The sequence below is a fragment of the Phoenix dactylifera genome, chromosome 9, assembly GCF_009389715.1.
Source record: "Phoenix dactylifera cultivar Barhee BC4 chromosome 9, palm_55x_up_171113_PBpolish2nd_filt_p, whole genome shotgun sequence".
Taxonomy (NCBI): domain Eukaryota; kingdom Viridiplantae; phylum Streptophyta; class Magnoliopsida; order Arecales; family Arecaceae; genus Phoenix; species Phoenix dactylifera.
Genome location: NC_052400.1, coordinates 7,734,318 through 7,795,265, shown reverse-complemented (window position 1 = coordinate 7,795,265; position 60,948 = coordinate 7,734,318). Strand labels below are relative to the sequence as shown.

The following is a 60,948-nucleotide window of genomic DNA, read 5'->3' as shown; positions in this document are numbered from 1 at the left end:
AAGAACCAGTGCTGAAGCCGGGAGGGGGGGAGCTACCTCGAGGTGGTCGTGGAGGCGCCGGCGAGGTGCTCGTTGCTCGGGAGATGGCCGGGGAGGTGGTTCCGGGAGAAGCCGGCGAGGTGGTCGGAGATCGGGAGAATGCCGGCGACGAGAGGGAGAAGGGGGAACGGGGGGTTTTGGGCGTTGGCGAGGTGCTTTGGGCGGAACAGTTCAAAGGGAGACGGAGGGGGTTTGGCCGCCGGCGAGGTGCTTGAGGCGAGGTTTTTTGGGCGGAAGGGAGAAGCCGGCGGGTGTTTTGGAGGGGAAGAGCGGGGTGGGGGGGGTTTGGGGGGTGTAGAGAGCAATTTAGGTGAGGGAGTGGGGAGGGTGGGGGGTAATTTAGGAATTTTTAATTTTTTAGGGGTGTCCTTAGCAAATGGGGGTTGTAGAGAGTATTTAATTTTTTTTTAATTTTTGGGGGGTGTCCTGAGCAATAGGGGGGGTGTATATAGAACCACCCTTCCCACCCCCTCCCTGCCCCCTTTTTCATTTCCTACTTCCCGCTTTCCCCACCGTCGCTTGTCGGCACCCAGCACGCCAAAAAGAGCGAGAGACGAAGCGAGGTGCGGAGGAGACGAAGCGATGTTGGAGCTTCTGAGCTATCTGTTTATAGCGGTCTCTTCCTTCTTATCTCCGTCTTGCCGATAAAATCCCTAGATATCGTCCTCTCGCTCTCTCCGAGCTCTGGATTTGTCCTCTCTCCAGGTACAAATTTCACCAGATTTGTCCTGCACTCGGGATCCCATTCTCGTGTTTGGTGTCTTCGTTTTTCCAACCTAGAAACCTAGGTTTTTGATTCTCGTGTCATGAGCTATCTATTTGTTTGATCGATTCGAGTATCGGAGGTTTTGGGGTTAAGTCTGGCCTTTTTATCTCCAGGAAGCTTAGTAGAAATATTAGATATTGGAATTCTAGTTCGTGCGCCTGTTCTCTGAGATCGTTTCAGGGTTTGAAGGTAAGAGATCGTGCTGCATTTGTTCTAGTAACGTAATCTTCTTTTCTTGTGTGTATTTTTTATGGGTTTTTTTTTTTTTGATGGTTGGTGGTTTGTTGTTCAGATGGTGGGAGATGCTGTCGAGAGGGTTCCGGTCGCTTTACCCATGGTACCGGCGGTGTCTCCTGGTGGAGAAGAGATTGCCTCAGTTGAGGCCACTGCTTCTGGGGGAAGGAGGTGTAGTCTGAGATATATGGGGAAGGAGAGGCCTTACTATGGGCGGAAGAAGGTGGAAACTGGCGCAAAGAAGCAGGTGGTGAGAAAGAGAGCGAAGCTTGATTTCGGGAAGCAAGTGTCTGAAGCTCCCTCGGCCTCGTTTCGGTCTGATGAGCTTGTAGATTTGAATACTGGTGGTGGTGTAGAAGGAGAGGCCGTGCTGAACGGAGGTGGTGGCAATGTAGCAAACGGAGAAGGTGGTGATCGGGACCAGACAGGTCCTGGTAAGAGTGCACAAGCCAGGGTGAAGGAAACCCTAAGGGCTTTCAATAGTCATTACCTTCACTTTGTTCAGGTTTGTGGACCAACATAAGAGAATCCTCTAATCCTCACTGTTGCAGAAAGTTGTTGCATTCTCCTGAGATTTCCTTTCTTGAACCTGCTAGACTACATCTATGAGATCCCTGTTGCAAATACAGTTCATATATATTTGAAAAAACAAAAGAGAAAAACTTCATATTCTGCTCTGGATTGAACTACATATATCGGTTGGGATTGAACTTTGGACACTCATTGTCCACAATGTAAAACTGAAAAAGTATTTTTGAGTAGCAAATGCTTTTTAACACATGAAAAATACTTAAGCAGAAGGCATCAGTGAATTATATTAAGTCATAGATCTGAAAATTGTTTTCAACCAAAAACTGTATAAGAGTTCCCTATGTTCAAAAGCATCCCATGTATATAAAAACATGGGTATGTAGCTTGCTGCTTCATTTCCTTTTGTGTTGTGTAACATACTATTAGATATTCTGTTTAATTTCTGGACAGGAGGAAGAGCAAAGATTTAAGCAAGTGGGGGCTAAACTCTCAAAAGTTCCTAAATCTTCAAATCCTAAGGTAAGTTTCAGCTAGTCAATATATTCTTGCTTGAAACATGTTCATCTTAGTTTATTTCAATTTTTCAACCAAAAAAAGGAAGGGCAAGATATTAGAGGTTGGTGTATCGGAATTGAAGGATTCTAAGGTAAACATAACCTTTATTTATATCTTATTTATTGGTGCTCCGTTGTATTGTTTTTATTTGATAAAGCAAGGATATTATAACGAGCCCTAGAATAGGAGAAATATACAATTTTAGATAGGAAATAAATTCATCTACTCATTCTTGCTGGTTTCCTTATTATTTCATTTTTTTGATGGTCATCTTGTATTACAAAGATGTGTTCTATCTCTCTCTGAGCATGCTCTTTACAAAATTTTGTTATCAGTGACTTAGAGAGGTCAAGAAGAATGAGAGACACTAATTAGAGTTTCAAATGTTTAAAAGGAATCTTAACACTAATGGGTACGTAGAGTCTTACAACTAAAAATATAATTAGGGATGATAATTTTAAGTGGGCATTTGAAACTACATGTTTATTTAAAATGAATAAATAACATACTTAGTTTCAAGAAAGCAAACATGCAATCCCCTCGTGATTTTTAGAAAGCCATCAAAATTGCTTTTCTCCAAGAATTGCAATAACTGATATTGTAACATCGTGCAACAATATAGATGTTATAATTTGGTTTTGATAATACGATGTATGACTTGCTAAGATGATGTGCATCTGTATTTCCAAACACGCTTGAATTATTATGTTGAAGAAGAAATCTAAGATCATCTATAAATAGCACCTTGCTTTAATTCTTGTGCAGAGGGGAGGTGGTTGTGAAGAGGATGTAAAGCGAGCATCAAAACGGCCTGATCTTAAGGCAATCAGCAAGGTATGTGTTTTACTCCTTTTTGTTGTGTCCATCTTTTCACAATATGTTGTATTCACTACCATACTCACTAATTAAGTAAAAATAGTTGGTTTGAGTTGTATTATTTTCTTCTTTTTGTTGCTCTTATCTTTTTTGGAATGCTTATAGTGCAATTTGGATTAGCTCTTATTTTAAAACAAAATCATAGAAACTGAGACAACACATGTTTGATGCTATTATTTTTATTTTTCATTTTTGAAAAGTTATTTTCATTATTTCTAGAAAAATGAAAGTAAAAACTTCTTACTTTCGTTCAATGCTGGCGGAATCGGTATCGGGCTCCGTACCGATTGCTCGGCGGGACTAGTCAGTACGGGCCTGCACTGTGCCGTGCTGGGCCCGTACCGACATAGTAGAGGAGGCGAGGGAGAGAGAAAAAGAGAGAGAAGGGGGAGAGAGGGAGGAAGGCCGACTGAGGGTGGAGGAAGGCCGACTGAGGGTGGCGGAGGCCGGCGACCTAGGCAGGAGGCGAAGAAAACCTCCGCGGTCGACAAACAGGGCGAATCCCCTATTTTGTTGGAAACAGGGGTCCAACCCTTTTTTTTTATTTGGCAATTTTTAAATGAAATCGGCAAGCGATTTTTCGACTTCATTTAAAAGTCGTGAAATTAAAAAAAGCGGTTGGACTTCTGTTTCGATCGCTTGCTGACTTTATTTAAAAATCGCAAAATAAAAAAGTGGCTGGACCCATCTTTCGAACGAAACAGGAGACCTGACCTGTGTTTCGGCCGTGGTGCCGCAGAGCTCGGAGGAGCGTCCTCCGCGTGGCTCGCCGGCTTCCGCCGGCTGGCCTCCATCTCCCTTACTATTCCTTCCCCTCCCTTTCTTTCCCTCTCTCTCTTTTTTTCTTTCCTTCTCCTTCTCCCTTTCCAGCAATAGATTTCGTTTCTGTTGCTGGAACCGTGTCGGTTAGCCGTCGAGACGGCTTGAAACGGTCGGAACCGCCCGATTCAAGACGGTTCTGCTAACTGTGCTTTCGCTATTTTTGAAAAAGTAAAAAAATTCTTACTTTTGTTATTTTCAAAAATTAGAAACTCATGTATTTTATCACCAGCATTGATGCCACCTATACCGCCATAGCTGCCGTTGCCTCTACGATTGTTGTTGTCTCCGATACTACTGTTGTCGCCATGATCTGCTATCACCATCACCGTTGTCCTCTCCACCACTGCGATTCACACTACCACCAACACAATCGTTGCCGTTGTTACCCCCACTGCCTTCGCCACACCACCGCCACCACGGCCTCCACCTCACCATCACCATTATTTCATCACCATCATATTATTGGTGCCTCGACCACCACTATCGTGGCTGCCACCACCCCTTGCCGCTACATTGCTAGTGCTTTCAGGATCATTGCCGCCACCACCACCACCACTATTGCCTTCATTGTCCCTGCCAGCCACCACGACCACCGCCCCAGACATTATCATCATGTTTATGTTTTTAGAAATAATTGACTCTACCAAACATGCTTATATTCTGAAAATAAAAAAAAATTAAGTGATGTTTCCTTTTGCCTCGTTTAATTTGTCTTTCAGGTTGTACATGATTTGCTTGTACTTCTAACTATATGATGGTTGGTTTTGTTACTTTTTATCTATCATTTGCAATTGTTTTGCTTGCTAAACGAAAATTATGGCAAAATAATCAATATACTATGTTACTAACATATACTTTTTATCAGCTTTTTTAGAAAGAAGCAGATGTACTTAACATGCAATTTAGACTAGTTATATATTTTCGAAACTCAGAAAAGCAAATTCATAGTGATATGTTATGTTGATTATGGATTTTGCTAATTGATATTGCTTCTCAACAAGTCATACATGCATGAGGTTAAAAGATACGTTTGAAACATGAAAGAAATGGAGGGTGTCAATGGGTGCAGTTTGTAGAAGCCATTGACGGTTGGTACCAATGACATGGGTTCAAGTTGCTCTCTCATCCAATTTTGTCTGGATTTCCTTTTGTCCTAGTAAAAAAGAAACATGAAAGAATGATTGGACTTTTTTAATTGAGATATTAACTAACATTGAGTATGTTAGGTAATTGAGATATTAACTAACCTTGAGTGTGTTAGGTACACCTGTTAGATTCAGATAAGACTGATTCACCAGGAAAGTATTGTAAATATGACATCAAGTAACCGGAACATTAATATAAAATGATAATTCTTTTTATGCTATTTGTCAAAATGGCAGAAGTATTTTTCGGTATGAAAGAAAAATTTCTCCCATTGAGGTGAATACAATAATACAAGATCTATGACACCATGGGTTTTTTCTGTCACACTTCTTCCTTGGTTCTCTGTGGTGATTTATGAACATTCCTGGATGGTAAAGACATCAATCGAATTGGTTGTGCTTATTCAGTTTAATAGCAAGTGAAATGCTGATTTGGCAAGACATTTCTTCATTAATCTCATATTATTATGTGTATTTTTTTTTTGATTTTATTAAAGTAAGTAGTCAGGTTTGTGTGATACAATGACAGGAAAATAATCAAAAGTTTGTAACTGTTGATACTTTATTGTTTTCCTATTAATTCATTATGTGGATTTCAAAGTATTAGGTTTCCTAACATAGTAAATGATAAATATTTAAGCTGTTGATTTTCATGATCAATATATAATATTTGATTTGTGTCAAATTTTGTTACATGGATGCAGATTTTCCTTTAGAATTGTGGTTTTGTTTGCTCAGAAATTAATATTTTAAGTTGATTCATCTTTGGGATGTCAAAACATAATTGGCAGTGCTATGCCTTTCAAGCATCAAAGTTACAGACTTACAGCTATACTCTATTAAGATTACAATATGATTATGTTTTTCCAATTTGTTTTCCAGATGATTGAGACTGGAACTGTTCTGTACCCTGAGAAAAGGATGGGCCATCTTCCTGGTTAGTATTGCTTGGTAGTGTAATAAAATTGTGATATGCTGTTCTAGTCTTATTTAGCTGATGTTTTTTTTTTTTAAATGAATGCCAAGTTTTGTATGTATTTTCATTTATTGAAGAACTTCTATTTAGTGCTCCTGTACTATAATAGGTCAATAGCATTTGTGAAGACATATAGACTAAGCAGTTGGCCTATATTTTGGCAGGAATTGATGCTGGGCACCAATTCTATTCACGAGCAGAAATGGTGGTTGTAGGTCTTCATAGTCACTGGTTGAATGGAATTGATTACATGGGACAATCCTATGCAAAATTGGTAATATACAGAGTATATCCTCATGCAATTAGTAAAAATTAATTGTTCATTTGTTAATCATTAAAAATACAGGTGGTGGATTATATATCTCAAATTAGCCACCTTTCCTCAAATTAGAGTTTTATGTTTTCTGTGTATTTTTGGTTTATAGTTTGTCCCTTAAAAATAAAGGTAGCCCCCATCTCAAATTAGCCATATTTCCTCTCCCTTTAGAGCCTTTCCAGGTCTAATGTTTTGTGAGCTTGAATTGTATAGTTTTGGAAGTATAGTAGGTTTCCTTACTCATCAACTTGCCATGTTTGCTTCATGGTGGATCTCGCTTTTGCTTAAGGCTGCCTTGAGTAAGGGATTAGGACAATTGTGCTTGTAGGCTTTATGTTAGGAGTGAATATAAATCATTCTCAAACATGGATTATCTGTAACAATTGTGTTTCTAGGCTTTATGTTAGGAGTGAGTGCAAATCATTCTCTAACATGGATTAACTGGGTCCATATATTGGCTAGCCCTTGTTGGTCAGGGTATTTAAGGTTGACTGTTGGTTTCTGGAATGAAGTTTCAATGGTTTAAGCCATGTAGTTGTTCTATAGTACTTCAAAATGCAGTTAGTTTTTTTGCTGAATGTTTTAAATAATTATGTTCCAATGGTTTTTTCATATTTAGTCTCTTTTTTCTTTTCATTTCTCATATTCTTTGATTGCCATGTATGTCTGCTCTTGATATCTTCATAAGATTCTCAATATTTATTTTTTTGCCAATTCTTTCTTGCGTATCCTATATTGATCATATATAGAATTTAGATATTAGTGCATGTGATTTATTTTTTCTTTTAAACAGTCTTCTGAGTAAATGTTTTTTGCATGCGTAGCTGCATGGTTGGTGTGTTTATCCACTAAATTTCATTAGTTGATTAACTGCTATTTAAACCTTATGCTGGGCCTTTTAAGAAAATGATTGATCGACCATTTTATTACATATTTTTGAAACCGTTGTACTCGCTTATTTGATTTATTAGTGCATTTAGTGCATTTTATTACATATATAGAATTTAGATATTAGTGCATTTGATTTATTTTTTCTTTTAAACAGTCTTCTGAGTAAATGTTTTTTGCATGCGTAGCTGCATGGTTGGTGTGTTTATCCACTAAATTTCATTAGTTGATTAACTGCTATTTAAACCTTATGCTGGGCCTTTTAAGAAAATGATTGATCGACCATTTTATTACATATTTTTGAAACCGTTGTACTCGCTTATTTGATTTGTAAGAATAAATCTGCATATTTTTCTTTATGATATTTTTCTCTGCATATCTTTTGCTTTTGTATGTTTTGTTTATTGTATACTTAAAGCTTTTTCAGCTAAAAAAGCTAGTGTGTTTCTCTCATTTTCTGCTTGTTTCAAGGCATGATTTCTTTTTGCTTCTCTAGTGCTTATCTCCAAATCTCAAAATAGAATGCAAATAATCAAGAATTTATTAAACTTTTTATTGTGGTAGGAGCAATACAAGGGCTACAAGTTTCCACTTGCAGTATGCATTGTGTTGTCGGGCATGTACGAAGATGACCTGGACAACTCTGAAAATATTGTTTATACTGGTCAAGGTGGACATGATTTGCTTGGTAATAAGCATCAGATCCGGGATCAAAAGATGGAACGTGGTAATTTGGCATTAAAGGTTTGTCTCTTAGTTATTGTTTTTCTTATGATTTGTTTTCCATTATTTGTTTTTAGCTAATAGGACATGATACTTCTACAAATGTTGTGTGATTTTATGTGAGTTTTGCTGGTTGTTCTCCAGAGGATTTGATTAAAAAGTAGCATAAATAAGATTAAAACATATTAAGATTAAAAATTAGTATAATGATATAATGAAAAGAAGAAAGAATTGAAAATAAAGATGGTGGAAGTGGCACAATATCTATTCTGTGAGGTGTTTGCACCATTCTATCTAGTAGATTTTTATGGTGACCAGATTAGCTGTTCACATGACTAGTCTGCCCCTTGCTGGCCTATCGCTTCGCCACTAGTTCTCACATGCACTGGGCCAGAATGGAGCCTTACGTGAAGCCTGATAACTACGGTTAGTAAAGAAAAGGAACAAAAACAGAGATTGGTTTTATTGACTTGTAAAACAATGGAGATGAAGTTAAACCAACAGGCCTTGATGCTACCAAACTGTGTGATGGAGGATATCAAAGCAACCAAGATTGAATGTTCAAACATTACTTTGTTGTGAGTTTCCAAGTTTGTATCTAAGCCTGCTTAAACAAAGTGGTTAACTATTTGTATTTTTGTCCTTAAACGGGAGAAAAAGCGAAAGCTTGCTCGAAACGGCCCTTGACCCTAACCCTCGGAAGCGAAGACGCAAAGCGTCACTTTTCAAAAGGAAGGAGTGAGGCTGACTGAATCCATCCATAAACCCCGAGAGGAGAAGAGACCTTCTTTTTGAGCTTGGATCTCGCTTTGATCTTTGCTGACCGATATCCGACTATATGCATGCGGTACAAAAATCATCCTTTTCTTCTTTACAGCTTTTTCTCCTGTCGTAAGAAAGCGCTCTTAGTTCAGTTCGGTAGAACGTGGGTCTCCAAAACCCGGGTTTGGGTGGAGGGTCAGGGGCGAAGAGCGAGGAGTCAGAAGTTCAATCGGATCGATGTTGGGCGGTTTTGTTTTTATGCCGCAGACTCATAGGTATCCACCTTCCTCACAACCACTAAAGGAAAGGCTCGACGAAGGGAGGGAGATGCGGCGGGGTAAGGAAAACGCTTTCGGAGATCGAGATGTCGATTTGTTTTTCATCGAAAACGAAGAAGGCCGAGGGGATAGCAGCCTTCGGGCTTTGCCTGCCACGCAGATGCTATTGTCTTTCGGATTGGTCAGGTCCGAGAGGAACAACCCCGTTAGCCCAACTCATGTCGACAAAAAAGGAAAAAAGAGCAAGAAAGTAGGGACCCTCAAATCTTCTCCATCTTTCTACTCCAATCCAAAGACCAGCTCAACTCCTCCGAGGAAGCGAGGACCTTCTTCGATCAACCTTGTGACCAGGACTTGACAACCTTTCGAGAAGACGGGAGTATCGACATAAGGAGCAGGCAGAGAGGCGTCAACCTTAACAACCATCACCAACGGAAGCCAGTATATCTGTTTGCGGGCTAAGCCTATTAAGACCGCGTAACATAGGGGCCTACGCTACGGGGAACTCGGCCAAAATATCGACATCCGAAGGGCCCGGCACGCACAGAATATGATACCGGCGTCAAGCATTCGTTGAATCTCCTTTTCCCTTTTTACATACAAGCTCAGCTCGATCGGTTCCATTTTTCCTTGGAGGAAAGAAGTCTTGGGGTTAAATAGATGGTTCGATACCTTTACCTGACCCCAAATGGATCCCCTCAATGCTCAGCTTGTTGATGAAGAAAAAGAGAGCTGAAATAGAGATTCTCTGAGGTCCTCGCCCAGGAGGAAGATTTTGCCCGGAAAAAGCCCCTTAAACCAACCAAAAAGGGGAAGGCGCTTTCCGCGACCTCTTTTCTTTCCACTCGTCGAGCGGTCTGCGACCCTCCACCTTCCATGCATGGGAAAAAGGCGTAAAGCCGAAACAGGCAAGCATTCTCCGAACCAAAAGCAGCCCCACCCGAACGTGGCGAGAGCTGCACCTCTCTTTCTTCGCTGAGCGAGACCGGTCGCAATGTCGCTTCCACGCAAGCCCTCGGTCACCGAGCCGACCTCGTCCGCTCGGAAGGACACAACCCCGGCCAGCCTTCCGAGTTCTACCCCCGCTACCACAAAGATCACTGCCCAGCCACCGCTTGGTGAAAAAGAAAAGAGTCGCTTTCGGAGAGTGATATTCAAAAAGCACTGGCTGACAAAACAAAAGGGAAAAGGACAGCAACTGGCTCGAAGGTGGAAAAAGTGGATGCCTTCTTATCAGTAACATGACAGTCTTCAATATTCTCTACTCTTTGTTGATGATTTGACTAAATTTATGTGATGCAGCCTAAACAATACATCTTCACTGGATTATTCACTGGAAACTACATCTCAATTGTAGGCTAATTTTAGACATTCAAGGTTCGAGATGTTAATGTGCAAGGGTAGACATTGTCGAGATTGGCTGAACTTGAATTGACAGATTCTTCCACTCTACTTGGGCCATTGTTGATTTTGGGATGTTGGAGGTTAAATTGCACCTCTTGGTTGTAATGAATTAAACATCTCCCAACTTTATTTTATTATCTGTCACTGATAAGGTGACCTAGTCCAGAGCATATCTACACCACTTGCCTTATAACTACATATAGAATGTTGTCGAGATCTGTTAGTCTCTATCCAAGAAGCACATCTGATCATTCCTTGTTTGTCCAATTCACGCTAAGGCTGCACTTGGCATTGTTGTCACTTTTCTTTTTTTTTAGACATTTGAAAACAGAAATTCTATTTCTATTTTTTTCAGATTTTTGATAACAGGAAACATGTTTGGTTTGCTTTTTTTTTTTTTTTCTTACAATAAGGGTCAACGTCGTGGCCGGCGACGAGGGAGAGAAAGGGGGATGGGGCCAACGACGTGGTCGGCGACGAGGGAGAGCTTGACGTCTAACAGAGAGGTAGTTGGGGGAGGGGTAGAAAAAAAGAAAGTGGGGATGGGCCGGCGACGCGGCCGGGGATGAGGGATAGCTCAGCATCGGACATAGAGATGGCCAGCGAGTCCTGGAGAGCTAGTGTGGTTGGGTAGGGACGATGGTGCTGAGGGTGAGATTGGGCGAAAGAAGAGGTGTTGGGAGGAGAATGGCGAAAACCCACTTTTCAGAAACTGAAAGCGAAAAATCTTCCCTTTCGCTTTTTTCAGAAATAATAGAAGTTGTTTAAAAAAATAGAAACAGAAATGTGGTAGCCCAACATGTTTTCTGCATTGAATTCCGTGTTTATATTTAAAATAAGGAATAGGAAAAAAACAGTACCAAACAGGTCCTAAATGCGAGGATACTTTTCTTTTTCCCTTCTAGTTGTCATTATAAATCTTCATTAGGAACTTAGGTCCTAGTTGGTTGACAAGCTTGGTCAAAATGTGTATATAAAAGCTCAAAATGAATGAGTTTTACCAAGCATTTGTTTGGTTGTGTTTCATAAACCTGTTTTGCCAAAGCTGAAAAGGCAAAGCCTGAAAAATGAGTTTGATGGAAAACAGGTCTCTTCCTATCTTTCATCAATCTATTTTACAGAGAATCGTGTTTTATGGATAGCCATTCTAGTAAAACTCATTGGCATCCAAACAACTTCATTAGTGTCTAAAATCAATGCTTAGCAAACATAGCTTCAAGCATCATTATTGATAACTTGTATTCCACCATCAACTTCTGCCCATAGTTGGGCCTCTGAATTTAGCATGGCGTGCATTTTTAACGTCGATTACTTGGTTATAGTCACTAATTCTATGGACTCTGAGAGCTACTAAAACATTTAGATGTCTTTTGGTCTTGAAGTTTTTTTTATTAAAAAAATTAGCAATGCTGTGTTGTAGCTCTCTTGTGAACTGAGTGATAAGGGAAACTGGGTTTTAAATTTTGGTTAAAATCAAAACTGTTTTGGCTTCGATCAAACCATAGTGGGCCCTTAGTTTTTGGTTTTGTCCAATTCTGGTGGTTTGAGCTACTTTCCATGTTTTGGCTGAAACCAACTAAATCTAGTCATTTTACCTTTTTTAAAGTTTTATTTTGGTCTTTACCTTCATAATAGGTTGTGCATTATTTCTTTGAGTATGTAGTCTATATGATGTCAGAATTTGTTTCTTTCTTTTCTTATTTAGTTAAATAACTAGATAGTTGATAAACATAAACCTTCATGGTTCCAAGGCCTTTTTAAAGCCCTTAACTAGATTACTTAAAATCAACACTAATGCAAGCAACTAAACAAAAGACATTGTCATTCACAATAGTGACATCATATAGTTTATAAATTTATTTCCCATTTTATAGCTACATTCTATAAAATGGGAATGAAAATTATGTTTGGTATGAATTAGTTCATAGCATTTATGGAATAAAATGGGAATAACTAATTTGTTAACTTTTGAATTTAGAATGTTATCTTATTAGGTCGAGCAATGAACATGTGAAATAACAACCATTACAACATTAAAAAATGATCGTGATTAAATAATCCATTATATTTATAAATAATATAATGAGAGGCCTCCAAAGCATTTAGAATTGTCAAATCTAACATACATACTAAAATGGAGGCTCTGCTTGCGCAGAGCTCTCCATTTGCTATGTGGACGCCTATACTAATAGGGTTGTTAATAGAGCTATTCATTTTGGATAATAAGTATGGCTCTTATTTAGTATATTTTTTATCATAATATAATAATATAATATCATTAATATGAAGCTTTTAGCTTATTAAACCATATTATTAGTAGTACTAAATTAATATAGAAATTAATGATATTATTAATAACCATATTGCTTAAAGTATGCTGATATTAATGAAAACAATTTTTTTTAGTTCTGTATTCTGCTTATATCCCATGCTGGTCATTAGATTGCACTAATATTTTTCTATTAATTTCTATTGTATTTTTATGATCACGATCTTACTTAAAAGTGAAAGTACAAAAATACCTGTTATATTGCATTTAAATACCCCCTAGATGCAATACTTTTCTATTTCCTATTATATGTAGGTTGGACCATAATCTTGTTATTTTATAATAATATATTATCTTATTATATCGATAGATATACATGTACTATTAAACTTTTGTATAATGATAGTATTTCATAATATTAATATTAAAAATTTATTTAGAAAATAATCAAGCACTTATATCTATTATAATTTATTCTGTTTCTATTAATTATTCTATTTCTTTTTAAGAACAATTGGAAAAAGGAGAAAAATTGCACCGCCCAGATCGCACGGGTTATAGGCTAGTATATATATACTAAAATGAAGGCTCTACTTGGCCTGTGCTCTCCATTTGCCACATGGATGTCTATAGTAATAATGTTATTAATGGAGCTTTTTATTTTTGATAATAAGTAGGGCTCCTATTTAATACTATTCTTTATTAAGAAGTTTATTTTAATACAGAAACTAATAATGTTATTAATAACTATATTTGCTTAATATTAATGACAAACACTAGTACTGTAGCTTGCCATATTGCATTTGATCATGATCTTACTTAAAAATGAAGTACAACCACTAACGACCCTGCTATATTGCATTTAAATATCCTCTAATGCAATACTTTTCTATTTCTTATTATATGTAGGTTGCATCATGATCTAATTATTATTTTACAATTATATATTATTTTACGATATCATATATATATATATATATATATATATATATATATATATATAGACTATTAGAATTTTGTTGAGTGATAGTATATCGTAACATCAGTATCAAAAATTTATTTTAGAAAATGATTAGGCTCTTATATCTATTATATTATATTCTAATTTTGTTATCTATTTTATACTACATTTTAAGAATAGCTAGAAAAAGGAGAATAAACTACACAGGGTTATATGCTAGTTTACTCCTACCTCTTAGTTAAGAGTATATTAACAACATTAATATAAACTTGTTTTCATTTCTAAAGATGACTAGTTAAATTAAATATTATGATGAATTGCCATTCCTTTCCTGTGCATCAGCAGTGGAAGAAAAGTGATGATTCTAGTTCTCTATCTTCCATTCCTAGTCCATTCTGATTTCCATTTGGATTCATCTTTCATGCCTATGAACCAAACAAAGCTTACCTACTGGGTAATAGCTTGTATTCACTTCATTTATTTTGGCTTCTATCTTTTCCTTTTTTACATGCTTTTTCAAAGTTTATCATCTTAGCTTTGAAACTTAGAACAAAACTGCTGAAACTGCTTACATTGCCAAGTCAACACTCCACAATTCCGTCCAAAATTGATATTGAAACCAAGCTTTCAAAGTTTATTGTAAAACTATCATGAGGGTTATTTTGTGTAATAGTTTATAAACAAGAGCACTCTATCAATCTTATATGGATGGCGAAAATGGGTTTGACACTGCTCCCAAGGAACTTCACCATAGGGGAGAGCTTAGAATTGATGAGCTATATGATTATGACTTGCATATCGGTGAGTATTCTCTATCAGGAAGAGGAAGTATAAAGTATTTAAATCAGACTAGCAATGGACATGGGCAATGTATGTTAAAAAGTAAATTAATTAAAAAAAGAGTTCAAAGACTTAAAAGATAAGAGAGCTAAATACATGTTTTAGATAAATATTTTTCTGTTTTTAAATTTAAAAAGAGTCCGGGATATGGATAAGAGATGGATAGAGTTTTTCTAATAGAACCCACTTCTTTGGGATTTCTGCAAACAATCATGTAGATGAAAAATAGAGGCGAAGGAGTAAATAAAGGCACATGCAGATTATATATCTAACTTTTTAATTGTATTGTTTTGCAAATATTTGTGAGGGGAGGGACTAAGTAATTCTAGTCATATAATTTGACAAACGGAATCCAAAATGTCATATTCCTCTCTTATCTAATAATAGAGTATAGATAAGAGGCATTGTTGGCACTAGGAAATGACATATTTCATTTCCAAATTGAAATTTTAGTGTCTAATTTCTGATTTCTTTTTTGCATGTTAATAACCAAAAGTAGTGGCCAACTAAATTAATTAATTGTCAATTACAACTTTGACATTTGAGAACTAAGTTAGTGACATGGAATTATCTATCTCCATTCAATCAAAAGGGTGTGGTTGGACTAACGAAAGAGTAGAAAGAACCCTTTTGGTATTGATACTAAAAGCAATATAAAGTTTATCACTTGTAAGAAGAAGTAAAGTCAGTAGCTACTTCTCAGGATGTGTAACTTGGCCTTCTATTGAACTTCTAGCTAACAAGGTTGTGACATGTGGCTGCCTAGGCAGTCCCTTTGGGGCCTAGCTTCTTATTATATGCTTTGTTGCTACTTAGGTGTCTATTTCTAATTTTGTCTCAAATGCTTATTTCATCTATCGAAGGATTATCATTCATCAAACTGCCCTCTCGCTACTCTTAGCCCTCCTCTCCATCATTAGTGGCAAGAGGAGTGTTTAGGGCAACGAATGGGAGAAAAAAGGGAAATCTGTAGATTATGGCTATTATATTTGTGATAGCTTGATTATACAAGGCTATTGTATTAACTATTAACGTCAATAAATTTTTGAGATTTTTAACTCTAGGTGCCCACCTCATTGCCTAGGCATTCTCCCTTGCCATTTAAGGATTCACTTTCTACACCAACTAGTATTTTGACGGCCTTTTGGCTAAGTATGTGATTTAACTACTCGTAACTGGTCTAAGTGTGAATCTTCACTAGTAACTATTGTCAAGGTAATAAAGGAATTCTATAATTCTATTGATCTCTTTACACGGGAAGACCTTTTTTAGAGTCTCCATTGTTTGTAATGTTATCGACGTAGATAGAGTGAACAAAACAAAAATAGCTATTAAAAGTCTTTTAGAGTAAAAGAAAAATTCTATTAATCATCACACATTTTGGAAATTTATTGGAATTTGGGCTTAGCTTTGGGTGGCCATAATCATGCCCAAATTTAGATAAGTTGCTATTAAATCGACTTAGTAAGTATTGTGCATAACCCAAAACATGCTACCAATTTTTCAGAAATTTTTTGAACATTAATTTATCTATTATTATTTTTAATCTAAATAATTACATGATCGATGAAAAACTATGATTTCTTCTCTGTTGCATAGATCATCCTTAGATCTATATCATACCGTGAAATCATGCTAAAATACAAAATTTTGGCGGAATTTTCTTTCATTTTCTCTTTCACATTTTAGGCATGAAAGAGAAAAAAGGGCAATGGGAAGAGAGGAAGGGTTGCATGAATCAAGTGGAACCGGCAGTTCGGACCGGTTTGAGGCTCATACCAACACAACTAGCCATCTTGACCCGATTACTAATTGGTATGGGTCAGTATGCCCCAAATTGGGCAGTTTGGGATGAGATGGCATTCCTTGGTTTGGAGAGTGGGTGACCACTTTTCCTAAGTATGCCACTCCTCCCTCCTCTTTGCGACATGATGGAAATTGAACTCCCTAGGGAGTTCGATGCACAAAAGGATGCACCGTGGCATCGGCCACCTTCCCTATTGTAGTATCCTAGTAGGACTCGGATACTAGGTTGCAGCCAATATAAGGCCAACCATTAAACCTTAATACTAGTTCAATATATTCATGGAAGTGGGGCGGCATAAGGGTGCCGAAAAAACTAGAGCAACTTCATGTAGAAAATTAGAAAAAAAAGAGGAGGCGTCATAGGCTTGTTCTCCAAGAAAAAGAGAGGAAGAGAAGTCATCTAAAGTAATAGATCTGTTCCTTTGAGCATTGCATTCTCTTGGCATGGAGATAGCTAGAGTTTGGAAACCAAGAAAGTTTCCTAGGATAGTGCATATGGACCGACATTACTGTGGGTATTTAAGTTTGCAGGATCATGTACTTTTGTGATCTCAGTAGGCTTCCAGGAGAGTAAAATCAACTTCAGAATCACTTAATAGCTCAGTAATTTTTTTAAACCTTCTGAGCGTGCTTTTACATGTAGATAATCATGAACAAGGTCCTAGACTTCTGCTGCATATATCTAGGATGGATCACCATGTCCGTCACATTGGCAATCATTTTTTGCTTCCCTTAAGAATAAATGTTTCATGTGGATTTCTTGCATGTAGTGGATATGTATATGAGGTCTTATGATCATCATTTAGAAAACCTTTTCCCTTTTTAACTGACTTTTGCACACCAAAGCTGGTATATAATGTCTATACATGAGTACATGTGTAGACACACATGTCAATATTTAAATGTCCGTGATTGCATCTATTTCTGTATAGTTGTATACGTATGTGGATGTTTTTGTTTACATGCATTGTCAGCAGAAATGATTCTTCTTGTCACTTTGCAGAATAGCATGGAAAATTGTTTGCCAGTTAGAGTTGTCCGTGGACATGAGTCAGCAAGCAGTTACTGTGGAAAAGTTTATACATATGATGGCTTATACAAGGTTAATATGGATCACATATTTTAACCATTTTTTTCCCTTTGAAGGTTCTCTTTGACATTTGGTATAAAACCCACTTGTTCAGCATGTATTTCAATACCTGGTCCATATGCATTTTAGTTGTTTCTTCATCGATGATGTAATTAGTGTAGTACAAATCCATGTACAATCACGATCATCTATGTGAAACTTGCATTTACCATGTGCTTTGTACAATATAATGAAATTGTTTTGACTGTGATGACATTTCAATGACAGATACATCCTATATGTTCCGCTTATAGTTGATCATTTCATCATACATATTAGATCTATATTGCTGGCAATCTGAATTCTTGATCTGCTTGTACAAACATTCACCTAGTAAGTAAACCCCTCGTTTAGCAGTGGCACTTGGTTTACACACACTTTAACTGTTGTTTGCCTGTGATGTTATTAGCTAACTTTTATGTTGGTTGTGGGTAAAATTGTTTTAACTTATCATTGATGGGCAACTAGGGAAATTTTGTGCATTGTTGCTATTAAGAACAACCATTAATTTTATGACCACCAAGTTTGTGATTATAGCATGCCTTATGAGTAAAATATTTGTTTTTTTCCCTTTTAACTGAACAATGGCGGTTTTATGTGAAATTAATAGTGTTGATCTGGTTTGTTATTGCTATGGTTAACTTTTCTCGCATGATGCTTTCCAATAAACAACTAATTTGTTCTCTTTTTCATATTCGGCAGCAATGATTTATCTGTTAGCTCTTCCTCAATGCAAAGTATCTGTCCCCACCAATGTCTTTACATCTTTTTATATTTTATTTGTTTCATGTTTTTAATCCCGAACAACATACTGATTTAATGATGAAAACATTTGTAGAACAATTCGAGTAGGACATTTTACTAATAAGAAAGAGCCTGATGATACACCTTAAGGCAATAGAAACTTTAATAATGCAGCCTTTTATATTTTATTTGTGGACTGTCTTTTCTTATCTCATTTTGTCATGTGGTGCATTCTTCTCTTTGTTCTTTTGGATTTGTGTTTTAATACCCTATTCATCTATCTGCAGGTTGATAGTTATTGGGCCGAGAAGGGTATAAGTGGATTTACGGTATTTAAATACCAACTGAAGCGGCTTGAGGCACAGCCAAGATTGATGACTGGCCAGGTTTCCTAACCAATTTGTTTTCCCCTCTTTCTGCTTGCTGTCTTTTTTCTAATTAGATTTATTCATTATGCTCTTTTTCCTACGAAATTAAGTACAAGAAATATATATCATTCTTAACTTTTTTTGTTTTATAAAGTAATTTGTATGGAGGAGAAATGATATAAAAATACAACAATGTAATATCTCTAAATGGTAAATATACATTTTACATTGTATATAAACCTTGACTCTGCCTTATCATTACCAAGGAGGAAGGAGATTCTTGTAGTACCTTGCAAATTAATGAAGTTAATAATTTGATGCATTATTGGAAGCATGTTGTAGCGAGACCATCCTGGCAAGTTATTTATTGTATGCTAAGTGATGATTGCTTTTATGATTTAAATGCTTATGGAACATCGGTTGGTCAATAATCTACAGTGTAGATAAATTTTGATTGAAGGGTGCTAAGAGTATCATGGTGAAAACATCCATTTCATGAAGCAAAAAATTGAAGCTGACCCATGGCATGACACTTTGCCTTCTCACTCAATAAATCATACCTATTTATTAGTTTGTCGGAAGATGCTGTACTTTCTAGGAAAACTCAAAACAAGCAATAGATTGAAGGTTTGGTCCATTACTATCCAGATCTTATTTATGAGATTTACAAGGACTAAAAGGGGAATTGTTGCGGAGTAGAGAGACAGTGCCCTTATTGTATATTTCTCATGGATAATATGTAGTAAGTGTAATATGTGCAAGCAGTGGTTAACTTACTTTATAACAATGAATTATGATATATGGAAATAAGGGAGAAGGGAAAAATATATGTCACATGGAAGTTGCAAACATGACAATTTTCCTTGCTTGAAAAATCTATGCAAATTGTTGCTTTGCAAAAACCATATGTAGAAGCAAGACTAGTAAGTTATTCTATATTATATTCAAAAGCATTATTATTGGTAATTCCATTTTTGGGCTTTACTCAGACCTTTGATTTTCTGTAATTATTTGCTGTTGATATTATTTTTGTTCTTTTGCACACTTCAAGCAGAATTTTGTTTGAGATTGTGTATCCTTTTAGCAGCCAATTTTAAATGAGCACCTTCAACACATTGTCTTTCAGACCATCCCTTCTGTTATTATGGTTCTTATTGTCATGAAGGTTATATCTTCTAAACAAGGATTTAGGTCCTCCTGAAATGGGCTGGTATTGTTAGTGCCATTTTGTTTCAATAAGAAACCGGGATCAGGACACTTGCGAGACACCAGTCTATTAATAAGATAGGATGTCCCAGTTGTCCTGGCCAAAGCTGGTCTGGACCAGCTGTTCCAATGTTGGTTGGACAGGTACCAAGCATGACCTGATTGGATTACTTGAGTTCGAAGTAACAGAGAAAGAGAACAGTCGGGTGCTGCTATATCTTTTGTTTTGGCAAGTCATGGGGGGGTGGGTGGTGCTGGCAGAGACCAAGAGGGAAAGAAGAGGAAGTAGAGGATAAAGGATGAGGAATGAGGGCAAATCTGGCCGCCCTCACAGTGGTCTAGCCACCTTGATGTCATAATCCTCCTCAAAAACATATCACCATTTACTCCAATACTCATTTAGACCAAAAAGAGTTCAAACGAAATTGAACCAAAATAAAAAATATTTGGCATCTCTTGGGATGGTAGTGTCCCAGTACTGTCCTGACCCTTGGCAATTAATACAGGGCTTGGTACTGGTATTTTAAAACTTGCTTCTAAACATATTAGTTTGAGTAATTAATTAATATAATGTATATGAATACACATACATAGTTCAATCTTCCTGGTCACAATTAACAGCTTTTTAATCATTATAATGCTGGTATCAGCATTGATTTAATGGACAGGAGATTTCATTCTTAATATCAAGGTTTTCATCTCAGTTAGGTTTCAGTTTATATCAATATCTGGTACACCTCTGTATGATATATGTAGAATGAACCTATCATCTTGGTAAACCAAAAAGATCTGAAATGTCATCTGATACAATATATTCACATTGAATGATACTCAATCATTTTTCTCTCGTTTCTGATCATCTTAACTGATATATCTTGAAATCAGTGCTTAGCTAATAGAAAATCACAGTTCCCTCCAAATTTTCCCACTTTAGTATTGGTCGAGATAAACCGAGATCTCGATTCATCTCGATCTCGGTCACTCAATGAGATAATTGATCTTGGGATTTGAAGACATTTCTTAATATGTGCATCTATCTATGGATTTATGTACGTATGTATGTGTGTGTATATATACATAGGATGAGCGATGGGTTGGCTTATTGCAATGTCTAATGTGGACTCTTGTGATTTCAACTCATTGGCTTATCTAAACATAGGGGCGGCCCAATACATTTGGGGGCCTAAGGCGAATTCAGTGAATGAGGCCTTTTTTTAATAATAAAAAATTTAATAAGTAAAAAATATTTAAAAAAATGATATGGAAATAGAGAGCTGTCAAGTACACTATTTCAACAAAGATGCATGTAAGGTTCGCCGTACCGGTACCGAACCCCGTACCGGTGCCGCACTAATATAGGCGTACCGAGTGTCGGTACGGTACGGTATGCGGTACGCCAGGCGTACCGACATTGGTGTACCGATACCGGTACCCATCGGTACGGGTACGGTACGCTCGGTACTGACCGGTATCGATCGGTACAGCGAACCTTATGCATGAATCTAACAAAGATAGACAAGAAGCCTTTTTAGTTTAATATAATTCTTGAATAGAAGCACGGAAAAGTAATTACTTTAAAAGAAGGGCCCATAAAACTGATTAAATACTGTTTACCATGTCAAGCAAGAGCAGAATAGGAAAAGGTTATCCCATGGCACTTCATAGTCAAGGTAAAGGAAAGAATTTGTCCAGAAAGGGACCTCTCTATAAGAGAAAGTAGGGGTATTATGGGAAATTCACTCCATCTAATTAATAAAAGTCCTATCCCACCATCTCCCCTTCAAGTGAGTACCCAAGCAGCAACTGCAACATCACAGCACAGCAGCCATTCACCACCCCCCCCCCCCTCTTCTCCCTCCTCTTCTCTCTCTACCACCCAAGAGGGGGGAAGAAACAGAGAGGAGAAAATTAAAAGAATCTCCACCCTCCAAGAAGTCCATCTCCAATCCTCCTATCTTTCTTCCTGATGGCCCATCTGGATCAGGAGTAATGTGAGGGAAGGAAAACCAAGACCAAAACCAAAAAAGAGAAGGGATGAAGGATAAGAGTGGCTTCAGACATGTGTATCAAGCCAACCAAATCCCTCCTCTCTCTCTCTCTCTCCACCCAAAACAAAACTACTGTCCCCAACTTCCCAAATTGCCCCTCTGCAGGCCAGGAAACTCTCCACCTCCCTTCCATCAAGGGGGAAGACTCGTAGCCAGCTCCTGTTCCCTTTTATATGGGGCCTTTTCTTCCTTTTGATCACGATCAGACACAGAAAATAGGGCAAGGAACCTCCCCCCCTCTCTCTCTCTTAATCTCTTTCTCTCCTCTCCTCTCTTTATTTCATCGCAAGTCGGTGCCTTTTTGCCTTCTCCTTTACTTCTGTGGTTATCTTCTCTTTGCCTCCCGGAGGCCTTCCTTTGGGCCGAGGCCTTAAACGACCGAGGCGGTCGCCTAAGGCTCGGGCTGGCCCTGTCTAAACAAGCATCTATTTCATCGCATACATCTTGATAAAAAGGTTCTTTCTTCTCCTTGTGTTCATTTTGTTTATCTTAGATCAGTTTTTCAATGTTCTTAAGTTGATTGTATCATGGATTAAATTATAAAAATTGATGATTCTTTATGAAATATGGAAAATTTGAAACATCTAAATTTGGTAAATTAGATGATTTTAAAATGATAAGAAAACCTATTGCATGTAAATGCAGAGCATTGTAGCTTCAACCACTGAATGCCCATATGTAGCAAGACCAATGAATAAATCATGTCCATTTGTTGAGTACATTGTTTATAATGTATACCATCATGCGAGTCCTATTATGTCTTAATATTCTAATTTTACCAAACAAGTTACAATGATAAAGATCCATGGTGCAGGTAAAAATGATTAATAATGTTCATGTTGCTATTGACATCATTGTCATCGCTATCACTAGATTTCATATGAAAAATCACTGGGTTCCTTTTTGCTTCTGAAGGAACAAACATAAGTTTCTTCCTCACTGAAAGGTCAATTTTATGTGGCATTGCAAGCTTGATATTTCATGCTCCTAGGCATTAAATAAGCAATAAATTTGAAGCATGATTGACCACACCAGATATATCAATTTGGTTTTCATTTCAGGCAAATTGTTATAGAAAAAACTATTCTATTCTCCAGAAATTATTTCAAGTATATAATATTTTTGCCTTAAGTTTTTTTAACTCCTAAGACACCCAATTTTCCTTTTTTTGTTCTCAAAAGTTAGATAACTCTGTTGGGATTTCTAATCTAATGTGTTAACACCTCATTAGTAAGGCTGCAAATGGGTCGGGTTGGCTCGTGACCCGACCCGATCCGACCCGTTTTGGAGGATCCGTGGGGATGGGTTGGGTATGGGTTTACTGAATTCATATCCGACCCAACTCGACCCATTTGAAATTTGGGTAATTTTGAGTTTTCAATCCTACGACCCGCTCCGACTCGACCCGATCTGAATATGTAAAATTATTTGGGCTTGTGGGCTGCTGGGTACAAACTACTTAAAATTTTTCTTGCATTGTGAACTAGACCGAGTCCTGAAAAAGGAATTGCTACCATACAACACCTTTTCTTTTTTTTTTTCTCGAGGCCCTGATCCAGTCCCTGTTGCAGCAGTATAAGCGGCTTGGATTGGTCGGTGTGGTCGCGAATCTTTTCCAATATTTTATTCTCACTCTATTTGTCTGCGTCTCCGAGGACAACACTGGTGTGTAAGGCCGAGCTCCTTCGTCTCTTTTCTCTCTCTCATCTTCGTATCGTGTCTCTACATCTTTATGGAACTCTTTTCCACCATCGCCTCTGGAGGTTGGAAACCATCACACTAACCCAGTCTCAATAAGCCCCTGAGATCTCATAGAGCTCTTTTTCCCGAGCCTTATTCAATCAGCTTCTTGCATTTATTTTTATTTTTTATTTTTTTTGGCGTCTCGCTTCTTGCAAGCTCCAACTTATTCTTCATCCTTTTTTCTTTCTTTCTGGTTTAATAGAATGCGTCCTTTTTTTAAACGAGTTGACTGTAGTCTTTCATTTTTTTTCGCATCCAGGGCCTGCGATTAGTGGTGTGGTTGTGACTTTTTCTTGAGGTTGCTTTGGGGGGGTCTCTTGGACCAAGATTTGTTGGTAGTTGTCGAGACCCAACTTTTTCCTTGGATTCAACAGCCATTGCAAGGCATCTGCAGCGTATGAGGTGAATCTAGAGGCGATTTGGACCCGAGTCTCCGCAAACTAGCAAATAGATTCTAGGGCTATGGCGACGGGTAGGGGATGGTGGGTTTTGCCGGTCCTGGGGGTGATTTCTTGGCTGTGCCTGGTGGTCTCCGTGAGTGGGATCAGTGCCAACTAGGGGATACAGACGAGCCACCCGCTGCCACCTTCCGTGGTGGTGTGGATGCTTAGGGAGAATGGGTTCTAGAAGGGAAAGCCGTTCTGGGTACAAATGGGACCCGACCTAGACCCGACCCGAACTCGAATTTTTTGGGTTGGGTCCGGGTTATACATGGACCTGATTTGACCCGAATGACCCGTTGGGTCAAAAATTATAGTGGTGGACCCGACCCGACTCGACCTGACCCAATCTTTTATTGACTTGGGTCTGGGTCCAAAATTAGGACCCGAACAAAGAACCGAGTTGGGTCGGGGTCACTCATGACCCGACCCGACCCATTTGCACCCCTACTCATTAGTGACAAATAAGGAATTTTGAGGGTGAAAAATTCAAATGAAACATAAAAATGGTTCTTCCTGTATTTGTTTGATATGTGAATAGCATGATAAGGTTGAATTTTCTGATCTAAGGGATATGATCTGGGATGTCGTTCTAGATCGTACGATTCCATCTAATTGATCCAAGGATGGGATGCTGTAAATAATTTAGTTTAATCTTAACCATAAGATCTGGACCATCAATAGTGACAAGCTGACAATAATGCTCTCTGTCTCGTAGCCTGTGCAACTTTTAATCCTTGCACCTAATATTATTTCAGATAGTGCTTTTCGGATGCCACTTGCACTATCAATGACTATTCTTTATACTAGATTAGTCAAATGTTCATTTTGTCAAGCCTTTTCTCAAAAAATCACAAATTTGCTGAGAAGTTGCTTGCTGCCCTTGTTTCACAACTTGAGGGGTATTCTTATATTAATGTGCAATAGTGGGGTTTATACTGGGATATCTATAATGATGCGGAGGTATAGGAGTAGATTTACGATTGTGTATAGCTTGTGTTAATGATTAAAGGGGAACATCTGAATGTTAGAGATAAACTAAGCTGTACTTTTTTTTTAATCATGCTTTATTGTCTTTGAACTTATTACTCGTCTACTGGTTTCTATCAATTTCAGGTTCGCTTTGCTCGTTCACAAGCTCCTACATCCATCTCCGAGCTACAGGGGTATGAAACGAATACTTAAGCGCTATACCAGCATGATACACACACCGCACTAATTCATTTAAGTGTCTGGGTGCAATTGCCTTTTAAAAGATGACGCTGTAGGATTTGTGATATATTATAACATTTGATAGGGAAAAAAGACCCTGCAAAATTGGATTGCTATTTGATTGGATTAGTCAAAAAATAGCATCCTTTGACTTGTATGCTAGGTGATGTTAGTTACCTGTTTTCATGGTGTTACCTGCTCTGTATTTTTTTTTTTTTTGTTTTTTGGATCCCATTAAGATTCATACATGTTATTTTACATAAAATTGGTTGGACTTTGGATCCCATTAAGATTCGAAAATGTTACTTTACAGTAAACAGGTTAGACAGTATGTATGAAGCCTTCACGTATGTAATCTTTCAAAATGCAACCTTGTAAACCTTTGAACATGGTACATTTGCAATTTCAGATCTGAAGTTTGAATATAAAATGGCAACTTATGTTCTAGGCAAAAGGTACAAATAATTGTCTGAGCTTGTTCATTAAATTACATGGTCTTAGAAACAAGGTTTCAATACGGCCGGAGCAGGATGGTATGAATGGTACCATACCATTCCAGCAGATCTCCAGCACCGGTGCATAGTGTGTTTGTATGTATGTGGTACAGTCCCATACCATGTTTTGTACACGGTTCCGTACCGTTCCAGCAAAAAATCATTTCAAGTTTTAGTGCCGGTATTTGAAACCTTGCTTAGAAACTTAATCAAGGTCAGTACATAAGATATGATTGAACTAGATATCTTTCTGCAACTCTGTGGAAAAGAATTTTTCATCCATCAAAAGTGCTTCTTAAATAGCTCTTGCAATTATGCTCGTATGATACAAAAAATTAGATGCTAATGAAACTTTTGCATTTAAGTGCACATTTCTTTTAAGTTTAAACTTGGATTATCATTTCCTTGCATGTATTCACTTGTGGTTATCGGTTCATAGTACAATCAAATTTTCAGCTTGATACATCTTTTGTGAAATAAATTTTTTCGTAAGAATTCATGGATGAGTCTAATCATTGAATGGGTTGTATAGAAATATGACTATGAGTACGTGATAGATAATCAACGTCCAGGTCATGAAAGATGAAACATTTCCTTCTCACATACTGGAGCGTTGTCAAAAATATATTTGGTCAAAGATAAAGTCATGTCTATTCTATATTTTGAGCAAACAACTGATCAACTTTTTTAGGATGGTCACAACACTCAGTTTAAATGAATTAAGTGCTCTAACATGTATTTAGGTATGTCCGCTAGACCTTGGGAACAAGGGGGTATATTCCTTTGCATTGCCTCCTCTTGGATGTCATGTTTTTTTTTTGTGCACCGGCGTCTCACTACATCAGTCGTGAGTATGTCTAGAATAATCATAGTACAAAATACGCTTTAGTGCCACCGGCACGTGCTCCAACCCCCCCCCCCCCCCCCCCAATAGGACGGCTCCAGAGTGGTGCGTTGCAAAAGAGGCGACCCAGTCTGTTGCACTGTTCGCCTCCCGAAAGACGTGCGCGACTCGGAATGAGTCCAGCTCCCCCACAAGATGGCAGATATCATAAACAAGAGGATGCCATGTTTGCTGCTACTCAAAGCTTTGCATTCTCTTCATGATTTACCATGTCCCTCTCCAGAGTGGTGCGTTGCAAAAGAGGCGACCCAGTCCATTGCACTATTTGCCTCCCGAAAGATGTGCGCGACTCGGAATGAGTCCAGCTCCCCCACAAGATGGCAAATATCATAAACAAGAGGATGTCATGTTTGCTGCTACTCAAAGCTTTGCATTCTATTCATGATTTACCATGTCCCTCTCAACCTATCAACAACTACCTGAATATATTGTTTAATTGGTCATGGACTGAAATGTACTATATGCCTTTTTTTTTCTGGATGTCGTTTTTTTGGTACTCAAGGCTATGCGTCTATTCATGATTTACGAAGTGCCTCTCAACCAATCAACAACTACATGAATATATTGTTTAATTGGTCATAGACTGAAATGTACTAGGGCATCTAAATTGTTATTCTATAGAGTTTTTAATGTTCTTAAAGAAATGGTCACTAGAAATTTTTGAAGTGGCATTTACTGTATTGTGGACAAGGTTTGAAAACCTGATTCCTTTTATTTTGGCTGTTTCACTGTAGCTTTTGTAGTTGTGGTGAGAAAAGTCTAAGAACAAATCAAGGCAAGCTATCTTATGTCTTTTTGTTGTGTTTTTGATGGCTAGGATCATAGTTTTGTAGTTTTGGTTGTTATAGCTGAAAATGGACAACATTAGTGCTAAATATGTGAAACATATCACATGAATGTTCGCGTATGTTGAATATGAGTACCAAACATCACTCAATAAATTGTAAAGTAACATGATAAGTACATAAGAGTAGAGTATTAATTGGATATACCTATTTTTAGCACCATGAGTGTAAAAGTAATAATCCATCTAGGCTTGGAAAGCTTGTCTAAGCATATTTCATTGGATTACCCTTCTAAGCAAGAATAGAACTATTCAATCTTTTTTCATTTTTATAACCAATCCATATATATTTCACTCCATTTCATTTTAATAACCAAGAGCCCCCCAATCCCTTCGTTCTCTCTCTCCCCCCTCTCCCCCCCCTCCTCCTGCCATGATTGGAGCTTTGAAGCCGTACCAGTACCCGATGCCAATGCTACCACCATTGATTAACACCGTCGCCCTCAATTGATGCTAACACCAACTCTGATGGCCCCAATTGATGCTGATGCCTCGTATATCTCTCTCTTTCTCCCTCTCCTTTTCTTTCTTCCCCCTCTCTGTCTCCCTTGTCTCCCTTTCGTCTTCTCTCCTTGCCCTTGGCTCTCCTCCTAGGGTTAAGGTGGTTTTCTCTCCTTTTATCCTAATCCGCTGTCTTCGGTTCACATCGGTTTGGTTTAATACCGAACCGGTAGCTGGCCGGTACGACCTCTGGTACTGGTCCAATGAACCTTGACCTAGACACTTAATAGATATGATGTGCCAAGTGTAATGATAGTGTCAAAATATAGGCAGGGGACATGGCATGTGGGCATGCATAGACACGGAAACCTAGAAGAAGGAAAGCTATCGATGCTATATAACAAACGAAATGGAATAGCCATGAGTTTGTAACTTCTTTAATTTATTTGTTACGTTCACTTAAAATTACTTAAGATATGTCGTGATACTTATGTTTATAATTGATCGTGATGCATCTGTATTTCAAACAAAATGAATTTCACTTGAAATATTTAGGATAAGTTTATGTTAAAAGCCTATTAACACTTTGCTTAACATGCCAACATAATCTTCATAATTGATCGTGATTCTTATGTTTATAATTGATCGTGATACATCTGTATTTCAAACATAATGAATTTCACTTGAAATATTTATGATAAGTTTATGTTAACAGCCTATTAACACTTTGCTTAACATGCCAACATAATCTTCATAGTAATCTTGATGACTCGATTAGTAACATAAGGACACTTAAAGGATCCATAAAACCTCGAAGCTTTATGTTAAAAAAGCTGACACTTTAAAAGTTTTCAACACTTCAAACTTAGCATCTCCTTCATGACACTCCAAACAAAAGGTGCCAAGTGCAAATACATTTCCTGATGTTAGCAAGATGCTTTAAATAGAGTGTCTAGTTGTGTCATGTCGTGCAATGTCCGAGCTAGAATTTTGATTTTTTGGCAGATTAATAAGCACACAAGTGTTGGTTGCAAGATATCACAGATAACATAAATTTTGAAAAAAGATACCGTGATTCTATTTATCTAAATTGATTCAAACTAAGCAAGACTTTGTGAACCTTACTTCCATCTTGTTAAATACTAGAATAACAAAAGAATGACAAATCAGGATGTTGATAGATAAAAAAATGTTCTTTAGCTTGAATATATGCTACGTATATATGATGTTTATGATCAAGGATAATTATAAATTGCAAATGGTATCTAATCAATTGTGCAATTTGCTCTATCTTTCTAATTATATTTCCTTCTAATTTTAAGGCATGATTCAAAGACGGACTCTCCTTCTGTGTTCTTTAATAATTTTTGGTATTTTAATAAGGCATCAAATTATCAAACCTTTTTATAATAACCAAGCAGAAAAGATTTTATTTTTTGTATTTTATAAGTTATTATTTTCTTTCCTGCTAAAACCTATGTTACATGGACACTTACATCCGGCTCCAAGAATGCATGTTGGATATGTATCCGAATCGGATACATGCTAGGCACTTGGATACCTATATATATATATTTTTTCTTGCTTTTACAAATATGTAGATAATTGGACTATTCCTATAATAAGTTCAATACACCATATTAATGTTGAAAGTGACCTTATATCCTTTTTAGAGATTGGCCAAGGATATAGATATTGAAATAACTTTTCAAAATATCCATTTTCTTGTAAATATTGAGAAACACGTGGTGGAAGACCTTGACCTATATATCTTCTAATTTTTTATATAATATTTAAAATAAATATATTATTCAATTAGATTTCTTTTTTCTATGTTTCCCTACATCTCCTTTTTTTCCCCTCTTATCGAATTAGACACTTGGTCACATGTTCAAACTCGATTCTCGTATCCACACCCATGCGGCATCAGGTGAAACTGCAAACCTCAAAAGGATCTATTGAGGTCAACAAATCAGTTTAACTCATGCTCACTTGAAACTGAAATTGCATTTCTAGCCTTCGAGTTGATTAGCTGTTCTCTGGATTGACACATGAAGTCATAGTTCAGATTACACGAAGGGTTGAACTTAATTTTGGTTTGGGATTTAAATTATGGGTTTGACTAATAATTTAATGCAATTTCAATCAAAGGTTATTTGTTTTAGTAATGTTGTGTGAAACCAAGGATCAAAATATTGAGGATTGAACTCGTACAAATCAAGGGCAGGTACAACACATATTGCCGTGATTGTTTTGACGAGAGTATCATGGTTTTTTGTGTGTGTTTTACATAACTGACAACTTGGATTCTAAAATACATGTAAAGCATATGACACTAATATTAGTATTAAAAAACATTTAGGATACTAAAAATAATAGATCTTGTATAGACGATGCTTATTGACTGGTGGATCAATGTTCAATAAAGAAGTCTGGAGGTAGCACTAATCATTTGACCAGCAAACAAAGAAAGAAAGGGGTAATTCACAATAATCAAATGTAAAACATACTTTATTTGTCTTGATGCAACTATTAAAGATAGCATACTTTATCCATTTTAAAATTCTTCCAGCTGTTCTATTATAAAGATTCAATATACATTAATTAGTGGGGTCTCAATTTTCTGATATCACTTTACTTTTTAAATTGCCAAGATTGACGAGGTTTTAGAACAACAGTATCTGATAATAAATTTATTTGCTTCTTTTTTATTGAGAAGTAGGATAGGCCAAAACCAATTAAAGATCGAAGTGGGTCTTGAACCTAGGTCCTTAGTATCAAACCCCAATGAGTTTCCCAACTGCTATATTTGGCACCCTCAAATAAGTTTTTGCTTCTTGACAAACAAAAATATACATACTGCTACTACGCATGTTTTGCTTTTAACTAACCATAGGAGATCTTACTTGTACTGCTGTAGTTAATGATTGGAGTGTCTTTCTTATTTCCAAGTTTCAATAAATCCTTTTATTCTGAAATTATAGTTAATGATTGAATGAAATAAGTTTCAACACATTACTTGTTGATGGATTTTTATCTATTTGTGTGCTTATGCTAAAAACCTTATTAATTTGTTTCATTTTTTTAGAAGTCTTATTCTCTATGATGTTCAATTCTTCCCTCAGGTGTCTCTCTCTCTCTCCCCCCTCCCTCCTCCTCATTTCTCTCAATTTGTGACTTCAACTACCTCTATGATGTTGAATTCTGCCCCTAAGTTCTCTTGTTCTCTCTCTACCCCCACTCTATTCCTTTCTCTCCCTCTCCCTCTCTCTCTTCCCCATCCTCCCACCCTCCCTGCCACTTCTTTCTCTAGTTGCATGTTTAAACGTTCACTCTATAATCTATATAACTGCTTGTCATTTTTTTTTATTTCTAGCTATTTTAAATTTTGAGTAAAACCTATTTTTCTTACTATTATATTATTCAAGTAACAAATATGGTCTTTGAGTTGCTTTTAATTTCAAAACGGTGTGTAACTAATAGAGTATCTCAATGGATTTAAGTCCGTTTCAAAGTATTGAAGATCAATGTACTAACAATTACATTTTTTTTCTCTCATTTCCATCTTCAAATGTTGAGGAATGAGTAAATAACAAGGTAAATGTATCCCCAGTTCGGAAGTGGTTCAGGGCTGGTTCGTGGCATATTGACCTTGATTTGCACGTGGACCTCTTGATCCAAGTAAGTTGAGTGGTTCAGGCATGGTTAGGCTAGTTACTACCCATACTAACCTCCCCTATACCAAGAAACCTTGGTTTGGTATGAACCTAGATGTACGTACCAAACTGAGGGGTTCCTTAATCCTTTAGTACAACTGAGTTGTTAACTTGGTTGGTACTTGGGTCTAGATACAGAGCTCGGACCTTGTTCATTCGCACATCCGTGTTTCTGCTCTTAAATAAGATCACCATTTCAGCTAATCAAAATAGGAGCTTGAAGTAAAAATAATCTAAAGGCTTGTTATTCTAGCTACTTGTAGAAGCTGTGCATTTTTTTATTTATTTTTTGGGATGTACTTAACAAGTGCTGCTGAACACATTTTTTCTCCTGCAGTGTTGTTCTGTTTTGAAAGATGTAAGGATTTTTCTTTGACAGAACCAAACCTGCCGTTAGAATGATAAAATAAGTTTCTTTATGTGGCATTTTAGAAAAAAATCTTTCCATCTAATACATTTCAAAGCAGTATGCTTTTCATATAGGACATTACTAGGAATGGTTTTTTAAATCAAAGTATGCTTAGATTTGGTTTTGACTAGTTTAATACATATTTTTATGTTACTATGTTTCTTTGTTGATTACTTGGCTCGGGAAGCTGATTAATCTGCCTCTTTTCCCCCCCTTGCTGTAGGGCTTATATGAAATTTGAATTCATCATGGTTTGGAGAACCATGTAACTTTTGTACAATAGTTTAGCTTTTTCTAGGCTTTCTTTCTTGTCATGTTCGCTTGTTCAATTGTGGACCAATATAAATTTTTTCTATGGGTAGGTTGGTCTGTCCAGATATTAGTGGGGGGCAAGAAACGTTTCCTATTCCGGCGACAAATATTGTGGACGATCCACCAGTTGCTCCTACAGGCAAGTTGTATTATTAGTTTGGGCTCTTACTTGAAGTCATTATGTAGGATTCATGATTACTACATTGGTTGAGGATGATTCTAATATGGCGGCTTCTTGCATTTTCTTCACTCATTAGTAGTACTAGTCATGACAATAGTTGAATAGCATTTGGTCTATTTTGGTGAACACATAAACAAATAAGCTAGTAAAAAGCACATGCTTGATATCTAGTGTTCATATCATGAAAGACAAGTAATTGAAAACATATACACCACCGATTTTCCATGAAAGTAATTAATCCTAGGATTTATTATCCACACTACCGGTATCTTTGTCTAACAATCAGCACTAAGTGTGATGTCCTAAAATTACACATGCTAACAACAAGAAATTAACTGAGTGAACTACGGAGCTAGATATTGAAGTATGCTTAGATCCTGCTATAAGAACGGTGGTGGAGGATACAAAGTTGGATGGTGAAATTAATTAGAAAGATAGAAAAAATAATGGAAGTGACTAGAGGGATGATACCACTTTACCAAGGTTCTAGTCTCGAGAGGAGAAGAAAGATGGAAAATAAACAGAGATGAGAGATAAATGAGAAGGAAATAAAGATAACATATGGAGGAAATTGAAACTGCCCGCTCATGCCTTCTTATGATGATAAAATCATTGTTTTGCCAAATTGAACACTATAAAGATGGGAGGGACCATGGTCTACCGAACCGACCAGAACCGGTCGGTTCAGGCTGTATCGAACCGGTGCTGACAGCTACCGGTACGGTTTGACTATGAAAACGGGTACCGAACTGAAACCGGTGCGACTGGCACTGGTAGAAGCTGGGAAGAAGAGGAGGAAGAAGAGAAAAAAAGAAGAGAAGAGGAAGAGGAAGAAGAGGAAGAAGAAAAGAAAGAGTAATAGAAGAAGAAGAGAAGGCAAGTACCAGGAGAAGGAGGACCTCTCTTTCTTGCTCGCGGGCGGGACCTCTCGTCCTTCCTTGCTTGCGGGAGAATCGGAGGAACCGGAAAAGAGAGGAGAAGAGTGGAGGAGAGAGGGGAAGGAGGGTTCGGGAAGAAGAAGAGGAGGAAAAAAATAAAGGGAAAAAAAACCCCGCGCGCGGGAGCGAGTGGGGAACTGCGAGCCCGCTCGCATTCCCTACGCAGGGAACCGCGCCCGCACACGGTTCCCTGCACGGGGCAGCGAGCCCATGCGGGCTGCCCCGCGTGGGCTTTAATTCCCGCACAGTGGCATTTAATGCCACTCTGTGGTAACATAGACATGCGCGCGTGTCCGCCCGTCCGAGGTATTTTTTTTCCTATCTCGACCGGTTCGGTAACCGGTACCGTACCAGAACCGGTCTTCACCGGTACACCGGTACCGATGGTACCGCAGACCCTGGGAGAGACAATGAATCTTGGTAAGGTCTAGAAATCTAGATCCTATTACCTTGATCATGTTTGAATAACCTCACTTGGAAACAATTGTATGCACACCTAGTTAAGGTTAATTCAAGGGTTCCTGGTTGCATGGGCTTGAAATGAAAACAACTCACAGACTTCGCATTCAATATCATGAAGGTTTATTCAGTTCATTGAAACTGGAAATTTCATAGCCGGACATGCATGCATTTGAAATTACAACAGATCACACAGTAGTTATTTGGTTATGAATGTTACCAATGCAGAAAATAAAAAAAAATCTGCAGGGGTGGATGGATGTTTCATGAATATTGTTATCTGGTTGAGAGGTCGTGAGAGATCCTTTGACTTTCCCTAGATTGGTTACTCTCAAAAAATCATTTTAGAATTGTTCTTTATGTATTGGGCAATCACTGGTCAGTGGGAAATGACAAGTCTACAGCACATGCTAGTTCCTGTCCTCCTGCCCCCTCCCCCCTGCTCTCTATGCATTTGTTAATTGTTGTTCAATGACCAATTATTTGGGGCTACAACACAAGCCCTGTTCTCCCATTGCATCTTGCTTCCTCCTTCCTCCCCTAAGTGCACCCCATGATCATTAAAATTTCTCTTTATTGAACATCTTGAAATCTCCCCCTATTTATGATGAGTATAAACCTATCAATGGCAGTTTCATCAGAAGACAGGTAACAATCTTTATTAAGACCCAACCTGCCACTATATTGCATTAATGTTAATGAACCCACTCGAGGAGTTCTTGAGATTACTTTGGGAAGCTGATGGCGTGGAGGAACTCATTGAGGGCTAGGCTCTTGAGGAAGTCTAGAGACAATTGATGCCATGGGTGGCAGAATAGAGTAGCTAAGGCAGACTAGAATATATGGCAGCATATAATATGAGGTAGGAAATCATACTTGATCGGTGGCTAGAGTCTAGGAATCACTACTCTTCTCTCTCTCTCTCTCTTATGTTCTCTAATGCTCATGGAGGAGTCTATGTGCCTGAGATGTTGTGGCTATGGTGCTGTGCAGATTGGAAGGGTGTGAAATTTCTACTTTGTGGGCTGTTTATTGGCAGTTATTGAGTAATGCTCCTACCTTCTGCAGATTTTACTATGATCATTTCTGTTGAATCTGAAATTTTAGTAGTTAGGGTATAATATGTAGCAGCTAGTTCATGTGACTCATTGTTTAGATGTAACCAAATTGTATTTTCTCAATCGTACCTGCTGGACTTGCAGCAGCAGGCTTTGATGGATTTTATCTTGATCCATATGGCCAACTGACACCAAATATAACACTGCATCAGTAGTATACGATGCATCAGAAGATTGATTTCTTTTAGCTGTTACATGCTGGGCATGTGAACATTTAAATCAGAGTTATTGGCATTGCTATTCCATAAAATTGCACACAAAATATGCAGGTGCTGAAAAAGGAAATAGCATACTTGCAAAAATGCATGATTGAATTATCTCATCGCTCTTTTGGATTTAGTTGAGATTTTAAGTTGGGCCTTTTGAATGGGTTACTTGTCCTTTTCGTCTTGCCTCAGTCCTTATCAGTGCAAATAGCATGGGCTGAGGTTTTGCTTGTCATGCTAGAGTTGGAGCAAATGAGAGAGTGAGGGAATGAAGGGGAAAGAGTGAGGCTTAGAACGGTCTAGAGAGAGATGATCCATGTGCATGGATGTGGTGCCCTGGAGAGAGCTTCATCACAAAATATGAACAAGAACTTGTATTATTTGAGACAAAAGTTAGCCAACTGGTTCAACTATGGTCAGCTTGCTGTTGAATCAAAGACCCATGACCTGGAGCCCCAAACTGGTTGGTCTGGGTCAATGGTGTCAGAACAATTTTTGTGAAAATATTGATGATTTTCTTGTTTGTTGACCTGGCAACCTGTGCAAGCCTTGTCTTTTTATTAAGTAGATTGTTGCCTCTGATGGTTGTGTTTACTGCTATCACATTACTGCTAAGATTCGTGCACACACAACATTCTGCCTGATAGTTCTTATGATTGTACCATGTTAATCGTAAATGAGGGCGAGTCTTGGTGCAACGATTAGGTTGCTCCATTGTGACCTAGGTATCGCAGAGTCACAGTTTCAAAACAAAGAAACATCCTCTTCGCATGTGGGGGAAAGGCTGCATACATCTGATTCTTCCCAGACCCTGCAACGACGAGAGCATTGTGCACTGGGCTGCCCTTTACCATGTTAATGGCTAATACATTCACCTCTTTTGGTTTCTCAATCATATCTAGGTTTTACATACCAGAAATCATTACAAGTTGCCGGTAATTTGAAGATCCCTGCAAATGCTGTTGGGTGTAAATGCAAACGATATTGTATAGATCCAAGAACTTGTGCTTGTGCTAGTCTAAATGGCTCGGATTTCCCATATGTGCACAAGGATGGTGGCAGGTGCGTACTGTCATCATCATATTCTTTTAATTCTTGAACTGCTAGCATCTATTTCTTACAATGGACTCACATGACAAATTTGTGACATTGATCTAGCATCTTATTTATATGTTTATATTGTATTGTATATATCTATTGTATATATATAAATGTATTTTGTATTTGTATACATGGTCAATAAAGCCATTTGGTTCTAGGTTTTACTTTCAATTACTTTGTTAATTAGGATTTGTTAGGTTTTACTTTCAATTACTTTATTAATTAGGATTTGTCATAAAATTCAGATATAACATGAACCTGAGGTTTTAAGTATTGTTGAAAGGAGCATGCTGGCTGCTAGTTCACATGGCACAAACCATACCGACATATGCCATGCCGTGCCTTGCTGAAAAAAGAAAGGAACTTAGAAACCCCTTTCTTGAAGAAATATTAAAGAATGTGCAATTTTTTTTTTTGATTTTTTTATGCGATTTGTGTATTTGAAGCTTCTTGATCCTAAGTTGATCATAATTTTATCGTGAAATACAATTAAAGTAGACCAATCAATATATATATAAAGAAAACTAGTGATAAGAAACATCCAGTTAATTTAATGCATTTTAGGTACAATATACATGCCGACATCTAAAATCTGGTGGTGTGTTAATATCTTTCATAGATGTTGGGATCATTTTCATATCCATGAGGCATATCGTACCTATTCTCCAATCACATGGCATTATAACTCCTGTAAGTTTATTCTATAACGGTACGTATTCTGGGTCATAACTGGTCTCGGCACTCTAGCTCTGGCTTTGTTCCTATGAGAAGTCATCCATTAGATATTGAGGCTGTAGGGCAACCCATTTGAATATGCTGGTAGTAAAATCCAACCCATAAAGTGCTCTAAGTTGCATAGGATGGCTGCCACTGCAAGACGACACCTCAGACACACTATATCCGTATGGGTTGTAACCTGTTTGTGGATAATAGGATCCGATGTAGTATGGTTTGCAACCTGATACATCCATGGACCTTACACTGTGTGCGATCTCATCTGTAGTGGCATTGTATCGTAGAAGATCTCAAGGTGCCCATCTACTGTATGCAATGGCATCCATGCAGGTTTTATATTATGATTGTGGTCCCTATCTTGCATGGCATGAGTGAACTGGGACTCTCCAGTGAATCAAAGACTACCCTGGGGCTATGCTTCATAAATGGTAGTTTCATATCCATTCCTTCCTTGGCCATCATATGCATGATCATCGAAATTATCATTGTTGCCCTGCTTGTTTTGAGTCTGAGTGAACTGTCCCCACTCTCTATAATGTGGTTGCAACTGCCTTCTTTTCTTTTCCTTTCAAGGTAGGCTGAGCAACTACTTTTTTTTCCTTCATGCCCCTCTCTGGCTCTGCTGGAGGATGGACGATGCCTTCTTGACTGAGTGGATCAGATAGCGTGGTGGTCTCGTCCGAGCAACTTGATCAAAGCTTTAGATGTCCCAGATATGAAGCTTTGTGATAATCGGCTCCCCACTGACCCCTTGGTTGATCGGTTGGATTTGAGTGTGGAATGTTACATTCTTTCCATTACTCTGCATCGATCCTAGCCTCCATGGTTATAAAACTCGCCGATTGTGGAGGTGATCTTGGCTCGTCGAGCTCTGATTGTTGTTGCTGGCCCTCAAGCCGATCAACCATGGGATCCTCTTCATCCTGCACGAAGTCATTTTGGAGCAGATCATTGTGCTTCAGTTCTACTTCCTCTTTAATGCACTTCAACTTCAACTGCAGATTGTAGTTGACATATACAAGATCGTTGAGATGCTTCTGCGTGAGATTGTTCCTCTGTTGTGGATAAGGGCGAAGATAGACTAGTTGTTTCGTAGATTAGTTGCATTCGTAGCCATCAAAGAAGACCATCTGTGAAAGGATCCAGATTGTTAGCTGCCTAAGGTTTCATGCTAACTCTCCAAAATGAAATTACCACTTAGTTGCAAAAGCATTGGAAAAAATTACATAATAAATAGTAGTTATTATGGAACATCAATTAATAGTCATAGTTGATATCTAATATACCTGGATTCATAGTTTTTTTCTTGCGACAATTGGTCCATAGCCAAAGCTATTGTAGCCCTCCTTTCATATATAGAAAAGCGATATTATAATATGTTAATGATTGAAGACACGAATTGATTGCCTGTATGCCACTTAACTTACCTCTTGAAGACATTGGGCTGCGATTTTTGGATCATACTCCATCTTGTAGATTACATTGCACAAGGCATTCAGAAGTTTCTCATCCATATCGATTCCAAGGTTGCTGTACTAAAAATTCAGGTTAGGTAGTAAGTTGCCGATATAGTTTGCAATTGTTTAAGTAAAACATTTACAACTATAAGAGGAGTTAATAAGTATTTCATATACATTCTTACTTGCTAGGTGCAATTTCCTACATATCTTGTAGTCCCTATCTCTGCTCAATGATTTCAACGCATTTTTGAGCATACTTCGGATTTGCTTGCTTGATCTGATCCTTCACCACCATCATCATATGGTATAGAAAGCCCATCTGGGGATATCTTTTACTGTTTATGGCCCGAAGTATTCCATATAATGGCTTGAGGGCTCTTATGATCCTCTTAGCCTATTGCCAGAACTGTTGGCTTGTTACCAAGCCCACCACGTGGCTTTCTTTAGTGCCGGCCCATGCATATCTACTCTCTTTCCACTCAGCACTTACAAATATTTGATACAAACTTGATTTCTTCTCAAGGAAGCTATCAAGTGCAATGTAATTTGTGGCAAACCGTGTCATTGTTGGTTTCAAAATTTCATTTCATGTCAACTTTTCTCACTGTTAATGGCCTAAAGCACTCCATATAATGGCTTGATGGCTCTCAGGATCCTCTCAGCCTATTGCCAAAACTGCTGGCTTGTCACCAAGCCCACACCACGTGGCTTCCTTTAGTGCTAGCCCTTGCATATCTACTCTCTTCCCACTCAGTTTTGATAAATATTTGATGCAAGCTTGCTTTCTTTTTAAGGAGGCTATCAAGTGCAATATAATTCGTGGAAAACTACCACTGCTAATTTCAAAATCTCAACTATGGTCAGATGTTGTTTCAGTCTGATTATCCTACCTCTCTTGAACTCAATATTGCACTTCCTGCATCTTTAGTGGTGCTGACCTGAGAGCATTTGCCCATACTTTCAACCAATGTCACATTTGGGGTCCTTCCAGGATGGACCCATTGCTGCAAGTTTATCGGTCAAATATTTTTACGTCAATTGGTATATATGCAATTAATTTTTAATTTTTTTCTAAATTTGTACACTTAACTAAGTAATATTAATTATTTTTTTACATTAAATCAATATTTAACTAGAAAATATCTAGAAAATTTATTTTAATTTAGAAATATGCGGAGCCATAATTGGGATGCTACATTTATTGTTATCTCGGGTTATTGTCATTTTATTAATTATTTAAAAAATAGTGAAATTTTGTTGTGATGAAAAAATATGTTTTCTTCTTTAGAAAACACTTCAGAATTATATATACATAGTACTAATTTTTTTGTTATTAATTATATATTTTTATTATTTTTAAATTAAAAGTTAATTTTTTAAATATAAAAAATTTAGAAAATTAATTTGAGCTTAGATCTGTGTAGCATCCTATCATGGATGCTACATATATTTTTCTTAGCTTATGGGTATGCATGGAAGGCTACTAATTTTTTGATTTTGTTCAAATTTAGGCCTATATCATTATGCACATGATTATGCCCAAACATGAATTAATTGGCACCAAATTTTGGTCGAGAGTAGTTTGCATATCTCTAAACATGCTTCTGATTTTACATAATTTTTGATTATTGTTTTATTTTTAAATCTGATATGTTTTTAATTTAAAAATTACATATTTAACGAAAATTCAAGATTTTAGTGCCGTCATGTAGATCATCCCTAGATCTGCAACATATCAAGAAATCATGCTAAAATCAAAAAATTTTGTATGACCTATTTTTGCTTTTTCTTACTAATTTTCGGTATCTAAACGGAAAAAAAGAAGAAATGAAGTGGGAGAGAGGCACATTACTGTTCTTGGCATGCATCTGGCTTGAAATCGTCGACATCGCCTCTTTTTTTGCAATTTTTCAAGATTTAAAAAAAATGAGAAAAGAGGTGTTGAGAAGGCAATGGAGGCCTTCTCAGACTTCTCTCAACCAAACCGGCCTGTACCAGTGTTAACTGTGTGGTTTGCAATGGTTCTGCTTCGAACCGTCTGATTCGGAGTGGTTTGGGTCATTTTTCGAACCAAATACGCATCAAACCAGGTGGTTCATGGCGGTATGGCATTCACAGTGCCCGTCATCGGTTCATGAAGTCTAAAATTCTAATTTCTTTGTATTGCTGATATCATTGTTTAATTATTTACGATTTTAAGAGCTCTAATCAGCGTTTATCACATGCTACATGGACTAATTAGTAGCTGGGGTTAACCCTAGTTGTGATATTGTATCCAAGTAGTATCTTTTAATATTTCTCGATCAGTTTTTACAGGTTTATTGTTGTATTTGGCATTTACCCTTCTCTTTGGCCTCAAGTGATACTATTGTTCCATGATTTCTTAAAAATTCATTGTTTATTATTAGAATGCAGGTTCAGTTACATCTTTTTCTCAGAACTAAAATCTCCTGTATTGCTTCTTTAGATTGGTTGAAGCTAAAGCTGTTGTGTTTGAGTGCGGTCCTAATTGTGGATGCAGTATTGACTGTGTAAACAGAACATCCCAGCAGGGTTTAAAATACCGCCTAGAGGTTGTAATTACCTGCTTATTGGTTCCCAATAATTTTTCTTGCTTATGCCACTTGTTTTTGTTCTAAGTGGTCTGTCCTTCATTATCTTTCTGTTGCTACATGTTACTACAGGTATTCCGCACATTGAATAAAGGTTGGGCTGTTAGGTCGTGGGACACCATTCCTTCTGGTGCTCCAGTTTGTGAATATACTGGAATTCTTAGGAAGACTGATGATGTTGAAAATGTCTCTGAAAACAACTATATTTTTGATATAGATTGCCTACAAACAATGCAAGGCCTTGACGGAAGAGAGGTACTTATCATAGCAATGACTTTTACCCTCCTTTTGTTCCAGAGTAGTTTTTTATGAGAATAATATGGAATGGAAGAGAGGAGCTTATCATAGAAATGGCCTTTCCCCCCTTCTGTTCCAGAATAGTTGTTTTTTTATGAGAGTAATACATATAACTCATCCAAGTAGAGATTGACGCCTGGAAATTGCTTGATCTTTCATTTACCTATGTTCACGTTTCCCTTATGCTCTAGAAAGTCAAGGTCTGTGCATGAATGCCAGTCAGCAATCTGTAGCTATGTCTCTAGTTTTGTTTTGACATATTTTTCATATGATATTCAGTTACTTCGCAGAGAATACAGCTTGATAATTAAGTTTTGGTCCGATATCTACATCAGATTGAACCTGTTATATATTGTGTTGCTGTTCTATTTCTGCTGTCCGATGTAGAAAATGCTTTGGGTTGTGTTGGTCTAGATCCAACTCCATTCTTTTTGCATTGGGCCCAATTTGTTTCTTGGGATTGACATATGACATATCTTTGGGGTCAGGACTCTTGTAGACACCAAAAATAGTTAGGTTCTATATAATTCTCCTTTAGGTACCATAAAATAATGTATATTTATTATAACTATAGATATTAGGCAATCAACGAGACCATTGTGTACTATAGTCATGTTAGTTCAATACTACTCACTGAGGAAAAATGTCATGTAAATTACATACTTGCTTTTAGCATCAGGTTATATAAATATTAATATATGTGGGTTTGGTCAGTAATTGTCAGATTTGGCAGTTACCTGACCATCTTGATCTGCATATGGGTTGAGGTTCAGTAAGATCAAGGTTTCCTCAAAAAATGGAAAATTTTAACTACAACCTTAAGATTCAGCTCGATCCATAATCTCACACGAGTTGGGTTAGATCAAATCTTCAGGGTGACCTAGTCCCTTTGCAGCTCTAGCATTGGTGGTGTCCAAGTGTCATGAAGTGCCCAACACTTCCAGAGAGCAGGGAAAAAGCATCTGATGCTTTCTTGTATATGTGGGAGGATATAATGTGGGTATGTGTGGGTGCATGTCTGTAGGTAGAATGATAGATGTACACACATTTACACACATTTGTATACATAGGTTAAATGAGCTTTTTTATTTATTGACTGTTCACTAATACCTTTTGCTCTAGTTATGCCTTGCCATATAAATTTGGAAAAAATGTGGTGCTTCAATACATGCTTCTGGTACTTTTAGCCTGATGAGGTTTAGCATTTGAGATAATCTAGATTTGAATTAGCCAATATTTGTATTTGTTTGTTCTTCATAACAACACTCAGAAAACAGCTAGGCCAAGTGCCTATACTTTTTCTGATGGAGTGAGATTTCATTTTTGATGTGCCATGGACTGTCATTCCATATCTTGTTGTGTCAAAAGCGATTATTTTGTTCAAATGTGCAACATTGTAGTTTCAAGTCAGGACATAACAATCTGTTGCACTCACCAGAGAATTCTATTTTTTGAGTTGATTTTTAATTTCTCTCTCCAGATAAAAACAGCTTCTGTGATCTCCCTTAGTTGTATGTTTTTTTTTGTTGCATGACTTTTTATAAACAGAGTGCAGGTTAAGTTTGTACTTGTGAATTACTAAGTTGTTAAAAGTTTTAAATAGCTAACATTTTTATGTTTTATATATTTTGCATCTTTTGTTTTGTCAAGAAGTTGTACAGCGTATGGGGCTTGTTGAAATTTTAAATCAGTCAGATTACCTGTACCCGTAATATATAGGAATGTACATGCATTTTTGTCACTTGTACTTATAGAAAACCACAAAAGCAATATACTCAAAGGCCCCAAATAATATGTTATACTTTGAAAGTGGTGCGTTTCTTTTTTTTTTTTTTCCCTTGATTTTTACTTCTTTCTTTTTATGCTGCTTTCAAATTTTTTTATTGGATTTTTTTTACTATTTCTTGATTGGAATTATTAAAACTATTGAATGGCGACTCACCATACATGTTTGAAAATGAAACCAAACTTTCAAAATCTAGCAGCAATACCATATATGGTGTGACTTAGTTATCAGATTTCCCCAATGACCAGTCTTGCATATGAATTGTTGTTTGATGTTAGTTTAAATTGCAATAACTTCTGGAAGGCCTGTTATCACTTATATGCTTCACATAGATTTCGTATTGTGTGCATTTACTTTAATTACCAACATACTCTTGGGGTTCTTACAGGGCTGCAATGAGTTTTCATAAATGTTGTGCCTTGTCAAGAGGATGAAATAATGCCTCTTCACTTTCACTGCTTCATTGTTATACACTTCCATAACTTAATTTTTCCGCCCAAAAAAAATTTCAGCTATACATTTTTAACTGGTGTATTTGTTTACAGTTGGAAACTGTTCTAAATTTGTTTTTTGCTGTTTGTTTTGACAGCGGCGGCCTGGGGATATCTCTTTTCTTACCAACTTTATGATAAAAAGTCAGAAGTGCCAGAGTATTGTATTGATGCAGGCTCAATTGGCAATGTTGCAAGGTTCATCAATCATAGCTGCCAACCAAATCTCTTTGTACAATGTGTTTTGAGCTCGCATCATGACATCAAAATGGCCAAGATAATGTTGTTTGCTGCTGACACTATACCTCCCTTGCAGGTAACGGCACTGCCTGAATTTCAAATTATCTGTAGTTAAATCTTTAGCTGGTTGTATCTTCATGTGCTTTCTTTTGTATGTATGCTACTTCTTATTGACATTCTGTGTTATGTTGTTAACTTGGTTGCTTTTGATATATTACTGTCATCTGCTGCACAAGAGAACATGATAATATACTTGGAACATTTTAATCTATAAAAGGTTTCTATGAGTCTAGTCGATTGGGCTTTCCCTAAATTGCATGCATTGATTAATAAATGTGTTTACACATGCTTTTCATTGATTTACAATCTCCAATTTGTTCTAACATGGTATGTGATGGTGAATATATTTCAATTAATTTAATGAAGGCCTAAGGAGCCTTATTTGGACAGTATTTTGCTTGTACACACAGCTTATGTTGTATGCACCTAGTTGGGTCCACTTTAAGTGTTACTTGACATTCAATCCTACTTTATGCTTAGTGAGTCTTATATAGGCCACTTCAAGTACCATTAGAACTAGTGGTTTGTGTATGCTGCCTTCCTGTTATGAGCAATTGAAGAAGGGCCACTTATATGTATGTACGCGTGCATGTTCACGTCACGGACCTTATAAGGGATACATTGGGCTTAATTGGGTTGTGGGCCCAGTTTGTGCTTGACATGTCTCATGTGGCCACTTTGTGCATGTTGGACCTGCGAGCCTTGCTGCCTTGTGAGGCCCTACATGGGCCGAAGAAGTAGATGCTAATATTAGTGATATCAAAGTGTAAATCATGCTAAAATCATTGTCTCGTCCAATGATTTGGCTAAAAATCACCAAGCATATGGTCTATATGTGGAAACTCGAATCAATGTCCATATCCTAATTCCTCGAACCTTGCTTAAATGGTCCTTTCATTTTGAATAGTTCTTAATTGCTGAACTTGATTGAATCTTTTAATCTGTACCATCCGGACTCTGGACCTAAACTTGAATCGGTGTCTATACACTAAATCCTTAAACCTTGTTTAAATGGCGCTTTCATTTCAAGTTTGATTAAATGGTGTTTTCATTTTAAGTTATTCTTAAATGTTGATCTTGATTGAATCTTTTAAGCTGTGATACCTAGGCTCTTCATCTAACCCTGACATCCCTATGTGAACATGACACGACATGCATATTGGTATCAGATTTGTATTGGACCTGTTATCCAAACACTTAGACATGACAAATATATCAGCAGTGGAGAGAGGCATGAGATCTGACTGGGAGGTAGAGATGGAGGAACATAAAGATAAGTGCAGATATCATAGAGATTAGTGAGAGAAATACCGGCGCAGGGGGGGGGGGGGGGGGGGGGGGTGCGGGGGAGGAGGGGGTGCAGACCACGTACCTGGGCTTATGTGAGGCAGTGGAGTGGATCTGGCTTCAATGGTTTCAGCGTCAAGTGGAGATAACGATTACAGCTCAGTATAGTTGGGCTGCCAACCCATGCGAGGCACATGTTCCCTTCTTTTCCTCTTTTACTTTGTCCTTCTTTTTTGATGGCAGCACGACTTTTTAACAATGGGAACATTTGATGGGTGGTTTTGATCCAAGTAATAAATTGTTATATAGGAAAATTAAGAACTATACCTGAACTGTTTTGCCATTTAACTAGCAGTACTTGTTGGCCCAAAAAATATTTCCAGTCCTTCTTTGGATACATTTTAAATTACTAGTCCTGAAAATAAATTTGTAGCTAAAGAAACAACTGGGAATAAAGAAAGACAAATAAATTTCAAATTATGTGCATTACAGATATAAAATACATATTAGGAGACAGCATGGCTGGGTCCGACTTGTTTGACAATACTCGTGTGTGTCCCCATACCTGCACGGCTGCACCCAATTTTTGGATCATTTTTAGCCAAGTCCATGTTTCCTAAGATTTGGGGACGAGATGAACCTTACTATTTTACATGCGCCCATACCTAACACCGGTAGATGCATGTGTATGTTTTTATATACATTTGTATTTTCTATGCCTTCTCCCTTTACCAAGCCTGAAACCTGAAATTTTTTAAACTATAGAGTTTCAACCTTTGGTTAATTTAGACTTAAGTGGCATAATGGTAAGTACTTAATTATATTTGTCGAGTCACTCCTTTGTGGTAACTCAACAAGTCTTCAAGAAAGGATTTAGACCCCAAGTATGTAATGCTGTTTCAGGAAAAATTTAAGGGCCTTTTTGGATGCTGGATCATTTTATTTGGATATAACATCTCCAATGGTTCAAGACTTCATCAAAAGTGGTCTGGGGCTAGAGGATTTAAAGGGTTTCAGGGAGGATTTGATGCTCTTGAACCTAATAATCATAAGTAAGACTTTTGGTTCGAATGTTGTTTTTTTTTTTAATTCCCAAAATTTAGAGATAATGGATTCTGTATCAATCCATGATACTTCTTCCTCAGTATGCTTCTTTTGCTTGAATTGAATTCTTTGGCACGATATATCTTATCATTGGATAACTCATTGATCATCTAAAGAGACCCTAAAGGGCAAAGAAACCCTAACCATGGGGTTAAAATTTCATGGAAAAGGGAAGTCTAAGAATTCTTTGATATAGTTATCGAGAAGCACAATTTTAGAGAAAGCTCCATGATCAATGGGTCAAAGGGCTTCCAGGTCTTTTCATACATAGTGTGTTAGAGAATGCTCAAAATACAAGTAAAGCTTTAACAATTGCTGGCTTAGATAACATTCAGGCGATGTCCAGATGGCTAAATAATAGACCTATGCATTACTCGGGCCAGATCAATATCAAGATGAATTCGTTGGTCTTGAGCATGGCTTTTGGCCATTTGTTCCCAGCCCAGGCCTAGCCTGATGACAAATTGGCAGGACTAAGACTGACTCATTCTGTTCTGTCCTGTAGCCCTGGCTCTAAAGAAAAGTCCTGGTGTGAATGATGATAGGGTGCTGGCATCAGTGGTGGGGAGAGCGAGGAACTGGTGAGTTAGTGGGTGGGATGGGGTGGGCACGTGAGGCTTAGATACAGATATATCTTTGATAGGGGCCCTGATGCATGTCTGATAAAAAAAATAAGTGTCTCAATTATTTTATTATTTATTTGGGCTCGGATACTTATTGGATATCCCCAAATACTTCTTGGATGCTTTCGAGATGCTTTTAGTGTTAATAGTGGGTTATTTGGCCCTGGTCAAGCGGGTTTTGATCTATGAGTTGGTCTCCCATTCTCTCCCACGCCTTAATTTTGAGAGAAGAGGGAAGAGAGGGAGTGGATGAGAGGAGGTAGAGGCTTGGTAGACACTAATGCAAGACACTCGCGACTAAACACTAGCAGTAGGATGCCGCCAAGAGAGCTTTGATGATTTGTTTCACATTTCTGCATTTGATTTTTTGAATAACAGAATTTTGATTATATTACTTGCTTGTTGATCTTTTTTTAATTTTTAAATTTTATTACATTTTTATGGAATCTTGAATTTTGCCTCCCCTGTTCTTATTAATTTATGTATTTTCTGCATATTCTCTTATTACATTTCTGTATATTTTTTAAATTATATTGCTAGCTTGCCTACTAATTTATATATTGCTTTGTGAGAGAGTTAGACTGGAATGCTTTTAAGAGCATTTAGCTCCAATTGTTTTTTAGTGCAAATCAATGAAGGGTCTGCCAAAATGAAAATAAAAAATGTTAATCATGATCTAAGATATGTAAAATGGCCAGAAACCAAAAATCACGGATTTTTGAGGTCTTTTTATCATGCATGGAATGAAAATAAAATCAATAACTTCAACGGTGTAATATCATGTTGTAGTTTGATCTATATCATAGAAATGTGTAAAATAGTTGATATTTAATTTGCATCTGTTTAAAATATTTAGATCAATATCAACAGTTTGGAATTTTGAATTAATCATTTATGCTATGTTTTTTCTTACTAGTTACATTGCAACCATTCAATTTTTGTTGGCTAGAAGCATAGGCAAGAGAGCTCCATAGTAAATATTTTCAGTTTCTTATTATTTTGTACATTTTAGATCATAACCAATGGTGCTGATTTTCATTTTAAGAGATCCTTTATTGATTTCCTCTTGGAAGCATTTGGAGACAAGTGAGTATTTTGCTCCAAATGCTTCCCATTGGAAACCAATGAAGGACCTCTCAAAATGAAAATCCAAACCATTAATCATGATCTATGATATATAAAATAGCTAGAAACCAAAATTTGTGAAGTTTTGAGGTCTTTTGGTCATGTATCAAACAAAAATAAAATTGATATTTCAATGGTGTGATATCATATTTTAGTTTGATCTTGGAAACATCTAAATTAGTTAAATTTAATTTATACTTGTTTTAAAATATTTAGATCAAGTTCAATGATTTGGGATTATAAATTCAATAGTTTGTGCTATGTTTTTTCTCACCAATCATATTGCAACGATTAATTTTTGCTGCATTAAATTATAACTGTTTGCTGCCTCATTGTATGAACTATGCTCGTATGTCATTATGTGGAGTGTGAGTCATATTGTGTTCTACTATGAACTAATCATGCTTGTTGGGTGTTTTTTAATCATATATGTTGAAAAAAGAGATTTATTTATTGCTTTATTCTAACGTATCATATCTTAATTTTCAAGATTTGCTGAATCTGCATACCTGTATCATGTCTTATCCATATCCATGCTTCCTTGGGGGGGTTCAAGTGTGTTGTGTGTTGTGATTCATGTGCGGATCTGTAAGTGATGGTATTTGAAACTATAAGCCTTTCTATGTGTCTGCATTAAAATGTACGTTTCTTTTGTTACTTCTGTAGTCACATATGTCTAATGTCATTAGTTCATTGAATATATTTGTCAATGTGTATTTACATGTGCTTTTCCGTGTGTATATGCACATCCATACATTCACGCAGCTGTTTAGGGAAATATGTACGTGCCCACACATATATTGCACCTTACTTTTAGGGCATGTGCCATGCTCTTCATACAGACACCTTTAGAAGGATAGACCAACTATTTCATTGTTCCTTTCTAGCTACTTTTTTTTTCGTTTCTTATTCGTTAGAAGGGGCATGCTCTAATTTCAGATGATATTTTCAATGCTATTATTGTCCATCAGCCCACCTGCCTCAATTATCCCGAAGGGGATGTAGAGGAAGTGAAATGATGAGTACGAAACTTGAAAAATTAACAAAAATAAAGATATGGAGATGCAATAACAAAAATATTGTGGAGAAATTTAAGCTGATATGTCTGACAAATTGTGCTCTATAATCAGAAAAATAAGTTTTACAATTACAAAGTTAATCACTGACCATAACTAAGGCTACTAACCTATGTTTACTATTTATTCCTACAAAGTATTGCATGAATAGGTAGATCTTCAGGTTGTATCTTTTGTGCGAAAGAATGATTCACCTTTCATGATGTCAACTGGTGGATTGCGCAATGGGCACTTTGAGAGCTGTGCAGGTGGATGGAAAATGTTTGGAGTGATTTGAGATATGTGAGAGGCACGATCAAGTGGTGGACATCGCAAAAGAAGATAAATCATTCTTTCACGTGAAAGAGACAACCCAAACCCCTTGGCATGTCTAACTGTAGCATATGTTTCATGATTTGTTCATGTGTAAGTGTGCCTGTGCCCCTATATTTATATATGCGTTCATTATCACCATGACTTATTAAGTTTTGAAACCAAACTGTGACTTTTGAATTATATTTACAATGATAGCAATGACAAGCATTTTAATTGCCACATAGAATGGCATATTTCAAGTAGAACTTTTGGGGCGTCAAAGTTGAATGTCGAATTTGCTTCAAAATTACGAAGGAACGTTATTTGTAATGTTTGATTTATGTTCATATCAACCACTGTCAGATATACTCCTGACAAAATTATATAGAAATTTGATGCTTCCTTTATTTTAAAGCATCTTGCTGAATTGTTTAAAACTGCAAATAAAAGTTGTCCTTTCCTTTTTTTTAAAAAAGTTCCATGTCATGTGCAGGAGCTCACATATGACTATGGCTATGCTTTGGATAGTGTAGTTGGACGAGATGGAAAAATTATTAAGATGCCATGTTATTGTGGAGCTGTTGACTGCAGGAAACGACTATACTGACTGATTATAGGTAATGTTCTATATAATCGAAGGTCTCATCAAGTTGTATGTTGAACACAGCCTTCGTATTCATTTTTATTATCAACCTAAAAGGCAACGCAAGGATTTCTGACTTTTGGAGCAGAAGTGCTTTGTTTTTTTTTTTTTGACAAATGGAGATGGGGAAATTGTGCTTGGAAAAATATTGTTTCAGTATACAAGACATGCGAAATGTGCGGGTTCAAAATTTAAATTTGATGATTACTGTTGTACAAATACAAGTTGCTCTCAATGATGGAGTGATGTCCCAACTTGATGCTCGATTTTACCATTTAGGCTCTTTAGATGTATAATTGAATGAGAGATAATCCTTTTTCTGTACAAAGGATTATCTTGTATACTTTATTCAGACAATTAGATATGAATGCCTATGTACATATATACAGATATAGTACTTCCAAAAGCAAATATTTGGAGTTTTTGGTCATCCTAGAGTTTTTGATTGTTCTTTTGTAAATAATCGAAATATCCTCTTGGATTAATTTAATTGAACTGATAATGAATCCAAATAAGAGTTTTAAAAAATGTTTGATAAATATTGCTTGTTGTTTGTTTAAATGTGGGTCTCGTTTATAACCCTGGCTTCCTGTTAAGTCTTTCACTCTTAAAATATTGAATTCATTCAAATAAGTCTTACTTATTTTGTTTAGAGAGATTAGGATCGCTCTGTATCTCTTTGCCATATCTTCTAGTCAACCATAAAGATCCTTAAATATTTCAATTACGAACATACCATCTCTTTTTGGTCAAAAAGGGAGAACCTCCCTCTATGCTGCATCTCTACTTAAAATCTCATGCAAGATGTAGTAAAAAAAGAATATATGATTATTTGTATGGAAATATATTTGAGGAGAGAGATGTCAAAATATCTAAATCCTTATAAATTATATATATTTTTACTTCAAAAACAGAAAATTAGTAAAGATATTATAAATAAAAGGACTTTCATAAGTATTACATGTATCATTCATTAGGTAACCATAGAAAAAAAAGGTTTGTCATGTGCATAGCTCGTTCATGTCTCTCCCTGGGTTTGGGGGGAGATAGAGGGAGTGCGAAGATATCCTTTGTTATTTTGTTGCATCTCATGTCTGTAGATAGTGGCTGAACATAAAATATCAAAGAATGAGATAACTATTGATATTTATATGTAACTTTATGCTGGTGTTCGAGCACATATGTCGGTTGACGTGAGTTCCATGATGAAAACTCTTATTGCCCTCTCGTGAAAGGGAAAATGATAGGTTTGCATTATGTGTTCCAAAGGTTGTCCCTCGGTTAATGTTGATTAGGTTATGTTGAAGCATGTATTCTTGGAGTAAATATGATTTCTTGGTGCCGCATCTAACTACATATTTGGTTTGGGAGCTCACTGTTGCTTGATATGGCTGTCAACCTTAAAAATCTTAGCGGAGTCAAATCATTGAATTGCCATTATTGAGGACAATTAGTTGAAATGTTTTATTTTATAATATATTGTAAGGGTGAGGAGAAAGTAAAGGGGATGGTCGAAGTAGTGAGGAGATCCCTTCCAAAAAGCTATCAATTACAAAATTCATTGTCGTTGGAACTGCGATCATTTCTACCTACAGTACCACTTACAAGTTTTGAGACTGTTTTTACAGTTGAACCACAACTTGCAGTTGTAATTGTAGACATCCAAACACTTGCTTTGAGCATCTGCAATTCAATGGCAACCAAGTACAACTGCAATTTGGTAATTGCAAGCAACCAAATAGTCCCTAACATCTTTAAATGGGTCAACTTTTAAGTGCTCAATTTGAAAGGGGTAGTCAGTCCCCTGTCATGCAGCACATCGCATTCAGTTTCCTTTCTCTGAAAAAAGTAGGGGGAGAGCCCTTATGGTTCATACCTCGACAATTCTTTTTTTGAAAACAGATAAATAAATATAAGTAAATAAACAAATGGATAAATAAATAATCAATTGGCCCAATCAAAATGAAACATCCATGTTGATCCTCACTTTCAAACTTTTCATCACATTCTCTTATTAGCGAGCTTAGCAGGGAGTGCTTGGTAACTGTATATGTCCTTGGAATTCAATACTTTGTTTATATATTAAAATGTGGTCTTTTGTTTTGGGCACTTAATGATGATGTACTGATTTTATCATGGTTGAACAAATAGGTTTGTTTATAACAACATTAATGAGGCTACAGTTGGTATCAAAGTTGATTTTTTTGTTGACATACAAATTGCAATAAATAATTTTTAGGATTCCATGATTCATTGTGGCATACACACGCATATGTATGGACTGACACAACATATATATTTATGTGCATGCATATGTATGGATGTATGTGCGTATGCAATATACATATATATATATATATATATGTATGTATATATGTACATATATATGTATAGATGTATGCATCCGTAAGCACGTTTGTATGTGGGTGTCTATATATATCCACCATCATTTACTTTTATTATTGTGTTGCATTTTTTAGCCAGCATGCTTGGGAGAAAGTTTATGTCGCCCTTCTATTGTACTAAAACTATAGAATTACCATTCTTTCATCGTTACTTCATGGCCATGAAAGAAGCCTACCCTACCCCTTTTTTTAAAAAAAATATAACTAAGCCTACAATTTACTAATACCCAAAGATTTGACATCATTATCTTATACAATGCCATTTCAAGCTGGTAAAACTTTTACCAGCAACACGAGCCTGTTATATATCTGAATAACTGATGCCTAAATAGCACCTCTTGCATGATCATTATATATTGCTGTGACGACAGTTATATATCAATGTATTTTGATTAGTATTTAAAATTCACATGGTTTGATACATAAAACAATACTTCTATTTTTTAATTTGAAATAATTTTTTATTTAATCAATAGTTTCAATTATATTTTATGAATGAATAGTTATTTTGACAAATAGCTGCAGCTTTTCTGTTGACTGTTATTATAATAGTGGATCTTAACTGCAATAATTGTCATTATTTTGATTTGGAATAATTCCATGGTGGTAAAATAATCTTATTGTTAAATTCTCACAAATCAGTAAAGTTCAAGTTATAAATGATAAGGTATATATATATATATACACAATCATAGAATGGCGATGATGGGTGCTATTTTTTGTTGCTCTAATGAGATGGTCAAAATGGATATCCACTCCTAACCACTGGATAAATGACTATTGCTGAAATACGGTGATGGAAAAAATATTGGACACTTCGATCTGGGATCGGATTGACCTTCTTGACTTCAGTGTAAATCCAGAAGAACAATTTCGGCCCTAGCCGAGGAGTCGATCAGTATGTGCTGATAAAGACTGTTGTTTTGACAACCGACAGTTGTGGCAATACTGCAGTCCGTGCACGATCAATGCCGTATGCTGCCCACACAAAATGATGCCCACGCTGTAAACGTACGACTGGCCATTAACGCACGTCATATCAACTCAAGTAATGACAAAATAGACTACCCTATATAAAAAGATAGTTTAGGGGGTCCTCAAGTAAATTATGTGATGTTCATTTAGAGAGAACTCTACTTTGCCAAAATATCTCCATTCCACACTGTTTTCTCTCTATTCTAACTTAGGCATCGGAGGGTCCCCTGCCGGAAACTCTTTAGAAGCGGACTTCTTGTAGGCCATCTCTGAAGGAGATCAACTTTTCCACACCTCTGCTACCTCATTCAGCCGAGCTGCACTCCGACCTTAGTCTAAGATTCTGTGGCAATAGATTGGCGTTAGAGGACGAATCCCCAGCTACAAAAATATCAAGCGAAGGGAGGAATCACCAACATGAGATCGTGAGGAGCTTGCGGTGGACATGCCTGGCAATGCCGCGCTCCGGCCTCGTGAAAATCATTGCGGAGCCTAGAACAAACTTCACCGGAACAACCTGTTGCGCCTGTGAATAATGAGCAGTTCAACTTGATCATTCAATAAGTGCAGACTTTGACCACGATAGTTTAGGGCTTGTAGCAAACTGCGGCATGGCCAAAACCAGTTCGGGCAAAATTTGTTCTACCCAACTACCACTCTTAGCAACCAATGCGCCAATGTGCCTTATCAACCACCACTCTCAAGGCCGAGACTCAGAGCATCTCCCTAGAGTCGGCAAACCCGATGAAGTCCTGGTTGGGATGGAAAACGACGTACTCCAAGCCCCTATTCCAACAAGGACTCTATTTCAAGCCTCTCGCCTCTTCGCCATGCAGAGCCCTCACCTCAGTTGGACGTCTATCTCGATAGAAAAATCGAGGAGATGGGGTGATAAATTCAGGCCCTTAGGGGACCAGCTTCGGAGGCAAACAATGATCTCAATTTCTTCTCGGAACCCCCTTCTCCTGGTAGATCATGAAAGAACCGATTTCATCTCGTTTCAAGATGCCCCAAGTAGATCCGTATGACGACAGCTTGGATCCTCTGGATCATCCTGAGAGTTTCAAAGCTTTCATGATGCTGCATGAAGCCACCGATGCCATGCTTTGCAAAGCCTTCCTTGCAATTCTTTGCAAAGCGGCTCAGCTTTGGTTCTTAGGGCTTCGGCCTGAATCCATTCACTCCTAGTAGCATGGACGTCTCTTCGTAGTGCACTTTGTCTCCAGTTGAAGGCAGCGTTGTGGTTCTAATGCACGGCTCGACATCAAGCAGAGGGAGAAAGAGTCACTTAGGGATAATGTCAACTGTTTCAATGCGGCAACATTGAAGGTCCATGATCTGATCAATAGGTCACGATGTCGGCAAGGAAGGGCGGTTTACGATGGTCATGCTTCCTCTTCTCCTTGGAGAAGTGCTTTCCTGCCGACTTTGCTGAAATATTGGCACGAGCAAGAAAATATGCTAACATGGAGGAAGCCATGGCCACCTATTGTGAGTTCGTTGGTGTTGTCGGCTTTCTTTCGGTAGACCTGAGGATGACTTAAAAAGGGTGTCGTTGTCAAAATCTCAACCAACAAGCAAATATTTCTATGTTACTCTTACCATCCTCTATTCGATGAATAGTGGTTATAGGAGGTCGATCCACAGGGAGGCGATTGGAGCACACAAATAGAGATCAGAAACTTCATTAAGTTCATGGCAATATATATATATATATATATATATATATTATTTTTAAAATAATTTCTTGAGGATATTTAATCTCTAACCAACCAGAGCTAGTTTTCTATTCAAAAATAAACAAAGGGAAGAAAGAAAACTTTTGCAATTAAAATAAGAATTTTAGAATGCATAAAATAAATTGTAGAATATTAAATTAAAACTTAGACACAGATTACATAAAAAAAATTAATAGATTGCATAAAAAACATAAATTAAACTGAACCTAGAATATGGATTGCATGAAAGAAAATTGATGGATTTCATAAAAAGAAATTTGATTACAAAAATAAGAAAATGAAGATTGGAAGCCTAATGCTTCTTTTCTTCTGCAAAGAAAATAAGAAATAACAAGAAACTTCCTCTTCTTTTCTTCTGCAAATAATAAGAAAATAAGAAAAGAAAACAGAGCATGGCTCCCCCTCGGTGGAACTCCCAAAACAAATAAAATAAAATACTTTTTTTTATTTCCTTCTTCTCGGAAAAACAGAGCTCTCCCCTATTTCTCTTTTTCTTTCTTTTGAACCAGAACTTTGTTCGTCCGCCTCCTCTAAATTTTTGAACCCGTCGAGAACCCCCCACCTCCCCTCTTCCGTTGAGAGCCTCCCTTCATATAGATCGCCAGAGCCTTGAAGCCAGCCATGGTTCCCTTGATTGTGTGTGGAGAGGAGGGGGAACGGGTGCTTGGGATCGTGCACGGGAGGCTGGGGATGCTGGGATCACAGGAGCTGGTCGTGGGAGGGTGATCCGTGGAAGATGAATGCGGATGCTTGGATCGCGGACTCGGAAGAATGTGGAAGGGTTGGATTGTGCATGGGATCACGGCTTCGAAACGGATGCGGGATCCGTGGAAGATGAATGCGGGCATGCTTCGCGGGAAGCTGGGATTCCGGGAGGTGGATCCGGATGCATCGTGGACAATGGCAGAGGCTGAGACGCTGGATCTTTGGATGCATCACGGGCGGAAGCAGAGGTGGAGGAGAAATCCGGAAGGACATGGATGCGGACGACTGGGTGGATCGCGGAGGAGGCTGGGAGAATGGCTGGATTGGCTCCGGAGGCTTCATCGACTTACTTCTTTGGACCACGGAAGGAGCGCTGTTACAAGCTGCTAGGAAGGAGGCTAATCCAGAAGAGGGGGATGCGATGCAGCTTGGAACGGATGCGTGAGGCTGGGAGGTGAATCACGGACGGTTGGAAAGATGCTGGATACTCGCCCGGAAAGCTCAAACGGAGAAGAAAACAGACGTGGAGCCTAGGACACGGAGGATCGCACGCGGACGCATGGGATCATTTCTTCTCCCCTGTTTTCGCACGGGATGAAGTTGGATATCGCCGTGGGGGGAGATGGGCTGATATGGAAGGATGTAATTGCTGAGCCATGGAAAGTAGGATATGTGGGTGTATGGACTACACGTGGGAGGACTTCGGAAGGTTGTGATGAACTCGTCCAAATGGACACACGGGATGCTGGATTAGAGGTGCTTCGTGGAAGATAGACGGCTCGGCTTGGGTTGGCATCCTTCTGAAGTCAATTTGTACTCAATATGCATTTTATCTCTAATTTACAATAATCTGTGCCAAACACAAATATAATATTAATCCTGTGAATTTATCATTATATGTTAGTAGTAATACTAATTTAGGCAGCGTGTAGATCGCACTTTTGTGCTCTCATCATACCCCCCAACTAGCTTATTGCAATATCTAGCAATTAACAGGCAAATGATAAAATGAGAGTACAAAAGATGTAGTCTAACTTATGGCTTTTTATTGAAGTTAAGTACACAAAACTGAGATACATACCCATTTTTGTAGGGAATCATGATTGCACTTAGCACGTGCAACAAGCCTTTAAACCTCTAGGTTACTCTAGTGGACGAGTGTTGTCTCGTATGAGTTTGTAGTGAAGTTACCCACAAACTTCATCAGTCAGGGATTTCCAATGTTTAACTCGAAATTTGAACAAGTATTACTGTATGAACCTAGAATTGCAAGGACAATAGAGACTTATTGCTATCATATTTAAGCAGACGCTAACTCAAGTTTCATTACACCTTATCTATCTGCTAACAAGTCAAGAATGTAGTGAGGTGCAAGATAGTATCATATAAATGAGTGGCTTTCACCTACTTCCAACATGATCACTCTAATTTTCAAGACTTTCTAGAGTTAAACGGTAATGAACACCCAAGATTTAACTTTTCATCATACTGAATACTAAGTAGAATAACTTGTGCAATATCTAGCCTTATTAAGCTTTCTAACTGACCCATGTAGCGAGTGTTAGGCCAATAACTTCCGATCCAGATGGCTCAGGGCACTAGGTGTAGAGACACCCTAACAGACTTAATAACTCAAGTCAACTAGGCTCCAAGGCCAAATTAGTCACTCAGAGTTTAATCTCAGTCATTCTCATCTTTTTACGCGAACACTTGCTGCTTGCTAGATAAGAGATCCGGTTACTCAGTGAGAAGACTTAAAATAAACTCATTTTATTTTTTTCTTCTTCTTTTTTTAGGGTGTTCATCACACATATAAGTTTAAATTATCCAGAAGATTAAAAATATTCATATTAGTTGCAAGTTCACATACCCCACTATTCATGTGCTTACGTGTAGGTGCTAAATCATCTTCTATTATGTTAGCAGGAGACAGGTGGGACGAAAACTCAAGCTAGAACTGCTATCATATTTCTAACTCAAAGCTATTGTTAGAGCAATTTCTAGTTTATACAGCAAAAAAGATTGAAACTTGAGTTAAAAATTTGAAATTCTTTTTTAGGCACAAAATCTTTTTAGGCAGAAAAATCTAAAATATTCTCACCCCCATAGCTAAATTCAGCATTGTCCTTAATGTTGAGAAATTTAAACAGTAATAGGGCGGAGAAGATATTACCTGATATTAGACCTTGTTATGGCCGGATAAATTGAAGATTGGAAAAAATACCTCCAAACCTGCCTGTTAGTAATTTTACATGTTGGGTTGCCTCCGAAAAGCGCTAAGTTTTATGTCTTCAGCCAAACAATTCCAATTTACTCATAATAGACAGGGTCAGTCAGAAGTGTCTCCTCGACTTTTGGACTCAGATACTCAAGGTATGGTTTTAAACGATATCCATTGACTTGAAACGACCTATCATCCTTGGAATTGCATATTATCACTGCACCATGCAGATGCACTTTTTCTACCGTGTATGGGCCAGTCCAGCGAGATTTAAGTTTTCCAGGGAATAGATGTAATCGAAAATCATATAAGGGCTCGTTTGGTTCGCGGGAAAAGAAGGGGGGAAAGTGTGGTCAACGGAAAAGTAATGAGATGCCTCTTGTTTGATTGGAGTTTTCAAAGGAGAGAGAAGGAAAAGTTGTATTCCCATGGGAATATGATTCCCACATTTTATGGAAAAGTCTTTTCCATGAGAAACATGGGAAAGTTACTTTTCTATGAGGCAGAAATCACTCCATTTTTATTTTTTTTCCAAAAAGTTCCTTCAGCATTAAAGAAGCATTAAAGAGGCATTAAAAACCTAATTTTTATTAAGGGCATAATAGAAATTATACATAACTTTCTAGGAAAGTGGATGGTCAACCAAACATAAGCACTTTGGAAATTTGTCACTTTTCCATGGTCAACCAAACATGCCAAAAGTACTTTCTTAGGCATCCTCTTTATAGGAATTTGTTTCCCAGAAATCATATTTTTAGGAGAAAAAATGCTTCCCGTGAACCAAACGAGCCCTAAAAGAACTTTTTGTCCTTCGTGAAACTCCTTACGAGTGATCATTTTATCATGCATGACCATCATGCGATCCTTGTACTTCTTAACACACTCGTAAGCATCGTTCCTAATTTCTTCAAGCTCATCGAGCTGAAGCTTTTTATTCTCTTCCGCCTTATCGAGATCGAAATTTAGGCGTTTGATTGCCCAATAGGCCTTGTGTTCTAACTCGACAGGTAAGTGGCAAGCCTTGCCATAGACAATCCTATATGGGGACATTCCAACTGGTGTTTTGTAGGCCACACGATATGCCCACAATGCATCTGTTAACCTAAGGGACCAATCCTTTCGAGATGGATTGATAGTTTTCTCAAGGATGGTCTTGATTTTTCTGTTGGAAATCTTAACTTGTTCACTCGTTTGTGGATGATACGGTGTACCGACCTTATGGGTAATGTTGTACTTCCTAGCAAGGGCTTTAAATATTCTATTGCAAAAGTGTTTCCCCCTATCACCAATGATAGCATGAGGGGTGCCAAAGCGAGCGAATACAGACTCCTTAAGAAACTTGATCACCACTTTGTGATCATTAGTCTTACACGCGACAACCTCAATCCACTTAGACACATAGTCAACAGCAAGAAGTATTTACTGGTGCCCAAACGACATAGAAAAAGGACCCATAAAATCAATACCCCAAACATCAAAGATTTCTACAATTAAGATCGGGTTCAGGGGCATCTCATTTCTTCTTGAAATTTTTTCTAGTCTTTGACATCGGTCACATGCTTTACAATACTCGTATAAGTCATGGAATAGTGTGGGCCAATAGAATCCGCATTGTAAAACCTTTGCAGCCGTCTTTTTACCACTGAAATGACCACCACAAGCATGGTCATGACAAAAGGAAAGGACTTTCCTTTGTTCGTATTCAGGGATACACCGTCAGATGATCTGATCAGGACAGTATTTGAATAAATATGGTTCATCCCAAAAATACCACTTCACACGAGCTAGGAAGTGAAATTGCTCCTGTTTGGTCCAAGAGCTGGACATTTGTTCAGTAACGAGGTAGTTGACTATGTCAGCATACCATGGAATATTGGTATGGAAAATCATCATTAGTTGTTCATCCGGTAAAGTTTCGGATACAGGTAAGGATTCTGCAGATGACTCAACAATCAGTCTGGACAAGTGGTCAGCCACTACATTTTCAAATCCCTTTTTATCTTGAATTTCGAGATCAAATTTCTGGAGCAATAGGATCCAACGAATGAGCCTTGCCTTGGCATCCTTCTTTGTGAGAAGGTACTTAAGGGCTGCATGATCAGATGTTAGGAACCCGCCCATGCCGCAGAAAATTCAAAAATTCAGATGCAGCGGAAGAGGCATGTGCGGGATCAACCGTTCATCGCATGAACGTTGTTTAAAAACCGTTCGTAGATAGATAAGGATTAAAAACTTTTAAATAACATTAGAAGATCATATCTTCACCTTTGTGCGGGTAGATGATCACCGCAAACTGATGATCGTGGTTTAGAATGAAGGTTCGCTTGAAGCCGTTCAAGTGCCCGGCCTCTACGGGTATCCACACGAAGCAGAAAACCGATCCAAGCTTTCTATCTCCCCGGGGTGCTAGCTCCCTTGCAGAGATAACTTTGATGGCTGATATCCTCCCTTTCAATCAATCCTTGATTGTGCTTGGGAGGAGGAAGAAGAAGGATGAAGAGAAGAAGATGTTGCCCAAGGTGACAAGCCAAGAGGGGGGGGTGAATTGGTTTCTTCTAAATTTTAGTGCTTTAAACGTTTTCTTAATTAAGTGCGGTGGATGCTTCCTTAAACTATTTGAATGATTTAAACTAGTGCAAAGATAGAAGATGATGCAAGAATAAACGTAAGCACAAGCACAACACAAACACAACAATATATAATGGTTCGGTGCTCTCCTTAGCACCTACGTCCACTCCCCAAGCGTCCCCTTGGGAATTCACTATAATCCCGCGGATTACAGTTGGATTGTTTTCCGGGCTCACAATCCAAAAACCTATGTTGGTTTTACGGGCTCACCAACGAACCTATACACTTTGGTTTTCCG

General features: G+C 37.5%; 1 protein-coding gene across 1 annotated transcript; it reads left to right on the top strand.

The window, feature by feature from the left end:
- The first annotated feature begins 538 nt into the window (after window positions 1–538).
- On the top strand, window positions 539–50,431 carry LOC103723084 (histone-lysine N-methyltransferase, H3 lysine-9 specific SUVH4-like). The gene is made up of 18 exons (XM_039130558.1): window positions 539–744; window positions 919–994; window positions 1,098–1,544; window positions 2,021–2,089; window positions 2,891–2,959; window positions 5,851–5,905; window positions 6,109–6,218; window positions 7,713–7,892; window positions 17,195–17,293; window positions 18,352–18,450; window positions 24,986–25,035; window positions 32,252–32,340; window positions 36,006–36,165; window positions 40,867–40,972; window positions 41,084–41,266; window positions 42,789–42,819; window positions 43,684–43,901; window positions 49,888–50,431. The coding sequence occupies exons 3-18, from the start codon at window positions 1,098–1,100 to the stop codon at window positions 49,999–50,001; spliced, it is 2,079 nt and encodes a 692-aa protein (XP_038986486.1). The 5' UTR covers window positions 539–744; window positions 919–994; the 3' UTR covers window positions 50,002–50,431.
- Window positions 50,432–60,948: the final 10,517 nt, after the last annotated feature.

What these genes read in the sequence shown, in the direction of transcription:
- LOC103723084 (XM_039130558.1), top strand. Translation starts at nt 1,098, where the DNA reads ATGGTGGGAGATGCTGTCGAGAGGGTTCCGGTCGCTTTACCCATGGTA. An exon ending in ATCTTAAGGCAATCAGCAAG is followed by an intron (nt 2,960 to 5,850) that starts GTATGTGTTTTA and finishes TTTGTTTTCCAG; the next exon opens with ATGATTGAGACTGGAACTGT. An exon ending in AAGGATGGGCCATCTTCCTG is followed by an intron (nt 5,906 to 6,108) that starts GTTAGTATTGCT and finishes ATATTTTGGCAG; the next exon opens with GAATTGATGCTGGGCACCAA.